General features: G+C 33.8%; 10 protein-coding genes and 1 long non-coding RNA gene across 15 annotated transcripts in view; 6 read left to right on the top strand and 5 right to left on the bottom strand.

The window, feature by feature from the left end:
• Positions 1-464: 464 nt before the first annotated feature.
• Positions 465-2,333, top strand: LOC140968156 (uncharacterized). The gene is made up of 4 exons (XM_073429020.1): positions 465-734; positions 1,279-1,368; positions 1,444-1,576; positions 2,129-2,333. The coding sequence occupies exons 1-4, from the start codon at positions 595-597 to the stop codon at positions 2,189-2,191; spliced, it is 426 nt and encodes a 141-aa protein (XP_073285121.1). The 5' UTR covers positions 465-594; the 3' UTR covers positions 2,192-2,333.
• An 830-nt stretch (positions 2,334-3,163) lies between these two features.
• Positions 3,164-4,239, bottom strand: LOC140968163 (uncharacterized). Its single transcript, XR_012173715.1, has 3 exons — positions 3,995-4,239; positions 3,863-3,886; positions 3,164-3,629 (listed from the first exon to the last, which is right to left on the bottom strand). It is a non-coding gene; the product is annotated as an uncharacterized lncRNA (long non-coding RNA).
• A 5,998-nt stretch (positions 4,240-10,237) lies between these two features.
• Positions 10,238-11,414, bottom strand: LOC140968165 (ethylene-responsive transcription factor WIN1-like). Its single transcript, XM_073429031.1, has 2 exons — positions 11,295-11,414; positions 10,238-11,110 (listed from the first exon to the last, which is right to left on the bottom strand). The coding sequence occupies exons 1-2, from the start codon at positions 11,372-11,374 to the stop codon at positions 10,558-10,560; spliced, it is 633 nt and encodes a 210-aa protein (XP_073285132.1). The 5' UTR covers positions 11,375-11,414; the 3' UTR covers positions 10,238-10,557.
• A 2,468-nt stretch (positions 11,415-13,882) lies between these two features.
• Positions 13,883-17,440, top strand: LOC140968122 (uncharacterized). Of its 2 annotated transcripts, none has more exons than XM_073428973.1 (6): positions 13,883-14,045; positions 14,161-14,305; positions 16,188-16,438; positions 16,685-16,772; positions 17,008-17,074; positions 17,173-17,440. In XM_073428973.1, the coding sequence occupies exons 2-6, from the start codon at positions 14,253-14,255 to the stop codon at positions 17,224-17,226; spliced, it is 513 nt and encodes a 170-aa protein (XP_073285074.1). In that variant the 5' UTR covers positions 13,883-14,045; positions 14,161-14,252; the 3' UTR covers positions 17,227-17,440. The 2 variants fall into 2 exon arrangements, with proteins under 2 accessions (XP_073285074.1, XP_073285075.1); XM_073428974.1 differs by having other exon boundaries at positions 13,925-14,051.
• A 2,639-nt stretch (positions 17,441-20,079) lies between these two features.
• LOC140968096 (EIN3-binding F-box protein 2-like) lies at positions 20,080-23,318 on the top strand. The gene is made up of 2 exons (XM_073428941.1): positions 20,080-20,337; positions 20,954-23,318. The coding sequence occupies exons 1-2, from the start codon at positions 20,313-20,315 to the stop codon at positions 22,867-22,869; spliced, it is 1,941 nt and encodes a 646-aa protein (XP_073285042.1). The 5' UTR covers positions 20,080-20,312; the 3' UTR covers positions 22,870-23,318.
• A 1,558-nt stretch (positions 23,319-24,876) lies between these two features.
• LOC140968116 (CBL-interacting serine/threonine-protein kinase 24) lies at positions 24,877-32,993 on the bottom strand. Of its 4 annotated transcripts, none has more exons than XM_073428965.1 (16): positions 32,837-32,992; positions 32,270-32,461; positions 31,249-31,311; positions 31,040-31,111; positions 30,640-30,747; positions 30,479-30,553; positions 30,334-30,387; positions 29,733-29,858; positions 29,140-29,229; positions 28,275-28,328; positions 27,886-28,008; positions 27,517-27,636; positions 25,771-25,887; positions 25,455-25,511; positions 25,305-25,379; positions 24,877-25,184 (listed from the first exon to the last, which is right to left on the bottom strand). In XM_073428965.1, exons 2-16 carry the CDS (start codon positions 32,432-32,434, stop codon positions 25,089-25,091), a joined length of 1,395 nt encoding a protein of 464 aa, XP_073285066.1. In that variant the 5' UTR covers positions 32,435-32,461; positions 32,837-32,992; the 3' UTR covers positions 24,877-25,088. The 4 variants fall into 4 exon arrangements, with proteins under 4 accessions (XP_073285066.1, XP_073285065.1, XP_073285068.1 ...); XM_073428964.1 differs by having other exon boundaries at positions 32,270-32,438; positions 32,837-32,978; XM_073428967.1 differs by lacking the exon at positions 32,837-32,992 and having other exon boundaries at positions 31,249-31,321; positions 32,270-32,467.
• A 2,210-nt stretch (positions 32,994-35,203) lies between these two features.
• On the bottom strand, positions 35,204-37,071 carry LOC140968144 (equilibrative nucleotide transporter 8-like). Its single transcript, XM_073429004.1, has 2 exons — positions 36,475-37,071; positions 35,204-36,024 (listed from the first exon to the last, which is right to left on the bottom strand). Exons 1-2 carry the CDS (start codon positions 36,983-36,985, stop codon positions 35,321-35,323), a joined length of 1,215 nt encoding a protein of 404 aa, XP_073285105.1. The 5' UTR covers positions 36,986-37,071; the 3' UTR covers positions 35,204-35,320.
• Positions 37,072-46,172: 9,101 nt separating this feature from the next.
• On the top strand, positions 46,173-55,907 carry LOC140968159 (auxin-responsive protein IAA31-like). Its single transcript, XM_073429024.1, has 5 exons — positions 46,173-46,468; positions 46,799-46,926; positions 55,083-55,214; positions 55,498-55,579; positions 55,688-55,907. Exons 1-5 carry the CDS (start codon positions 46,314-46,316, stop codon positions 55,737-55,739), a joined length of 549 nt encoding a protein of 182 aa, XP_073285125.1. The 5' UTR covers positions 46,173-46,313; the 3' UTR covers positions 55,740-55,907.
• A 3,679-nt stretch (positions 55,908-59,586) lies between these two features.
• LOC140968120 (uncharacterized) lies at positions 59,587-61,843 on the top strand. Its single transcript, XM_073428971.1, has 2 exons — positions 59,587-60,136; positions 61,602-61,843. The coding sequence occupies exon 1, from the start codon at positions 59,672-59,674 to the stop codon at positions 60,125-60,127; it is 456 nt and encodes a 151-aa protein (XP_073285072.1). The 5' UTR covers positions 59,587-59,671; the 3' UTR covers positions 60,128-60,136; positions 61,602-61,843.
• A 568-nt stretch (positions 61,844-62,411) lies between these two features.
• Positions 62,412-63,504, bottom strand: LOC140968119 (heavy metal-associated isoprenylated plant protein 5-like). The gene is made up of 3 exons (XM_073428970.1): positions 63,110-63,504; positions 62,790-62,865; positions 62,412-62,639 (listed from the first exon to the last, which is right to left on the bottom strand). The coding sequence occupies exons 1-3, from the start codon at positions 63,377-63,379 to the stop codon at positions 62,509-62,511; spliced, it is 477 nt and encodes a 158-aa protein (XP_073285071.1). The 5' UTR covers positions 63,380-63,504; the 3' UTR covers positions 62,412-62,508.
• Positions 63,505-67,733: 4,229 nt separating this feature from the next.
• Positions 67,734-69,990, top strand: part of LOC140968154 (trihelix transcription factor ENAP1-like) — a 3,389-nt gene continuing 1,132 nt past the window's right edge. The window contains exons 1-2 of the mRNA XM_073429016.1: positions 67,734-67,876; positions 68,301-69,260. Coding sequence (XP_073285117.1) covers positions 68,362-69,255 — 894 coding nt within the window. The 5' untranslated portion in view covers positions 67,734-67,876; positions 68,301-68,361 and the 3' untranslated portion in view covers positions 69,256-69,260. The remainder of the gene's footprint in view (positions 67,877-68,300; positions 69,261-69,990) is intronic.

The raw sequence follows: 69,990 nt of genomic DNA on the forward strand, positions 1-69,990 counted from the left end.
CATGGGAAAAGAAAACAGGGTTGCAGGAGGCGACAGTGAAAGAGATAAGCGGCCAACGGCAACAGGGATTTGGGAGAGGGCGAACTTGATGAGGTTGGTTAGAGTTGAAATTACAAGAGGTTCAAAGAATGTGAAAATATTCTTGATTTATCACACTTAAAAAATAATATTAAAAAATACTATTTTATTACTATATATATTATATTTTCCTATCAATCAATTTTTTATAATTTATTTATAATTAATTGATAATCTTATAATTCGAACCAAACAATTACTCTCCGTCACATGACTTAATGTTTAAAATACAAAGTTTTATCAGCTGAGCTACCTACAATATATTTTAAATTTTTAACACTTCATTAATATATAAAATTATTAAAATAGAACATGATACTAAAATTAATTATTTTAAATGTTTGATACTTAATAATAGATTGTATATTGATTACATTGATTGGCAACCCAACCGTCCCTCGACGCCCCCTCTAAAACCCTCGGGCTTTCCCGCCATCGCCCTTGCTGGGTTCTCCCATTTTTCGGAGGCATTCGTCTGCTCAACCCAATTTCTGTAGTATTGATCAAGAAAGAAGAATGGTATCTCCTATAAACCTGATTTCGATAATCGAATCTTCACTACTTGGCCAGACTCCACCAACTGCGGCACAGAGAGTGGAGCTCCTCCATGCAATTCGCCGCTCTCTTCCTTCCCTCAAATCTGTCCTCTCATACCCGATAATTTTTCAAAGTTTGGCTGCTGATGTTTTTGTGCCGATCTTTGTTAACTTTTTTTTTTTGGGAAAAAAATATATATTTATAAAATAGACCTTTAGGAGACTTGGGAATTGTTAAAGAAACAGTTTTTTGATAGAATGTCTGCTTTTTTCTGTTATGTTGTGCTTTATGAGGCTTGATTGTGTTGGAAGAGGTAGGGTGTGAATGGCTGGCTGCTGGCGTATAAGTTCTGAAATTAGATTTTCGATTTAAACCTTTTTTATGTTTATCTTTTCTTAAAATGTTTTCTTTCCTTTATGTTTAGAACTTGAATTAGCAGTCTATATGAATTTGTTCGTTGAACGGCTGTGTGTTATTTTTGGAGATTATTTTGCTAGTTTGATTTAGATAACCTTTTTTGAATTCATTTTTTCATCTAATATAGATTATGTAATTATGCATCAAGTTAAACCACTGCAAGCTTCAATCTATGTAATAATATCAACTTCTTTATGATTTCCTTTTCTCTAATACTAGATGTATTGCAATGGTGGCGATGTGCCAGATTGTTGGGCACAGGAATCGGCTTATTATGCTTTTGCTGCTACTTACACAAAACGTGATGAACATTGTCCTTGCTCATTTCCAAGATAGGTAAAATTTGTCCATACTTGACACTCGTGGTGGGAAAATTTCTCTCTCTTTCCCTGATGAAAATTTTCTCGACAGTGCATATGTAAATGATTATAGCCACTCTATGAAAGTAATTGCACATAGTACCCAACTTGATGCCGAAGAGGACCTCCATACGTTGTGTGGGAAGTCAATTCCAGTTCTTGAAAGATTTGAAGCTCTTAGAGAGGTAAACTCCCCACTTCTTTTGTACTCATGTTTGCTATTCATGATATTTCATTGCTAACCATATCTTTTTGGTTGACAGATTATATTTATCTTTAAATTCCTTCGCTTTTTTCTTTTTTCTAATTTGAGAGGAAATTCCTTTGCTTTTGCACCAAAAACTAGATACTACCATTCAATGTCCGAACAAAGACACTGGTGGATACCATATCTACAGAACGGAGTTGAATTTATGTTCTGTCCTCCTATATCCTCCATTTTTGCTATCCGTTTTGATTTGATTTTATGCGACTAACGATGAAGTTGGAGCTCATAATAGATTCTTCATGGACATAGTTACTGCAAGTATAAATCACGCTATATCGAAGAAGAAAATTTTTACATAATGACTTGAAATTCATTATAATAATCAAGTTGAAGAGTCATGTTCTCTATCAAAATTTGGTTAGCACCATCATTTTGTAACTCATTAAACGATTTTACATCAATCTGCCTGCATGTTTTGTTATGCTTCTATTTTTTTGTCTTTTTTATATTTGCATTGTTGAATTCACAGGATAAAACAGGGCAGAGCCTCAAAATTTTTGGGGAAATAGCAATTCAGAAGTTGTCAACTTAAAGAGATTATGTAACCCATTAATGGCGTTGCGTAATTTTATGTAAGTTGTATTGAAAAAATAAGAGCACGCCTTTAGCTTAGTTTAGATACAGGCCTTATTGCATTTATTAGTGTTAAATTAAAGCCATTACAGTTGCAATTTGGGTAAGTTTGAAAAAAATACATATGTACATCTTAAATTTAAAATTCAGTACTTAGAAGATTTTTTTTACAAATCAATACCTGACAACACTACAAACTTAGTTTTAGCTCTCTACAAAGATAAATTTACATTTTTGCCCTTTTATTATTTAAATAAATATATAATTTTATCCACCAAATTAATTGTGGTGGCCCGTGCTCCTGAATAATGTTTAATGTCCAAACAAACAGGATTCGTTAATGTAAACAGCGAAAGCGATTAAAAATTTTTCTTTTGGGCCAATAGAAATTTCGGTATGACCTCCCCGTAAGTAGGACATCCAAAAAAATTTCCAAACAACACAAACAACATTTATATACTCGAAATAAAGTCATAACCTCAATTCACAAACCTATAGCCGCACTGGCCAGGACTAACACATACAGAGCCGACACGGCTCGATCATACAACAACAATCCAAAATATCGTAAAGCAACACTACAACTACGCAGGGCATTCCCTGGCAAATATCGATAATGTAATACATACATATATCTACATATATATAGCTGGGAACTCTCAACAACAATCCAGTTACTAAGCACCGCTACCTGACGCTCCACCAGACGCGTCAAATCCTCCTGGATAATCTGCTATGGCATCAATAAAAACCAGAGCATAAACAGAAAAGAGGGGTCAGGCCCCAGTACGACGAACCAGTAAAATTATGACAACTATAACTGACGTGAAATAAAATCAAGTAAAATGCAATGAAATGAAATGAAATGCAATGCAATGCATGTCGGTAACAACGAAATAACGGATACCAAAACGATCATGCCGTGAAACGCATCACCAACAGGAACAGTGGCCACCCGTGCCAGGACTACAGCAACGTAATATCATGCCGCCGCTCATCCATGCACGTAGCATCGAGGGTCCGGTAGCGACCCGGTCAGTCTTCGAGCAGTCATCAGGAGTGTGCTAATCTTATCACTCGTTCCATCGATAAGATGTCAGGGGTGATCTAGTCCTATCACTCGCTCCATAGATGACGCAACATCATAACAGATCAATAATGATAGCAATCAACGGAGTCAAGGCTCGAAATGCTATGCACTTAGTATCAACTCAAATAAATGCATGAATGCAATCACGTTGTTCACATAAGCACATAAAGCACGCCACAACTCATTACAAAATACTTAACGTCATTCCACATCACTATAGACGTCATAAGAAAACGGTTCATACGTACCTCAACTGTTAACTAATTTACCACCGAAATATCTTAAGGATTTCTCGCAGAATCCAATCCTGTGGCAAATAATACATTTCATATCAAATTCCATTTATTTTTTTAATGTTTGACAATTTAGCCTAAAATTCCAAAAATTCATAATTTAGGCTTTACAATTTCTAAAATTAATATATGACAATTCTATAACATCTAAACATCTAATTATTGAACACTAACATTCGAAAACCCAGTTATAAATTCTGAATTTTCGAAATTATTCCCAAATAAATTCTGAAAATTCGTGAGATACCTCTAATCGGCTCAATTCTTGCACCTACAATCAATAATATAATAAATATCAATATTGGTACCAAATTTAACCCAAAAATTTATCAACCTTGAATAATTTATGGAATCATGATTTGCACCTCAATATATATACCAAAATGAAGCATACGACCCAGAGAACAAAAGCCTTCAACAAATTTTCGAACTCCGGCGACGTATGGCGAAGATTTCACGGCGAAAGAGGCGGAGGATTTCCGACGGGTTTCTGAACGTCGCGAGTTTTCCTAGCAAAAGTGGTATCAATGGATAGCCCTTGTCGAGAGGATTCCGAAACTATGCTTACTTTAATTTTTGGATTATCGAAACGGCCACAATCGATGAAAAGAAAATTTCGAAATGGAAGAAGATGAAGAACTCGGCCGATGCAGGGAGAGAAGGAAAAGTTGGATGATAATTATCTCTTTTTTTGTTTTTAAACTTACTTAATCAAAATTGGGCTGAGCTTTAGGGAAAATAGATTGGGCTCTCACATTAATTGTGTGTTTTCCATCTACTAAAATATTAGTACCTGTTATGAGGTTTCAAATACTTGATTTTGTTATTTGAATACTCCAAATGTGTAAAAAAATACCACATTTTTGAACAATCAACATAAATTTTGTTGTCGTTAGTTTTTCATTAAAAATGCATTATGATGACTTATTCATGTCATTTTATTTTTAAAAAAATATAGTTCATCACTCATCATGAAATAAGATTAAGTACTTATTTTGACATAAAAATTATTTATTCTGAAGTTCCAGATACTTGATTTGGCTCTTTAAATACTCTAAATGTGTAAGAAAATACTGAATCCTGAACGATCATCATAAATTCAGTCATTGTTTGTCTTTTCATGAATTGTGTATTTGGATGACATATTCATCTCATTTAATATTTTTTTGTAAAAATATCAAATTTCCAACTAAGCATTTAATTTTAAAGTATTTAGTTTTACTTTAGAAATGTCTATTTTGAGTTTGCAAATACTTGATTTCGTAACTGAGATACTCACAATATGTATTAAAATACTGGATATTCGAATATGCAACGTAAGTTCATCAAGTGTTAGTTTTTCATATAAGATGCATTTGGATGACATATTCATCTAATTTAATATATTTTTTGTAAAAAAAAATTCCCAAATAAGCATGACAATTTTAAATTACTTAGTTTTACTTGAGAAATACCTAATTTGAGTTGGTAAATACTTGATTTCATAAATGAGATACTCACTATATGTATTAAAATACTGGATATTCGAATAGGCAACGTAAATTCTTCCAGTGTTGGTATTATCATGGAATATGCATTTGGATGAGAAGTACCTAATTTGAGTTTGCTAATACTCGATTTGGTACAAGAGATACTCATAATATGTAATAGAGTACTGGATATTCAAATATGCAACGTAAGTTCACCAAGTGTTGGCTTTCCATGGAAGATTCATTTGGATGACATATTTATCTTATTTAATATATTTTTTGTAAAAAAAAAAAAATTCTCCAATAAGCATGAAAATTTTAAAGTACTTAGTTTTACTTGAGAAATACCTAATTTGAGTTGGTAAATACTTGATTTCATAAATGAGATACTCACTATATGTATTAAAATACTGGATATTCGAATAGGCAACGTAAATTCTTCCAGTGTTGGTATTATCATGGAATATGCATTTGGATGAGAAGTACCTAATTTGAGTTTGTAAATACTTGATTTGATATAGGAGATACTCATAATATGTAATAGACTACTGGATATTCGAATATGCAACGTAAGTTCACCAAGTGTTGGTCTTTCTGTGGAAGATGAATTTGGATAACATATTCATCTCTTTCATATTTTTTTTGTAAAAAAAAAAAAACCAATTTCCCAAAGAAGCATTAATATTTAAAAGTACTTAATTTTACTTGAGAAGTACCTAATTTCATATTGCAAATACTTGATTTGATACACGAGATACTCGTAATATGTAATAGACTACTGGATATTCGAATATGCAACGTAAGTTCACCAAGTATTGGTCTTTCCATGGAAGATGCATTTAGATTACATATTCATCTTATTTAATATTTTTTTGGTAAAAATATTCTCAAATAAGCATGAAAATTTTAAAGTACTTAGTTTTACTTGAAAAGTACCTAATTTGAGTTTGCAAATAATTGATTTCGTAAATGAGATACTCACAATATGCATTAAAATACTGGATATTCGAATAGACAATCTTTTCATGAAAAATTCATTAGTATACTTATTCATGTCATTTAAATAAATAAACAGAGTTCATTATTCATGATGTACTAATTGGGAGATGCATTATGAACATAGTTCGTAAATGAGCTTGAAGTTTGCACTTTAAGCATAGCTATCGAATCTAAGATTAATTATTTATAAAATACATATCAATATTAATTTACAATACTTTTTGATATTCATTGAATGACTTATTTGACAATTATACTTATTTGACATAATACTTATTGGTAATTATTCATTATACTTATTAGTATTTTTTTCTTTATACTTATGAGTATTAATTTATAATATCATTAATATTCATTCACAATATTTGTTGGTATTCATTAAATGACAAGGCAATACTTCATTTGATATCATCTTCATTAGTATTCATTCATAATATTTATTGGTAATCATTCATTATATGTATCAATATTCTTTCATTATACTTATTATCAAATTTGAATTTGTAAAGGGTAAAATCAATTATCAGTGGAATCTAATTTTGTAATACTTATAACAATTTAGGTATCATATTTTTACTTCACGGATGTCATCAGCAAAAATCAATCAATATTAACTTCAAACTATATAATTTGACATCATCGAATAGTTGGATATAAGTATTTAGGAAGTAAAATCAAGTATTTGCGAACTCGCATTAGATACTCTTTTTACCAATTTAGCTATCATATTTTAACTTCATCAATTTAGATACTCTTCGTATCAATGCATCTTCTATAGAAAGATCAATACTTGGTGATCTTACGTTGCATTTTCGAATATCTAGTATTTTAATACATATTGTGAGTATCTTATTCAAGATATCAAGTATTTGCAAACTCAAATTAGATACTTCTCAAATAAAACTAAGTATTTTAAAATTTCAATACTTAGTTGAGAATTTGTTTTGTTTTTGTTTTGTTTTTACAAAAAAAAAATATTAAATGAGATGAATATGTCATCCAAATGCATCTTCCAAGGAAAGATAAACACTTGGTGAGCTTACGTTGCATATTCGAATATACAGTATTCTATTACATATTATGAGTATCTTATGTACTAAATCAAATATTTTTAATATCAAATTAGGCATTTCTCAAATAAAAATAAGTACTTTTAGAATTTCCATGCTTAGTGGGAATATGTTTTTTCTTTTACAAATTTTTTTTAAAATGATATGAATATGTCATCCAAATACTTATTCCGTGAAAATATCAATACTTGGTGAACTTACGTGGCCTATTCGAATATCCAATATTTTAATATATATTGTGAGTATCTCATTTACGAAATCAAGTATTTGCTAACTCAAATTAAGTACTTTTCAAGTAAAAATAAGTACTTTAAAATTTTCATGCTTAGCTGAGAATTTTTTTAAAAAAAAATATTAAATGAGATGAATATGTCATCCAAATGTATCTTCCATAAAAATACCAACACTTGGTGAACTTACGTTGCTTATTCGAATATCCAGTATTTTAATACATATTGTGAGTATCTCATTTACGAAATTAAGTATTTGCAAACTCAAATTAAGTACTTCTCATTTAGGAGTAAAATTAAGTATTGGTAGACTCGAATTAGATACTTTTTGTACTAATTTAGGTATCAAATTTTAATTTAAAAAATGACACATCAAAAGTCACTCAATATCAGTTGAAACTATATTATTTTATATCCCAAAATAATCAAATTTGAGTATTTAAAAGGTAAAATAAAGTATATGTGAAATCAAATCAGGTACTATTTGTACCAATTTAGGTATCACATTTTTTATTCACATATATTATCATCAAAGAACATTCAATATTATCGTCAAATTATATATTTTTACATACTTAATCGAATTTGAGTATTTAAATGGTAAAATCAAGTATTTGTGGACTCGAATTATGTATTATTTGTATTAATTTAGGTATCATATTTTTACTTCACGAATATCATCATCGATGTCACTTAATATTAACTTCAAATTATATTTTGGCATCCTCAAATAATTGGATATGAGTATTTACGGGGTAAAATCATGTATTTATAGACTTTAATTACATACTCTTTGTACCAATTTAAGTATCACATTTTAACTTCACAAATGACACCATCAAAAGTCACTTAATATTACTTGAAACTTAAGTATTTTTTTACACATTTGAAGTATTCAAATAGCCAGATCAAATATTTGGAACCCCAAAATAAGTATTTTATCGATCAAAATAAGTACTTTTTCTAATTCAACAATGAGTGAGAAACTATGTTTTTTCAAATATTAGATGACTTGAATAAGTCATCTAAATGTATTTTCAATGAAAAGATCAACAATTATTGAATTTATTGTGATAGCTCGAAGATCCGGTATTTTCTTACACATTTGGAGTATTCAAAGAGTCAAATCAAGCATTTGAAACTCCAAAATAAGTATTTTGTAGGTCAAAATAAATACTTAATTTTATTTCAAGATGAGTGATGACCTATGTTTTTTTTAAAAATAAAATGACATGAATAAGTCATCCTATTGCATTTTTCATGAAAAGACTAACAATGACTGAATTCATGGTTAATGCTCGAATATAGTATTTTCTTATATATTTGGAGTATTCAAATAGCGAAATCAAGTATATGAAACCCTATAATAGGTATTTTATATGTCAAAATAAGTATTTATTTTTATTCCATGATAATTGAGAAACAAATTTTTTTTAAAATTATATTTTAAATGGAGAAGACACATGTAATTTTGTGGCTAAAATAATATATTTATTTAAATAATAAAGGGTAAAAATGTAAATTTTACTTTGTGAGGTGTTAAAACTAAAAGTATAGATTTGTCAGGTAATGAGTTTTAAAAAATTATAGCTATGTACTGAATCTTAATTGAAAGATTGACAGATGTATTTTTTTGAAATTTACCGTTGTAATTTTTATGTAGGGCATGCTGGTCGGGTATTTCCTGATTTCTTCGTTGATAGTTTAATTTTAGCAACGTTCTAAAAAGTAAGGTTCTTGGTAATTTAGAAGGATTAAGCATGAATCTCGGATAAAACACATCATTATTGTTATGCTTAATGATCTAAATTCAATATTTACAGTTCAATAATTAAATAGATTGTTTGAAAAAAATTAAATATTAATATTTCATGTTGGTTTTAAACAACTTGAAGTTTTTCCATCGAAGGAATCCAAGTTTCGTTCATTGCTCCTTAATAATTTTATAAAATCGAGTTTGATTTGAATGACATGTTTTCTACACTTACCTCTGATTAAGTATAATTAAGCCTGTGATGTTTAATGCTAAACTTCTATTGTTCATCACACTGATTGCTCTTTAGAAAATTGGTGATTGGTTATTCTAAATCAGACTTAGATTTGTTTTTCAATAATTTTGTGTCTCTATAAGAGTTGAGTAATTACTCATATTTTGTCATATCAACACTATCAAAATTAATATTCCCTTGAGTTAATTGAGATATGGATCATCGAATACACGATTACGGTGCTACCCTTATCGATTGGATCGTGTTGGATTTAGGCATTCGCAAATCGATTGGATCGTGTTGGATTTAGGTATTACTTTGTGATGTTCTAAAATTTCATGGGATTTAGGTACATTACTTAGAGATGTTTAAAAATCCATCAAATTTGTATAATTGGGAATTTGTAATATCTTTCATTTCAATTACGATTAAGCTTCTTCACAATTGGTTAAAATTTAATGGTGATTGCATGCGTGTTATTAAAATAATTAATTTTTATGGATGATTAAATTCTAACATCGTTTTTATTTTCAAACCTAAATGTATCAAAATCATTGTACCTGTTGAATAATTATTCTTATTTTTTTTAACGTTTTTTAAATGATAAAACAATTCAATCTTTGCCCTATTTTAAATATTCTTTTTTTAGGGAAACCCATTTAAATATTCTAGGTCTAGATCTTACGTGAATTTTTGGGTCGCATTTCAATTCTGAGGCTCCCGTAGGATCTTTATTAGATGCAATTAATGTTCATAATGTAGGTAAGAACTTTTTAATAGTTATCTGTAACATTCAATTAATGTAGATTGTAACCCTCAATTAAGTAATATGATGACAAATATTAATTAAAACACAAAAAGAAAAATACTCGTAAGCTTTATTTATTTCTTAGCATGCATGTTAGCACGATCATTTAAATTTATTGATCAAAAACATATTCATCAATCTTAGTCTCCACTCTCTTCACATTACAAGAAAATCTCAAAAACTTACGTATAAAAAACCCACATTTGTTTCTATTTTTTACTCATTCCAAGTGCATGAATGTCCAAGTTTAATCGAAAAACAAGAACATGAGTAAGAAAGTTGATCAGAACAGATTTTAAAACAAGAACATGAGTAAGAAAGTTGATCAGAACAGATTTTAATTAAATTCTCCACCCTTGATTCGGACTACACAAAGAATTAAGGGATTTTTTCTCCTTGCTGAACATCAATCGAAGTGTAAGGACTATTGATTTGAAGCAACTCTTCAATCATTTGCAGTGCAATTCTTTCTTCTTCATCCATCATCAGTGCTTCATTTCCATATCCCTCCTCTTTTCGTTCGGTGTTACTCGAATCCAGGACTTTTGCCCCAAACTCGGCGTCGCCTTTATTGTCATTTTCCTTCTTAAACTCGACTCTCATAACCCATTTGGAATCAGAAGTCGGGCCTGCGCGCTTCTGCCACACCCCGATTCTCGAGTTCTCCGTATCTAGCCTCAGACAAGTAAGTGATGGAGAAGGTGCCTTGCTGCATTTTCTTAGCTTCGCATAAAGGATTTCTGACAAGGGTTTTGATGATGAATTCTTGCTGACATCGTTCTTGTTACTCTTCGATTCTTCGTGGTCGGGAGTTTGAATCACTGGAAAGTTCGTCTTTGCATTCCTTCCGTTCATCAAAATGGATGCTTCATCGTATGCTCTTGCCGCCTCTTCTGCCGTGTCGAATGTACCTAACCATACCCTTTTCTTCCTGAAATTATATCCACTTGGTTAAACTTTATAGATATCTATATATCATATGTTTCATAGATGATCCTCAATGTTTTATCAAGCTGTATGCATGGAACTGTGATGTCTAATCAACTCTAGAGAGAATTATGTTAAAAAATCAAAAGAATTTAAATTCATGGATATATATATATAGCTACACTCACAGCAGAGGGTGGCGAATTTCAGACACCCAAGTGCCCCAATGGCGTTGCCTCACACCTCTGAACTTCTTTGAATGAACCATTTCTTATATATTCAAAATTCTATCAAAAAATATGTATATATATGTGTATATATTATATTGCAAGCTTATGAATTTTGTTTGTATATTNCACTTGAAACTTTAATGATTGAACTCTTCATCATTGTGTGCAACCACATTATTAAATCCAAGATTTGACTACTAACTTAATTATTTGTTAGTTTGCATGTGAAATAATTTTTATTATTGGGTAAAATCGAAACGTCACACATTCTGCTTCCATGTATAAAAAATTGCTTGTTAATGACTCGATGGTGTTAATTAACAAAATGATGTTACTTTTATAACATTATATAAATACAATTACGTTTTCATAAATATAATGTTTTATTATAAAAAAAAATATTGATTGTGAATAACAAATACACCTCCTTTTTATTTTATATATTGATTATAGCACCTCTTATGGAGAGTTAATAATAATATGTAGTTTTCATGTGAGACGGTCTCATATATCTATATCCATGAAATATGACGACTCAATTCATATTTGAAATGAAAAATAATAATTTGATATAAAAAATAATATTTTTTCAATGATTGAGTTAGATAAAAGATCTGTTTCATAAATTGATTCGTGAAACGGTATCATATCATTTTTGGCCTAAAGACCTAACAACTATTAATGAACACTAGCTATCTTTTCAACAGGAATTAGAAAGTTGTCTTAAAGATAAGTAGGGTGTGGTCACATCTAATCCATAGAGTACTTTGTACTTAACCCCTCCCACATGGAACCAAATTATAGGTTTAATTATCAACTGATTTTTTCTCTTGTCTAACTTATTTTCGTGTGGAACATTCTACCTTCGCATTTTGTCGATTATCTAGATAATTATGTCTGACTTTGAATCTTCGGTTTATTTATGCAGATAAATATTGATAAAAAGTCTACTTAAAAAAAGCCATCTAATTTAATAATTAAAGAAAAGCAAAAAGTATCTTCTCTGGAAAATTCTAGCTCACGTAGTAGATTATAAAGCCAATAATACTTATTATTTAACATGTGGCCTCACTCATACAAACTCAAAATTAATTGACAAGCTAAAATAATAACTCAAAAAACCAACTTAATCATAAAATTAGTTAGGAAGATAAACTCATTTTTAATAACTCAAATAAACTTAATAAAAAAAATTTTACGTATAAAAAATTGGTGTGGAAGGGAAAATTAGGGTACGAGAGGGTAATGACATGAGTGATCCGGGCCCACTTCCATGTAAAAAAAAAATTTGACTCGGAAAAATCCGAGCCATTGGATCGACCCCTGCGGACACTAGGTCGAGTTAACCGTACGAGAGACGAGAGGCAAATCAATAAATTGGAAGAGGTCCACCGACAAATTTAGAGTCTTTTCAATTAGGAAACGGATGTTGACTATCAAAAAATGACGCGTCAATTAATGGGAGTATTGCGTGAAAACTTTTGGGTTTTTTTTTTTTTTTTTTTTTTCCGGAAGTCGTGGCGGAATTGGAGTATTTGAATTATCAACTACACGTGAACATGATGTCGACTTCCATTAATATTAAAGTCGTCATAACGAGCTACAGAGCTAGTCGGCTCGCAAACCGCCACAACACGTCATATCGGAGCATGTTAGATCGTCAGTTTTTAGTTATATTAGACGAATCTTGACATGTTGGCCTGTCATATGCAAGAACCCACCATTTGGGTGGATCGAAAAATTGTCATTTGAAACCGCCTATTTGATAGAACTGACCGGGGTGAAAAAACTCAACGAACCTCACTCATTTTGACAACTCTAATTAATATATGTCAAACCAACGTAATTTGAATCGATACAAATTTTACGTCAGAAAATAAATGTAAGTTATGTTATCAAAATAAGTAACATACTCCAAAGAACTTGACATCTAAATATCTATATCATCATATTATAATCTTTGATAGGTTTAAAAAAACTGTTTTTGGTATCTTCGAATTCCAAAAAAAACACTTGTCTATAATTAATTAAATGAGCACAATTTCTTTTGTTAATAAAAATATCGTAGTGATATGATGAAATTGATAATCTAATTTTAAACTTCCTTTCCCACTTTCCTTTCATGTATTCACGTTCATGTTTTCCCTTCAATTGGAAGAAATGTTCATTGCCATCATCCAGGTTTGCAGTGCCGCTCTCTCGTGTTTTTTTCCTTCAAATTTCTAGCGACTAACATTGCCAAAGTATCATGTACAAATATAATTCTCTCATACAGATAATAAATTTTTCCGCAATGGTTTTTTTTTTTTTATAATTATTTGTGTTTATTATTATTTTTAATTTGATCAAATAATATTAAACAATTATCACGAAATTATTTTCAATTTAAAAGATCTGTTCTATTTAAAAGAGAAGTTTTGTTTATATTTTTTTTATGTAAAATATTGAATGACTTGAGGAAGTTCTTAGTGGAGTAGGAAAGATAATTATAAAATTAAATATCTTGATATCATAAAAATAAAACTAAATACTTATATAAATTTAATATCAAAACCTTCAGCCCAAAATAAACCAAATGGATCGATTTTCATATGGTAGAATTGATGTGGAGGTAACAAAAGCAAATCAACATTTATTGGTCTAGTGTTTGGCGAACAGGCGTTCTCAGTGGTTGCTACGGCTCGTGCTTTCCATGCCTGATCGTACGCGGTAAAAGTAGTTTTCCCACCTCTCCTTTTGATTGTTTTATGCATAATATTAATTTGAAGTACGAATTATTGTAATTAATTTTTGAATTGTTAACGGGTTTCGTGAAAATTGATAGGGTTTATGCTGATCTGCTAAAGCTTTCTGTTGAGAGATTTCTATGATTTGGGAAGAGGAATTCATGTATTGGAGTGTTAGTTTAGGTATACGATGCTTGACAGTTGTTTCTGTTCTTGGATCAGTCATTTCCTAGCTTGTATGGGGTATGTTGTCTGATTTTAATCCTTTTTTTTTTTCGCCTGATTGTTTTCTTCACATAATCCAAAAGTTAATCTGTTGTGGTGAAATCTGAATGGGGTTTGTGCTGATCGGTGTTCTTGCTGATTTAGTGTCTGAAAGTTTTTCTTTTGTCAAGTTTTTCATAGTAATTGTAGGAAATTTCATTTACTGAGTGGATAACTTTGTTCTTCTTAGAAACGCATGTAATCGCTGTCTCTACCATAATGGGAATTTAGAATGTCCAATTTTTTGCCATTTAATTATGTTGTTTCTTGCATAAAGTCCCCAGAATTATTCGCAAATCGATTTGTGTTGTAAATTTCGTCGAGGTAAGAGTTGAACCTAGTCTTGGGGCAAGTAGGCAGTTGTGGCTCATCAAGTGGGAAAAAACCATAAATTTTTACGTGTTTTTTTCCTACAAATGGAAGTACTCTCTCACTTCCCGTATCCCCTCTCATTCAATAACTCGGTTTTCCACTGCGCTTGGACACTTTTGGTTTGAAATGTTAGTTGTTAGTTGCCGCTCTCGTCAAAAAATTTTCCCATTTTATCTTTGTACTAGAAAACTAGATCAGGATACTTGCTATTCAATACCCATAGACTGGAAAATATGTCCCTTGATACCTGTGTGGCATAACATATTTGCCGTCTCTTGGATGTCTTAATGTTTCAGTAAAAGAAAACATGCTACTTTGAATACATAAGTAACATCTTGTGTTTTTATATATATATATATATATATATATATCGTGTGTGCATGTTTTACATTGACCAGATTTAGCACTATTTAGGCATCCTGGTTTGCAGTTAGTCATGCCAATCATTTTTGGTCGATCATTTACATATTTGAATGTGTTTTGGCTTAAGTCTTGACAGTAACATAAGTCAAGTGTCAAATAAATAGCGAACGCAGAAGATGCGGTCCAGTCTAGAATAAACTCAGCAACGTCTTGCTCCACTTTTAATGTTTTTAATTTAAATTTTACTTTTGGAAAACATATCTGGCTGCTGTTTTTATTGCATCATCGCTGTCTCTGCTGATTGGAAAGAATTGTTAAACCATGTGAATCCGCCGTTTTCCTCGTATTTTTTGTTTTCATATGATCCAGCAGCATAAATTGGTTGCAATTAAAGGGATTTAGCTACTCCATTTTTTCTTGAATTATATAATATCGAAGTGTTCACCACCCCATCAAAACTTTACTCAGAACATGTTTAACAATCGCATAAATTTGTAATAAAGATCAGAGCTCAGATGATGAAATGGATTTGATATGAATCGTCCGAAAGCATGAACTGTTTGTATATATCGGACAGCTGTGTTTTGGACAACCATCTAATGTAAAAAATCATTCATCTTGTGGCAAATTTTTCTTTATTATCTTTAGCTTTGCTTTTCAAGAGGTCGAGCTCAATACCCCTCTATGTATTTTAGCTATACACAATTTATTACGGGCTGGTTCTACATTGACCCTTTATCACTTGACTGGTGTTTATTAAGAAAAGTATCAGAATATATTTGTTTATGTCAAAAACAATTTGATAGTGTTGTTTATGTCGCAAAACCTCTAGTAAAGATTATATTAGTTTTAATTATGATGATTTATGTGAAATATCGAGAATACTGTTATATTACTGTGGTCAAACATACACATATCTAGTCAATTTCTTCACAATACACCCAAATAATTCATGTTGGCCCAACAATTTTTAGTAGTATATAAATGGTAGGTGAGGACTCATTAATTATTTGCATATATTGTCAAGAATTTGACTTGTTAGGTGTCTGTTTGACCGTTGCTCCAATTTTCTTGTCATGGAAGCATTTCTTGCGAATGTGTATAAATATGGTTTGTAACAGAACAGAAATTGTATCGGTTGCTGTGTTAAATCCCTAACGACTATTGCGGATGAGTCATCAAAAGGACTAAAAATTCAAGGACAGGCAGTGAATAAACCAGTCATTTCAGATGGCTTCTGGAGCACGAGCACATATGACTTGGATAACAGCACATTTCCGTCCCAGAGAAGCTTGTCATCTATCAGTGTATCAGCTCAGAGCCTCAGCCAATCCAGTGGCATTGGAAGCTCCGGCAATTCTGAATTCGTAAATCATGGCAAGTCTGTTGACTTTATTCTTGGAATAAAATTGATGGATACAGATTATGAATAATGCATGGTATATACATGAATCCAGAAGGCACACCCTTAGAGTTTAGTGTCCGATTAAAACTAAGGGACTCTGAAGCATTATCTCTTTGTTTTAATGTTTTTTGTTTGTTCTGGCATACGTTGGAAATACATTCAAACTTTCTTATCAACGTCATTTCTACAATTTTCTTTACGCTTAGTTTTTTACACAGGTCTTATGCTCTGGAACCAAAGCAGGCTTCTGTGGGCTGGCACTCAAAAGTCTCAGCGCCAAGGAAAAGTTAGGGATGCAGTATTGAGGTACATAATTATGCATACTTCTGTCTTGAGCTGTATGTATGGATGAATGGTAAACCTTATGTCAAAAAATATGGTGGATCAACTACTTGGCACTGTGATTCTAATTTGTAGTAAATGCTGGTTTATTATAATTTAACTTCTTCCTCGTGTTATGGGTTCTGTTGATTTCTTTCTCACATTTTAATGCACCTTGAGAGTACACATTTGACTTTTGACTAACTCTCTGTATTTATAGTTGGAACACGACTTATGAAGGCCTGTTGGGGACTAGCAAAAGGTTTTCTCAGCCTGTTCCTCTCCCTGTGAGTCACTTGTCCAATTATAGGTGCTTTATCCGCTTCTGTTATTGGTATTTGTAATATGGAGTCTTATTAATAAATCAAATAACTCTTCATACCAGGAAATGGTCGATTTTCTTGTGGATATATGGGACGAAGAAAGGTTATGTGATTGAGGAAGCGGGTTATGTGATTGAGGATTGAGGAAGCTCAAGTTTGAGATGGATTATTTCTAGACTTGTATTTTCTGTAAGTTTGGCCTTACAAACACGATTTAATGTACAGTTTGAAACATGAAGAGGGGGTTTGAAATGTTGGAAAATCAGGACTTTCAAGTGCCATCATATTGCAATTGTGTTGTACTTGTGCCATTATATTGTGATTTTACTATACTTGGTCTGAATCTGTTATCTAATATGGTGAAAGCCATCCAAGTCCATTACCTCTTGTAGAATTGGCATGGGATTTGCGGCAATGCCATCCTCTCGGCGCCTATTTTGTTACTTTAATTTATCGTAATATTTGAATATACAGCTCGATCATATTTATAATGGGACACTGTGCAACATTATCAAAACACTGCTGACAAATCGGGAATGATGAGTGGTTGGTGACCACATTTCTGGATGCAAAAGCTTTTGGTCTACAATTGTTGTTAACTTTTTCAAGAGCTAATTCTCCCTCCTCCATAGTCTATATCGATTATCAACATGAAAAATGTTAGGGTCAGAAAAATATTAGCCAAGCTAAGTCAAATGAGATCGTTGAGCTAAGCAGAAGGGGTCTTGTAGCGGGCAGACGAGAGTATGCGGTAAGAACAGTGTACTCGGAGGCACAAGAAATGCAACTTTAGTTTCAAATCTATAAGCTGCATTTTTTCGGTTTTTATCAAATATATAGTTTGGTTTTTACATTTAGTAGTATTTCTTCTTTCTTTTTTTTACTAATATTACTTTATTTTAAAAATTTTTAAAAAAAGCAATCGTTTTTTGATTGAATTAAATAAAGATTGAAATTTGTTTGTAAATTTTGTTTTTTAATGATATTTTAAATGAAAATAATGCAAACATATAAAATTAAAATAACTTGCCATCTAAATGCAAAAGGACAAGATATATAGAGTAAGCTCACACAAAATTTTAAAACGAAAATACTTTAGAAAGTACCTTAAAAAATTAATTTCAAAACTTTTTTAAAAAAAATTAATAATCAATTTCAAAACGTACATCCCAAAATAAATCCAAATCATTCGATTTTCTTAAAATTTCTGAAAAAATAGAAGTGTTGTTGATGAAAAGCAAAATACCCTTTTTCAGAATTTTGCTCTAGGTGTTTAGAAAATTTTGATTAAATCGAATTAATTGAACGGATCAAATTAATTCGAAATTTGGTTCGATTAATTCTTAATTTTTAGATTAAATCAATTCAATCGGTTCAGTTTTGGTGGTGGTTGAAAAAATTCTGTTAAACAGAGTTAACCGATAGGACCATATTTAGACCGGCCATACTTGCAAAAATCAATAAATCTCGGGTGTGTAGTTATGTGAAACAAAAGCATTTCACGAGTTTGGTCAATAACAATGTGCAGGTGTATGTATGAAGTTTCATATCGAGTTTGAAGTAATTATATCATCCTTGGAACAGGGAGGGGAATCCCGGTTCTGTCTGCCCCACAGGATCTGAGCCGTTGATTTTAAAGAATTTGGTAGACCCCGCATATGAATTGGTGGACCCCGCATAGATGTGGTTAACATTGGATCTTTGATCACCTCATGGTGGCAGTGCCCCATAAGGTAGGGTGAAATATTCCATCAATCCCTTGACAGCAAAAACTTGTGTGAAACGGTCTCACGAGTCGTATTTTGTGAGACAGATCTTTTATTTGTGTCATCCATGAAATATTATTACTTTTTATGCTAAGAGTATTACTTTTTATTGTGAATATCGGTAGGTTTGACCCGTCTCACAGATAAAGATTCGTGAGATCGTCTCACAAGAGACCTGCTCTCCATTGACAGTGAGAAGCTTCCTCAGTTGAGGGATGTTCAATATAAATATATTTATAGTGACAATTTATATACATTTTAAAATAAAATATTCGAATTTTATTTATTTCAAAATTGATGATGGCAACTCCACTCATCTCCTTGAAAACAAGATGGGCAAACCCCATCCCAAAGACACATGCGATGTACCTCCACGATGAATTGTATTTGCTCACTTCGATCGAGGCTGCAATAAAATTAATCAAACTAATTAATTTCACTACCAAGTTGACATTAACAAATATGCTAGTTGACCCCAACTTGCTGGATTATGTCCTCAATTTTCATCTTCATCGAAACTTCATCTAGCCTGCCTGCCTGCCTGCCTGCTTGCTTTTTTAAAATTTCCAATAAAGTGACTCAATTATTATGGAATAATGTAAGCACAACCGTAAGAAAAAATAATAGCAATAACATATAACATAGGGGTATAGGAGTTGATGAAATAGAAAAATATTTGGTCATAAGTTAGAATTTCTATTGTGAAACTGTCATATATAGTTTGTCCAGTTGCGCTTTCCATGGTCGATAAAAAAAACATTATTATAACATCTAATTGATTTTATAAACTATTGATGGTATTTTTTATTTTCATGAACTCGTCATCTAGTTGAAAGAAAAGACTATTGTAAAAATAGGATTTATAGCAAATGAATAACAATATACATTTTCTCTATGTTTTTTTAGATGTACAAAATGATGTATATTTTGAGAGAGAGAAAAAAATATAGACCCACGCGGTTACTGGAGAGCAGATTTAGCAGTTAGCACAAGTGTCGGACCATGGTGCTGTGACCGGGAGATCAGGTTATCGGTAACGATTCATTGAACCATGCAAGAACTGAGAGAAGACATGCATTGATTTTTCGGCCACAATCATGTACCTGAAGACTTCACACCAAACCAAATATATGGCCTATAATTAATTATTGTTAATTGTAATTGATATATTTAAATTCATGCATGTTGCAATTGATTCCCGATTATATAATGCTAATACATTGTATGTCTGCTGCGAGAACAAAGCAAAACAGCTACGTTTCGTCCTTCTTTTCTCTACCTTTTTGCCCCTGCTGAGTGGGGTTCCTTGACGAAATCTTGGGTCTTCTTTTTCTTCGAATGCTAATCTCTGCTGAAATCTTGATCTGGGTTGTGTTGATTCTTGTCAAAAGCTTTGTCTTTTTTGCTTTTTTGGGGTTTTTTTGTGAAGAACAACGATGCCTGCTCTGGTTAATTACAGGGGTGAGTGTTATCTTTTATGGTCTTTTAAGTTGTGATTTGAATGCTTTTCTTATTCATACAATTGGGAAATTTGTTTTTTCTTTTTAGTCTGTGTTTGCGATATTGTTCTTCATGATTGTGGTGTAATAACGTTAGTAGTCGATGGATTTTTCTTTTCGTTCATTGAGCAGAATCCATTTAATTTTGTGGAATTTAGGGTTTGTGAAGTTATTTGTTTGCTTGATTTATCACGATAATAACCTTCTGTTGATGCTTGTGGTTGCGGTTAGGAAAATGTTAAAATTCTTGAATTATATGGTTTTCGCCGTTTTTCCTTTTATGCAGTGGATCTAATTAGCTGTTAAGATCTTTAGATGGATTTATGATTTGAGAAAACTTCTCCTTGTTTCTGGATTTGGGAAATCAGTGTTTAATTATGTTCCAAATATGAATATACAGTCAAATTTATTATGTATGTGTCCGAGCTATAAATCGTTTAATATAAAAATGAAAGAGCATAGTTTCTATATGGATTTATTTTCATTAAAGTTCATTGTTTTGCTGCTTTTGGTGAAAGAAGATACAGGGCTTTGGATTGAGATATATATATATGACTGTATTATTATTGCTCAATCAGGTGATGATGATTTCTACGCTGGGAGCACGTTTTGTTCCAGAGATTCTGGGTTCATGTTCTCGTTACGTTCTCATGAGGAGATCTACTGCCCTTCTAGAAAACGTGCACGGGTTAGTGTCCCAGACATTTTTGGAGGGAGACTATACGAGCATGAGAAACCATCCATCGACATACTCCCTGATGAATGCTTACTTGAGATCTTCAGTCGCTTACCTGGTGGCCGAGAGAAAAGTGCCGCTGCTTGTGTTTCCAAGCATTGGCTGACACTTTTGAGCAGTCTACGAAATTCCGATTTTTGCCGAATCCAAACCCCTAATGGACAGTTGGACACAATGAACATAGATAAAGCTTTAAACAAAGATCTTGATGTAGAATGTGATGGATACCTGACAAGGTGCGTAGAAGGCAAGAAAGCAACAGATCTTAGGCTTTCGGCTATTGCTGTTGGTACTTCAAGCCGTGGTGGGCTTGGAAAACTTTCCATCCGAGGAAGCAAATCTCTAAGGAACGTCACTAACCTGGGTTTGTCGGCGATTTCTCGTGGCTGCCCTTCTCTCAGGGTTATTTCATTGTGGAATCTGCCCTGTATTAGTGATGAAGGTCTATTTGAAATCGCAAAGGAATGCCATTTGTTGGAGAAACTAGATCTTTGTCAATGTCCTTCAATTTCGGACAAAGGGATAGTTGCAATTGCAGAGAGCTGTCCCAATTTGGTTGCATTAACAATTGAATCTTGCGCAAAAATCGGCAATGAGAGTCTGCAAGCCATTGCTAAATACTGTCCCAAGTTACAATCCATAGCCGTCAAAGACTGCCCATTTGTTGGAGATCAGGGTATTGCTAGTGTCATTTCCTCAGGTTCTACGGTCTTGACGAAGGTGAAACTGCAGGGCCTGAATATCACCGACTACTCTGTCGCTGTTATAGGGCACTATGGAAAAGCCATCACCACTCTTACTCTTAGTGGGCTTCAAAATGTGAGCCAGAAGGGATTTTGGGTAATGGGAAACGCTCAAGGTCTTCAAATGCTGTCATCTTTGGCGATAACTTCTTGTCGAGGTACAACAGATTTGAGTCTCGAAGCAATGGGAAAGGGCTGCAAAAACCTGAAACACTTGTGCCTTCGTAAGTGTTGCTTTGTGTCCGATGATGGTCTTTTAGCTTTCGCCAAAGCTGCTGGTTCTCTGGAAAGCTTGCTATTGGAGGAGTGCAACAGGATTACTCAAAAAGGGATTCTGAACTCTCTTTCAAGCTCCAACTCGAAACTAAAGTCCCTTTCCCTGGTTAAGTGCATGGGAATTAAAGATATATCTCAAGAATCTCTGAGCCTCTCTCCTTGTGAATCCCTTCGATCTTTGTCCATCCGCAGCTGCCCTGGATTTGGAAGTCGTAGCTTGGCCATGGTTGGAAAGCTCTGCCCACAATTGCATCACTTGGATCTAAGTGGACTTTGTGGAATCACAGACGCTGGTCTTCTACCACTTTTCGAGTCTTGCCAGGCTGGGCTTGCTAAGGTTGATCTCAGTGAATGTGTGAACTTGACAGATGAAGTTATCTTTTCTTTGGCTCGATTTCACGGAAAAACACTTGAGCTGCTAAATCTTGATGGTTGCCAAAAGGTTACTGATGCGAGCTTGGCAGCCCTTGCAGATAGCTGCCCTTTTCTGAATGATCTTGATCTTTCGAAGTGTTCAATCTCAGATTTTGGTGTTTATGCTTTGTCTTGTGGAGTGCAACAAAATTTACAGATCCTCTCGCTATCTGGCTGCTCTATGATATCAAACAAGTGCATGACAGCTCTTGAAAAACTTGGAAGCACACTAGTTGGATTAAATCTCCAGCATTGCAATTCTATCAGCGGCAGCACCATTGAGTCTTTGACAGAGATGTTGTGGAGATGCGACATCCTTTCATAAATGAATAAACCATCATGCGAAGGAGGTTTTGAAAGGTCTGCATAAACGATAGAAGCCATTCTATCTATAGTTTTTGCCCTCAATATGTTGGGGGTATTCGGATAGCTCACTTGACAAGGTTGTTTTCCATGGAGACCAAAGGCATATCGTTTTTTTTTTTAATACCCGTTTTTCCAGGCTTCATTGTACTTGACAAGCCTGGTTCATCCTTTTTAGCCTCTCATTCGAGAGGCTGCCTCTTTCTTTGCCTTTGGTTTACTGGGAATACAGATACCAAACCTTGCTACTGGGCCTTCCCCGCATCGTGTTCCACTTCACTCTGTGAAGCCTCATGCTACTGCCCATGGCATGCTCTCAATAAAGCTTCCTCGAGTCTGCCTGTCGAAACTTTCGTATCTTAGGAGTCATGTATGTATGTTCATATTATCGTGCTATGTCTTTGATGTTCAGCAGTCTTATTTGGGCAATTATACAGATTTTGGGTTCCTGTGACCTGAGATCTCGCCGTGGGAGCTTAAGCTTATTTTTGTTTCCATGACAGATCTCTATGGTTGTTTTTAGTGGGATTATTGAATCCTATTTGCAGGTTCCTTTGTCTTTTAATTGTACCTCTGATCGTTGATATATGATATAATAATAAAACTGCGTGTTTTGTGCAACTTAACTTTATGTTCCCCTTGAATTTTCATTGCTTGGACTTGTAACATTTTATTGCAACATTGTCTGGAAAATTCTCGCACATATTAATTATTTACATAAATATTAACTTAAATAATTTTACTGATGTGTGGTAAACTGTGACATCATAATTTATAAAGCAAATTTAACATTGCATGTACAACTCTAAGAGCTAGACATTAGCGTTAAATAGAATTTTTCCATTAACATGTTTAAAATTTATATGTGATTTATTAGAAGTGGTTTTTTTTCCCAAAGATTATATAATGCCATATCAATTCAATTGTGATTGACTAAAATAAAATAATATATTTTTCCTTGCAAAAGTTTGAAATTCATTTTACATAGTTTTGGTTCCGATCATCGAACCCAACCAAAAAAGGTCGTTGTTTAATTTTGTCAAATCGTAGTTGATGAAAAATAATGACATTTTGTGAGATCGGCTTGCATTCAGTGACAGAATTCAATGAATTACTACTGTAACAATATTTAAAAGTCATCAAACTTGACTTATTATTGTCGGGTTTTATGGATTCAAAGGACTGGTTTTATTGGGTCCACGTGACCACGACATATTCCAGAGCTAAACTTATCGAGTTTTCAAATGTCGTTCCATCAATATTTATTTTTCATTTTCTTATATTTTAGTTGACTTATGGTAGATTCAGTTGAAGTTGTAGCAACTTTAAAAGTTTAGATTAGATGTTTTAGTACTTATGATATGATGATGATTTTTTATAACGAAAATCCATTAAAATATAGTAATATAATAACTGCATCAAATGACCAACTAGTTCGATTCGATCTGTTTTATTTGTAGTCAAGAACATGTAATAGGGAGAGGCGCAGGTCCATCCACGGCCACTGCGGAGTAGTTAGATTTAACCAGCTCCATATACATATGAGAGTAAGTAATGTTTGTTTGATGACTGTTAAGATTGGAACTTGGACTTAACTCGACACCAAAAGCTAGCTCAAGGAAAGATGATTATCCAATTCCATATATGCAACTCTCAGATATTTTATCTAACCGACGTGGGACAAATAATACACCTCTCATACCTCCAGGAATGAACATCTAGAGCGTGAAATTTACAAATGACCCAATTATGGGCAGAACGGGTGTCCCAATTATGGGCAATCCAACACATAACGGTATAACCTGAGCTCTGATACCAGGTTAAGATTGGAACTTGGACCTAACTCAACCCCAAAAGCTAGTTCAAGGGAGAAGGATTGTCCAAGTCCATATATGTAACTCTCAAGAATTTTATCTAACCGTTGTAGGACAACTAATAATGACTATGAGATTTTAAATGCTTAACAAAAAATATGTATAAGACTGGCTTATTTCTGAGAGTAATTCCTTATATTCTACAAAGTAATACTAATGTAACTGTAGTAGTCTACATACCTACACCACTCGGTACACGCGAATATCTTCGCATCATAAATTACAATTTTTACTCCTGGCTATTATATTCCATATAACAAGTTAGGCTAGATTTCTGCATCAGCTTGCTTCGCACCATTGAGTTGGGTCAGCAAGTCATTGTTTGAAACAGAGTAGAGCTCGGCATGCTTACCTTTGGTCTCCAAATGATGCGGTCAATTTTTTCACATAAATGTTTGTAGAACTGCATGAAGCAATCAGATAAGAACGAATCAAATAATTGGTGAGGTTCAAGTATGTTAAGTTGTCGGAAGAATTACATATATTGAAAAGAAAGCAGATGATAATGGTAAATAAGGGTGACCTTGTGATATTCCAGGGTGTCTCCAGCAACCTTGCGAACGTCCACCATAAAAAGAGATGGAGCAACTTCAAAAACCTTCAAAAAGATAATAAGATGTACATTTTCTTTAACAGAACAAGAAACCAAGAATTCTTTGAAATCAAAGCATACCTCCAGCACAACAGCAAATTGACTGACCCTGTTAGAAGACAAACCCTCAAGTCTAGTCTGCAAGACATTTTAGTTGCAAAGAATTAGGGCACTAAAATGCAGAAATGTGTAATTTCAGACCCCTTCATTTATTTCCATCAGTAATCAGCATCATTACCATGTCTAAACACTCAAAAATATTTGAAAAGTAGATGACACAAAAGATTTGATTTCGCTATAAAGATATTATGCACAAATTTATCACACTATTTTTAGTCTGCACATCGCAACCACAAACTCATAAAAGCATTTGTCAAAATATGAGAGAAAAATTGACCTTGTAATTTCGAGTATGAACCTTGAGCCCCAGTGACACAGCGGCCGCCTCAATTGCTGATATTATAACTTTCGCAGGTTGGCGAGAAACAAAACGAGTCTGTCTCTTTACATAATCCTGTTAATAGGATAAAAACAATGTAAAATTATCTTACTAACTAGTTCATTGGGACTAAACGCATTGCATATACATTCAACAAAAAGTTAACAAGATTGTTCGATATTCAATGCTTTAATTCCAAATTCTAACAATTACTCGAAGTTCTAACAAATTTATTGGACAAACCAGTTTAACAATATATGTGTTAGAGGACCTAAAGTACAAACAGATTAAGAAGATAGCAAGACTGGAATATAGAGTACGAGATTAGAACCGCGAGATCGAGCTTGGCATTTACCAAAAGTTATTTTTGATAAGTAAAAATACAACTCAAATATTTTAAATTATACAACCGTCCAACGCTATATTTCGATCAATACTCTAGCTAGGGTAATTATTATTTCACAACAATCTTGTCTCAATGGTTGTATCACATTGTAATTAATTGGAGTCAAATATATAACCTTGATTCTCATACTAGTTAGAGGATCCACACTTTCCAGTTTTTTCAAAAATTATAGCCAATAGAAAAGGTGCAACTCAAATTTTTTAAAAAATTCAGCGGTCCAAAAATGCCACGTTTTGATAGTTACTCCGGAAGGGACAGTTACTTTCACAGTAAAGACAGTAGCATATGCTTAATGGGCTTCAGAAACCCAAAATTTGAAGTAACTATGAATCCAGTACATTTTAAAAAATTTAGAGCCATATGGCACCATCTGGCCTTCATTTGCAAAAAAAAATGTTGACCATTCGCACTGCACCAAGCACGGTACTTCCTTTCGGATGGCTGTTAGACTGAGATGAAAGCCACCACGAGCTCAAAAAAATTAAAGGGTAAAAGAAAGTCTATTTGAAGAATATTTATTGAATTGAAGTGTACAACAGTTATAAAGAAAAAAATTCTTAGGCCAATAAAATAATTTCAAGAACCCAGGTGTAAGAAGAAGAATATTTGAAAAAGACAGTCTGTGTATTTTTCATATCTCTTTATGTCACTTCAGAGAGAAAGAAGACACGACGAGTTTAGTTGTAAATTTGGGTTGAAGTGATAAATTATGCAAATAAAATTTCTTATTTTTTTCATTTAATTTCTTTCATTAGTATAAATTTTAGGTACATTTTTATTGATAAATAAGTGAACTGTTGGGCTTAGTTCAACGTGTGTGGGAATATTGTAGCCAATAATTTGCATAACTTGAGTTTTAACCTTGAGAACAAAGAGAACCAATTCAGAAAGCTTCAAAATAACCCAACAATATAAAGTAAAATTGAACAGAGGCCATGTTCATTCAAAAAAAAAAATTGAACAAAGACCAAACTACGTTTATTTATGTGGTCTTAGGTGCCAATTGGAATCTCATATCTCATTAACTAACGGTAATGGCGGATGAGTCAAACACAGCCCCAATCCCATAATCGGTGCCAAATCACTACCTCCTTTCAGCCAAAAGATTCAATAAACATAATTATCTTACTCGCATAGAAACACCTTGCAATCGTATCATCATCGTACCGGGTATTTTAGGTAGATGACTGCCATAAATTTCCATTTTGAATTTTGTTAAAAAGTTATTCTAGAAGATGCACAAAAGACTTTTTGTGCTTAAGAACATAGGTGATAAACCTTAATGACACTCATCATACCTGCCGCCTTTCAAACAAGGCTGATAAGTTCAGTCCTTGAGATAGGGTTATCATCTCAAATGCATTCATTATTAAAGGCCCATCATCAGTGTTATGTGATTCCTCATTCACAAATTTGTCCTGCAAGTGCAACAACCGAAAGTATTTTGGTATCAATTGATACAAACAAGGGGTTTATCTCTGTTTTTTTATAGTATAAAGTAAAAAATTGATCGGTATGTAACAACCAGAGATCAGGTCATAGCATGACACAAAATGATACCATACAGTTAAGCTGTCAAATCATTTAATTAAAAAATCTCACTCAACCACAAGGATCTTTCTTATCTCAAGGACAGTTTACAAAGCAAAAACTTGAAATCATCTAACCTGAATGCCATCAAAAACAACACTGACATCATCCAGATTCACCACTTCATCAGCTCTAGGTCTAACAGGCACATAATTTTTCTGGAACCACGGGTCTCTCTTTATTCCTTCAATTTTAATTCGCTACAAAAACGCTATAAGTAATCACATAGGTGAAGCACATCTCAAGTATCAGAATTTAGATAATCTATTCAAGTGGAAAGTAAACAATTTTCTTGGAAGTAGAGGAAAAGGTCAGTGAACTACATAATAGAATGATAACTGCATTTTAATTTGTGGAGTGATGTCATGTGGTCCAATTCTTCGTTTTCTCCACTAGAGTTTTGAAGTAAACTTGAATTACATCACATAAATACCAAAGTTTGGTCCATCACGTGGAAAATGCTAACCTCGAAATCTAGGTTACAAAATGAACTTAGGAGCAGCTGCATTCTACAAAAGCACTAAGCAAAATATAAGTAATTATAACTAGCCGTACCTACAATTGGATTTTGAATCAGGCGGCAAAAGGGAAGGGGGAAACTGAAACTAATGAGAACTCTTTTTATTGCATTTATTTAACATAACAAAAAAGATAATTGTAAAAAATTGTTTAATATAACCGGGATCATTAAGGAAGAATAAGATGTGTAACATTGAAAGTATCACACTTGATTATTTATGTGAATGATTTGCATCATATCATCATATGCATAACCCACTATTGTTTCTCTCATTTGAAGTTAAGCTCTAAATGGGCCCTCATATAACTACGATTGATAATAGATATTGCAAAATGAATTAGCATAAATATGACTCAATTTTCCAACTAAAAGATCGTACATTTACTAACTTTAACTCCATTTTCTATAAGCGCAAGGGTGACCCAATCCATTTTCTTGGTCATTAACTAGAGGGCATGCCAGATGAACGTTTTTCGGTTTCCCCAATTCACCAACATATATCTTGCAATGTTTTTGCTACACCTTAATTATATTTTGAATTTGGACAAACTCTGCCAATCAATTAAAATAGTTCAAATTTAGAACTTAATAGCCAAGATACCACTAAAATAGAAGGACAATATAGTTCCGAACTTCCGGATTGTCTGCTCATATCGTTCCTAGTTTGAGGAGTTAAAGATTCCATGCCGATAACAATAGTTGTAAACCAGAAGCATAGTTTAACCTGTATGGTGCTCAAAAAGCAAAAACAAAGGGCTAAATACATTAAATGATCTGTCAAAAAATAAAAAGAATTGGTTACTTAACTCACAGTTACAGGATTTGGATCAAGGATTTTATGTATCAATGATGTTGCAGCTGGAGAAAACCAGCATGGACACGAAAATTGGGCAGTATTGATCTGCACAGCAATTGAGGAAAATGTGAGAAATTTTTAGTGCCAACAAGGATATCCTGTGACCTTGTTTCTACCATAGTAAGTGAGATACATATGATGAAAACTAAATCATCGATAAAGCCTGATACGCGCATGAAATGAGTCGTTAGTCACCAGCGACCAATATTTAACAGTTACTGAGTTGATTCAGCTAGGTGTAGCAATCACAAGCTACCTTTTTTCCTCAGTTTATAGCCAACATAAAGTTCATTGAATGCATTTACATATTCTGAGAACTCATTAGTAGAACGATGAATTAGATAGCACGAGAGCTTCACTGGTAGAATTTCTATGGAAAATTCATTAGTCCAGAAATAGAAAAGAAATGAAGGAATATCGAGATATTTTCTGGACAGCAATATATGTCAGTTATTCATATAAAACAATGTAAGTGTCTGAATCCATCACAAAGGTCATCAACACATCTATACTATGTTATGTTTGAAAAGTAGGAATCACTAATTAACCTTGCTGCACAAGGAGGGAAGGTCTGTTTCATCAAATGGTAGATGTCCTGCAAGAAGCACATAAAGGATAACACCACAGGACCATAAATCAGCAGCAGCACCATCATAACCACGGCCACTTAATACCTAAAGACAAATTAAAAATAGAAAGTAAGAACTGAACTGAAGATGGCAGATTTTGTTCAACAGTAGTAAGACGAGGACCAAGAAATTGTGAACTTCTAGGTAGTAAGTTTTATCGAGTTCAAACACCTGAAATCACCTACAAACAACAAAGTTTCACAACACATAATTAAGAAGAGAATAAATCCCAAAATAATTGCTATTTACTGATCATTTAGTGTTCAATAAACATGGTCGAATATACTATTTGTTCAAAGGCGCCACAAATAAACAGAAGTTCAGAAGAACCTAAATCTGCTAGTGTTTAAGATCAAACACAGTATGTAAGACAGCTGCACAACCAAAATTTGATGTTAACAAGAGTGTTACCATCTGCCTTAATTTAAACATACCTTCTGAGTTTCTCAAAATCTATACTATCACTTTCATCATCACCACTTTTTATGTGCTACACAGTTGATAAGATAAACAACAATACCTCAGGTGCAACATAATTTGGAGTCCCACAAGTTGTATGCAGAAGTTCGACTCCCTGGTGAAGTCATTAGCACAGAGGGGAAAACAGACAAATCAAGTAAGTAGCATATAGGATTTATTGTCGAAAGTTATTTTATTTTCCTTACTTGCTTAGGCAACGCACTAAGTCCAAAATCCAAAACCTTCAAGTTTGCTCCAGAATCAAGAAGCAGGTTTTCAGGCTACACAAAGAGATTTCAAAATACAGTCAAAACCTTGACTTAAATGATAGTTACAAAACTCAAGTCGCTCAACAAATGACTAACACCTTTAGGTCACGGTGATATACACCCTTTCCGTGGCAGTGTGAAACTGCATCAATGAGTTGTTGAAAATATCTCCTCGATTCACTCTCTGAAAGCCTTCTTTGATGAACCTAAGTACCCCAGTAATGCAAAACAAACAGCCAAGTATGCATAAAATGGAAAACGAGGTTTGTTTTCCAACATCAATTATGAAAAATATATGATCAAGGTAGACTTTAATAATAGATTCTACAACAATTAAAAACAAGTATACAAATGTACAATTGCAAATGGATCTGTACCATACTATACCTAATTCTGGATTCCTATGTGCACTAAAATGGCTTCAATACTTCTTACTACAAACAAACAACTATGAACAAAATTTCACCTCATTTTGTAAAAGATTTCAAAAGAACTTACAAATCTATCAAAAAGTTCTCCTCCTGAAACCAACTCCAGAACAATGTATATTTTGGTTTGGCTGGCTAAAACCTACAAAGGAGGAACCAATAAGATCAGAGTGGCTGCCGCTAGAAAATTATTGTAGTACTGTGGCAAAGAACTATGCCTCTGGTAAAGTTCAAAAGACCAAACTCAAACAAGGCAAATTAAGAGCATACAAGGCATACCTCATGCAGCCTGACTATGCAAGGGTGTCTGACAATCTTCATTATGGAGATCTCTCTCTTTATCTGTTAACAACTTTAAAAAGTTGTCAATAGAACTTGACAGGACAAATATTAGAAAATGTATGTAGCTTCTCATCGTGAATTTGCATGTATTGCTTGTCCACCAAAGTATTACAACAATTAAATCAACAAAATAATTTTTCTATGGCAGTACCTGCGGACTTCTATACAGTCATTAAGTTTTCGAATGGTAACCCCGTAGTTACATGGGTACTGAGAGTGCAGCCACTTGTCGTCATGAATATTTTCATATTGAGAATAGATTGGTAATCATAAAAACTAACTTATCAAGTACTAATTGAATTTTCCATGTCCAGATGAATGATTGACAAGGATAGAGTGAGGCAGTACTTGAGTGAGTTGAGACCAAATATGATGATGCATACACAGGGAATTGAGGAATGGGAAACATAAATTTTCATCGGTTCATAAGAATTTTAGTTAAATTTTTCCCACTACAATTTTATGATTAGTACTTTCGAAAAGAGTCAAAAAAATTCCATGAATCCCCAAAATTGCCAAAACCTTTGTCTATCAAACCAATTATTTTAATTAAATTCAAGGAAGAATATTAGCAGCGTTACTTTGCGACAATGGTGGAGCTACATCCAATCCCGGGCACACAATAGCCCCAGGTTAAGAGAAACGCTCTTGTTCCTTTTTGAATAAACCCTTTTGAAAATCACAAAAATTGTTAATTAAAACTTTACCCCCTAACACTGGGTCCAGGCTCCTCAATATCAGAGATCACATGATTTCGGTTTGTATAATTGAAGAGGAAATATTGATGTAACATAAGTCCAGATTATGGATATAGAATTCATTTACTGAGCAGTGAAACCTCAACGTCCATGAACATAACTCACAAGTTTGAATTTGAACTATTTCTAAATATTCAAAAAAACAAAACAAAACAAACAAACAAACAGCACGATCAATCAGTGAAGAGATAATGTGATACCTGATCAACCATTTTGTGCCTGAGGATAGTACTTTTAGCCATAATTTTGATGGCTACACTCTCATTGGTCTCCATGTTTTGTGCGAACTTAACTTTCGCAAAAGTCCCTGAGCCGATGGTTCTTCCAAGCTCATACTTGCCCACTTTTCTCTTCACTGCCTTCATTTCACTTTAACAATAGTAAATTTGCCTCTGTAGAAATATATACGAACAGTATCGATCAGGAGCAGTTCAAGAACATAAAATTCAATCAATTATCAACAAATGATCGCAATCTACAAATTCTATGTGAATATTATTGATCATAAGCAGTTCAAGCACATAAAATCAATCAATTATAAAGAAATGATCGTAATATCCACAATTCTACAGACAATCAACTCCACAAAACTCGTTCATATAACATAAATGAACCCAACATCAACAAAATGAAAATTTGTTGCTATTCCTAAATCAAAAAGCACGTTATTTTCTATATAAATAAAGACAGTTTTGAAACAAAGATTTCTTGTTTAATCAACTACAAATAATTGCAATAATTGAACACAACCAAAAATAATTACCCACCGCAATTCAAAACTGGTGGAAAGAAATTATTGCTGTTGCATTATCACAGGCAAACACAAATTATCGGCAAAACTGAATCCGATCGACGGAGTTGCAGCTCAAATTCGTGATTGATTTCAATAACTCGATCCATGAACTAATTATATTAATTCGATCGAAGTTAATTTGGTAAAAACTTGTGTCTGAGTTATCACGGATAGTATTTGTGAGACCGCTCTCTTATTTGGGTCATTCATGAAAAAGTATTACTTTTTATGTTAAGAGTATTATTTTTTATTGTGAATATGAATAGAGTTGATCCGTCTCATATATTAACCTCCGTAAAGCGATTAGAATTTAGATTATAATTATAAGGTCAAACGGTGATTTATACTTGCGTAATGACTTTGAAGGGAATTATTTATAATCTCACGCGTAATATTTGACTAATGACTTTGGACACAAAAACAATTATCCACTTTAATTTTAATCTTAATATGTGAACCACTAAATTACATACATATGCAATTTTGAAATGGTATCTATCGACTGTGTTCGTATACAGTGACGGAATTAGAAATACGACTGTATCCGAACTACAATTTTAAATTCTAAAATCTTTTAATATTTTAAATTGATCTACCCGTACTAATATAAAATTTATCCGAAATTATACAAAAATTTACATATAAATTTTTTTAAAAAAATTAGGACCAAACCCGGGTGACAAAGATGGTGACTCTACCACTGTTCACATATGTGTTCATCTACAAATGTATATCCATCCATTAGATAATCACATAAGCAGACACTGTTGATAGACAATGTATAATACGAATAGTGGAAATTGGCTATATCTTGTGAAAGTTTGAAATATTTTCCATTGATTAATATGATATCTAAAATTAATGAAGTTAGGATTTGAAATTCTTTGAAATCGTGTTTGAGTGGAATTTTAGATGATTATTTTATGTATTCATTTCAAATTATACTATTCATAATTTCATATAGAAATTTAAAATAAATGTAGTGAATTTCCGGTTTGTGAAAATTAATAATGTCCAAAACAATATAATGAGTCTAAATCAATTCAAAATGTGCAATGGATATCCTAAAATCAGTAACCCAGTACTACTCTGTTGTTTAATTGGAAAGTTGGTGAAAAATCTCCAATCAAAACATTTCTTTGGATTCACTCCATACCCACAAAATTGTGATACTATGTCATACAAAATGTGGTACACTTCATGTGGAAATGTGGTACTAAAAAAGTATCCAGGGACTGAACACAAAAAAAAAACGACGGCCGGGGACTGAAGGCCAATTTCTCGTTGTTTTAATTCTTAGAACTAGCAATTTTAGGCACATAATACGTGCTTATAAATAATAATTTTTAAAACTAAATAAATTTTTCTTTTTGTTTTAAAATTATATTTATATAAATATAAAATCATAGGAGAAAACAAAATTGGAAATGAAATTAATACGCCGAAGTGGATGAAAGTGCAAAAGAAATTTTTGAAGTTGAAAAAATGCACACATGTGAGGATTTTTATTTAGTGAAAAACATTATTTTTTAAAAAACTTGAAAGTAGCTAAGAGAAACGTGGAACCAAAACTAAAAATATGAAAATTAGAAATTAGAGGGTGAAGGGCCTTTTTTAATTAGGAAAAAAAATCACCAAATTATAGTTTTTATTAAGACTCTCTACATAGATGTGAAGGGTCAAATGGAATTTGGAAAATGTCTTACAAATGGAAAATTGCGCAATTAATGTGACAAAAGTTGCTTTCTCTAATGTGCTAAAATTAATTAATAATAATATATTATATATTATTTTTTTAATATCTAAATATGTATAACAAATTTTGATATTAATTATATTCCTTTCGGATGAAAAATTCAGCACAAAAACTTGGAAATTGCTAGTAATATATGATATTCGAGTAATAAATGTTTCAGATAAAATATTAAAATATGATTTATCAATACCCTAATGTGTATAACAAATTTTAGTATCAATGACATATTTTTCTCCAATGAAATTCAAGTATATTGTTGAAAATTTAAAAGCAAGTCTCCTTAGAAATAACTTAAATTTATTTAAATTTAATTATAGTTAATAATAGTAGTATCAAATATATATTTAATCAATCCAAATTGTAAGATTTATAAATAGTTGTTGGATTTTTTTATGTTAAAAAACACAAAAAAAATTTGCGAGACAGATCAATTTTATGAGACGGATATCATATTTAGGTCACCTATTAAAAATATTACTTTAATTACAAAAATATTTATAATTATTATAATTATAAACATATTTACTCCTAACACAGAATAAAGATCTTACTATTTTAAAAATATTCATCACTAAAACTAGAGAGTAAAATTAATTTGGATATACATAACAAGGAGACTATCAACTAAATTCCATTTTTATTACAGAATTGGACCTTAAATAATTGTTGCTTAATTTTTTTTAGATCATTATTATTGAAGATTCATATGATCCAAAACCACCCCATCACCGACCCAGCGGCCAGACCCAATCCCAGCATCACCGCCATAACAATGGCGGCAACCTCAGACTCCTGCGGCGGCACCGCCTTCGGAGTGAGAATCATAATGACACTCGTCAAATACCCATTACTCAGCCCCAGCATCGCAGTCAGAACCACCACCGGCGCCTCCGTCCTCAGCCACTTGGGGCCCCGGAAACAACCAATAAACAGAGGACAAAACAGAATCCTCAGCACGCAACCCCACGTAGCTTTCCTGACACCGTTCATGACATAGATCCCTGTCAGCGATTTCCCCACAAAATCCGCCAAGTTGTAGGTCGCAATCAGCATCACTGGGTACCAGTCTCTGAGGATCTTCGACTCCAGATTCTCCGCCAAGAACCCTGGGAAGATGGAGAGAGTGACTGCGTAGATCATGAAGATCCCAAAACCTGGCCAGCGGATTTTGGTGAGAATTCGAAGGAATTTGGGCGGTGAGAGACCGAGTGGCAGAAACCCATCTTGGAGATTGCTGTAATGGTGCTGCATTACCTGTAATTTGCAGAGAAGATTGCAGCAGATGATGCAGATTAGCAGGATAACCGAGCTGACAATGAAGTAGAATTGTGCACTGATTTTGAGGCCTTGCGGGGTTTGAGGAAGCGATGCTTTTGTTATGATCCGCAGCGTAGATATCATAACCCCTGCCACCAAACAAATCAATAAAATATGTAAAATTTTAATTTCAATATTAGACACAAAGTTCAAAAAATGGATATTTGAGAGGTAATCTAAAATTTTTGTGACAAATGGAAAGATGATATTCAGAAACGAAACAATGAGTTATTAACTTATTGCGGTGATGACTTGTTAAAAACATCTAAGATACACTATAGATTTGGATTTTTGAGCCCAATCTTAATTATATAACACAATCAGTAAAATATGAAATACTATATGATCTGATGACATAAAAATTAACTCCTCTTTAAACATGTGTCATAAAATGGATTAAAGGGTGGTTATTCTATTTTTTCAAGAATTATTCATTATCGAATTTTTTATTCTAAAAAACTCAATATTGCTCATATATAATTCTTTTTGAATTCAGTCGACACAAGTACTACTCCAAAGCCACGAATGGGCTTGCTTACCCGAAGAAGCCGTCCCGGCAAAAATGGCCTGCATATATTGCTTCGGCAGCTTACCCGCACTCCCCACCAAGGTTCCTCCCACCAACCCGTCAGCAATGCCGCAGACAAAAACCGACGCAACAACCGTGTCGAACGCCGCATCAGAACTCAACATTCTTCCGTTTTTCCGCCAGCTCCAACTCATTATCGGAGTGGCCATTAACGACAGGACAAGCATAGAGAAGCCCAAGTTCATCCTCAACCTCAAGCTCAAACTCCTCCTGAAGAAATCCCAGCTCAAAAGTATGATCAAAACCAGCAAAGAAGAGCTCATGTACACGACGGAGAAAACCCTCTCGATGTGTCTGTTTGGATAAAGATATCCGAAGTAATCCACTGCTGTGATTAGCGCATTCCATGGAAGCAAGTTGCCTGCTCCGAGGAAGAAATGGAGAATATATGCGATTTTGTATGGGTCTTTTGGTGGAGTACAGTCCGAGTCTTTGATGGAATTAATCTTGCCACCCTCCATTGTTGTAGGTGGATTAATTTTCTGGGTTGGGTGTGGGTTTTATTGACGCATTTGAAATTCGTGGGGATGTCGTTTTTTCGTACGTTTTCATATATAATATGGTGTCACACCAAATATATGAAGCATATTTTATCAAAACTTGCATGGGATCACGTTTCTTATTGATTTCATATTCTAAAATCAATGTATTTTTTGAAAACTAATTCTGATGTAATATTTCTGTTATTAGAAAGTGTTTGGCTTAGCTTTTATATANAAACAAATTAAAACACATTGGAGGTACAATACTAACATTTCATGTTGAATGATGCTCTTCCCACTACAAAAAAACCGGGCAGAATAACGACGGTTTTTAATAAACCGTACGGTTTTTGAAAAACCGTCGCTATTGTTGCGACGGACATGCAAAAACTAGCGACGGTTTTTAACAAACCGTCGCTATATTAGCGACGGGTTTTGACATGCCGTCGCTCATTTAGCGACAGTTTTTATACACCGACGCTATAACAGCGACTGTTATTCATAAACCTGTCGTCTACTAAAATAAGCGACGGTTTATCTAAAACCGTCGCTCTTATAGCGACGGTTTTACAACAACAGTCGCTATATTAGCGACAGTTTAATGACACCGTCGCTATTTTCTGTGACGGGTAATATACCCGTCGCCATGTGCGACGGTATAATAAAACACTGTCGCATTATTTTGCGACAGTTTTTATACACCGACGCTATAACAGCGACGGTTATTCATAAACCCGTCGTCTACTAAAATAAGCGACGGTTTATCTAAAACCGTCGCTCTTATAGCGACGGTTTTACAACAACAGTCGCTATATTAGCGACAGTTTAATGACACCGTCACTATTTTCTGCAACGGGTAATATACCCGTCGCCATGTGCGACGGTATAATAAAACACTGTCGCATTATTCTGCGACGGTTTATTTAATCCGTCGCAATAAGCGACGGATTTTCTTACCCGTCGCCAATAGCGACCGAACGGTTTGTCAAAAACTGTCGCTAATGGCGACGGGTTTTTCGACTACCGTCGCTATAATTCTTTATATACCGAAGTTCGCGAACACCTTACAGCGATTTTCGCCTATTCGGATTTTTTTCTTTTTAACGGGTCTCTATCAATTTTTTCGTATTTTCTGTTTTTTTACTTGTACTATCATTTTTTTGTATTAATTTCGTAGATTTGCTCGTCGGTGTAATCTTTCAGCGTTACGTTGATCTGCATATTCGCGCAAGTAAGATTTTTAAAGTTTTTTTTATCGAAAATTTAATATTTGTGGTGTATCGTATTTATGAAATTTTGCGTAGTATTTTCATGACTTTTAATTTAAAAAACCTTCACTTTATATAGCGACGGGTTTTCAAACACTGTCGCTTAATATAGCGACGGGTTTTCAAACACCGTCGCTTAGTATAGCGACGGTTTTTTGGAAACCGTCACTTTCATTCAGCGACGGTTATTTAAAACCGTCGCTTAATTATAGCGACGGTTAAAGTTAAACCAAAAACCGTCGCTTAATTATAGCGACGGTTAAAGTTAAACCGTTGCTATATAATTAAACCGTCGCTATATTAGCGACAGTCGTGTAAAGAAAAACCGTCGCTCGAGGCGACGATTTTTGAGAAACCGTCGCTGCAAAATAGCGACGCGGCCTCCTGTTACGATTTTTCAAACCGTCGCTTAACCCTTTTAGCGACGGCTTAACCCCTTTTTTTTTTTTTAGTGTCAAGTCACATGCATGTGCACGTCAATTTGGTGCGTGCTAGCTTAGCTAGCCTTTCTTTCATAGCTTCCTTAAATATCTATATAATTACCTGCACAAATTTTCCATTTCTATCTCAGTATTCATAATTAACTATATATATATATATAAGAAGGAGAATTTCTATGCTGCACCGGGAGGAACAAAACCAGTGCAAGCATTTATCGTTGATTTTCGTGAGCCCCACACGATTTCATATGGGCCCGTGAAAATAACCAATATCACCCCACTGACTGTAACAGGGTGTGCTACACAGTGTGGAGGATAGAATTTTCCTATAAGAAGCAAGAACAAAAATGCCGGGCTGGTCGTCGGTGTTCGAGTTGGTAAAGTAGGTGAGCGTTTGACCAATTATCATGAGTTTGATTTTTCCTATCAGTATTTTCTCGGAAGAACATGTCGCACATAGTTTGCCCAAAGCTGTTTACCTAGTTAGCGTTGTTTGCATGTTACTGCATTCGCTCAGGGATTTACTTAGTGCGCACAAAAAGGTAGCAGTTGCGAATTCTATCATCGTAAAAAAAAAACGAAACAAAACAAAATTGTCACGACTCAAATTAGTAAACTTGTCATGTCTCGATTTCTAAAGTTTGACAAACTCAGAAAGAATTACAATTTTGGTTTTGCATATTTGTATTTTACGATTTTGATCCATTATATAGTCAAAATTTTAGTCTTGTTACACTATTTTGGTTCTTATTTTTATTATTTTTTCAATGTAGCGCTGACATGACGCTTAAATGTATAGTGTTATGTCAACGGTCTTGTTGAAAAATGATTAAAATTATCAAAAGTTAAAATATACATGATTAAATTAAAATTTGACAATTTAAAATATTCAAATCGCAAAAAAAAAACATGTAAATCCAAAATTAGAATTTTCCCAAAAAAAATATACATAAACTTTCGATGACACTAGAACTTGAACTCTCAAAAAGAGTAAAAGACCATGACTAATGTATTTTATTTATCACATACGTACTATAATAATTTTTTTATCATACCATCGATAAATTATAAAAATTTATTTAAATACCATGATCAAATAAAACGAGAATGCAGAACTAAACAATTAGTCACAGCGATGAAAAAATAACATCGCTCAGCAAGTCTTCACTGACTTTCGTCGTCCCAAATTTGGATATCCTATTCGGACGTTAGTTCGATCATAACACATGAATAGTACTATGAAACTCGATTTAATGTTATAAAAAAAGTTATATTATTTTTTCATGTGATGTAATATATTGAACAACACAAAAAACATATATATAACTTTATTCTAATCACTAGATAAAATATTTGGATAATAAAAGTCGGATCGAACAAATCCTACTGTTGGTTTTCTGTCCAATCTCTATCCCAAAAGGAATTTTTCAGGGAAAAAAAAATTCCAGCGACAATATATCATAAATACAGTAAAACTTTAACTGCATAATAAATGGCTAAGGTATATGAAAATAATAAATAGAAAACCAAATTAAAACAAAAAAATGCTACTCTTTTAGCTGGATTCGTGCTAATGTCAAATATTTTATATTTGGCATTGGATTGTTCTTCGATATTAATTTTATTAAGGTTGAATAAATCAGAATAACATTTGGGTGTTAATTATACGCAACCCACTAGTCTCGGATATGTGGCTTCACAAAAATTATGATCAAAGAAAGGGTCCTAAATGCTATTTTTACATAGCCTTGTCACCTCTCCTATTATTATTATTATCATTTTAAAAAAAAACACCATAATTTATTATCAAAAACCATTTTAAGTGGGTGAGTTCAGCATGAGTAGGTAATTCATAATTGTCTCCCCACCCTGAACTAATTATTATTTTTTACTATTTACAATTATATATGTATGTATGTATAAATCTTTGATTTTTTATGAACAAAAATGTCACGTCGATTTTTTTTCCTTCTTATCAAGAAACGCTAAATTTCAAAGTATACTTTAATTAAAAGAGCGTGAAAAAAAAAAGTGAATAAAAGCCACTTCTTCAGGAGATGGCAAGTGTCGTCGATTCAAAGACTTTTGTGTTATTTTCACATGATTTGGCCATGGACCCCAACACGTTTGAGTACTTTCTCCATAGAATCGTCATAAAATAAATATAGAGAATGAATTAAAACTTCAAAACTATTTTTTTTTAAAAAAAAAAAATTTAGAATAGGTGACGGACATATCTATTTCATAAATCAAAATATGAGGGGGAATAAGGTGGTGAACCAGTGGTTATAGCTAGCCAGTCGATCGAGGATTATATATGCTTAAAATTGACATGGGATTTGATTGATATGAGTTTAAAAATTTTGGAATCAAATGGGTGATTGATCATATATTCTCATTGAATGGTGGGGACAGAAAATGGATGGGTTGTGTTGGAGAGAACCCAATGTTTCTACTGCAGCACATGCATGCTACCAATAATATATCCCAATTCCAATGAGATTGAATGGTTTGCATCGACCAATCCATCAATGTACGTGTTGCTTCCTCCTTTATATGAATTGTCAAGCCTTTTGTGTGACATCCAATGGATCGTGTGGGGGTGATTGAGTGACTCGTATTGTTTGACGTGGTTGAAATCGGGAGACTAATACGTTTTTGATCCGTAACTCAGCATATTTTTTAAATTTTGTCACTTTATCATATGATTTATAGTCAGCATATTAAATTGTATTTTTTTTTTTCAATTTTAGTCATTCTACACTAACATGTTGACATGACGTCGGAAAATGCTGTCATAACACCGAAAAATATTGACATGACACATGATATTGGCGACATGCCCGATTTCATTTCAACACTATGATAAAAAAAAAATTAGTAAAATCGAAGAAAATGCAAGTTAGTGGACTAAAATCGTAAATCGATTGATAATAAAACAAAAAAAATGTTGTTCTCCAGTTGAATTAGAATCATCTCCCCAAATTTGATATTGTAATCTGTTGGGTGCAATAATTGTCCTTGCTTTGTATAGCGATCGAACCGTGGTGTTTGAGCTGCTGTGCGGTTTAAAAGATTTGAGTTGCACCACTACTACTAGCTATAGCTTTTGGTAAAGCGACAAGCACTCGGTCATATAATTGGTATCAGAGCCAATGTCACGGGTTCGATTCCCATTTATTGCAAAGAGTGCAATTATTGGGAGGGAGATTGTTGGGTGCAAGAATTGTCCTTGCTTGGTAGAGCGATCGAACCGTGATATTTGAGCTGTTGTGCGGTTTAAAAGATTTGAGTTGCACCATTACTACTAGCTATAGCTTTTGGTAAAGCGGCAAGCACTCGATCCTACAATTGGTATCATAGCCAATGTCACGGGTTCGATTCCCATTGATTGCAAAGAATGCAATTATTGGGAGGGAGATTGTTGGGTGCAATAATTGTCCTTACTTGGTAGAGCGATCGAACCGTGGTGTTTGAACTGATGTGCGGTTTAAAAGATTTGAGTTGCATCATTACCACCAGCTATAGCTCTTGGTAAAGCGGCAAGCGTTCGGTCCTACAAAATCGTTTTTATCTTTGTTTTGAAAATAAAACCGATAGTTCGATTTTTTGTTACTGAAAATATGAAAGCGAAATCGAAAATGAAACCATAGACATATGAAAGTCCATATAATTGAAATCATAATCCATATAAATTTGTTTTATTTGACATGCTACTGAAACCAAAATCGACACAGGTCTGATTTTTATCATTAGTTATTTATTATTATTTTTAAATAATCAATAAGAAAATTGAAATAAATAAATAAAAAAATGCAAGAAATGGGCTGAGAACTAATGAAGAATGGTCTAGGCTCCTCTTTAGAGCCCACAGAAAGAAGAAAGAAGAAAGAAGAAAGAATTCAAAAAAAGGCCTATGAAAATAGTTTAATATTGTCAACACTAATTTTATTTTATTATTTAGAATTATGAAGATTTGGTCTTTCTCAGGGATAGGAAAAAATACCGAATTTTCAGTATACCAAGATTACCGTACCGAAAAAATGTCGAATTTACTGAATTTTCGGTATATCGAATATTTCGGTACGGTACGGTAACAATACCGAATTTTTCGGTACGATAACGGTATGCAATTTGAAAATTTCGGTATATACCGAATTACCGAAAAAATATACAAAAATCTTAAAATATATAATAATTTAAAACAATAAATTTAAAAAAATTTAAAATGTAAGGTTTTTCGGTATAAAACGGTATATAATATACCGTACAATTTCGGTATAATCGATATGCTAGTTATATGTACCGAAATTTTCAATACGGTATCGGTATGAATTTTATTATACCTTAATTTTCGATACGATATACAATATATGATTTTCGATACAGTACAGTACTGTACTGGATATCATCCCTAACCTTCCTTACAAAATTGTGGACTTGAAGATGAGGAAACTAATTGGCCGGTGGGAATCTATTTATTTTGGGATGCGTGTCAAAACTTATATATATAATTTTAAAATTGTACATATATTTTTGGAAAATTACCAAATAACTTACTCTATAATTTTAAATATTTATTATAACTGATAATTATTTCATTAAAAAAATACATATACTCGAGAAAATAAATTATTGCAATACAAATTCGACATACTGTAGTCAAAATTACATAATATATCGAATTGATTAAGAATTTTAACTCATCACTAAGTTTATTTATTTCAACATATTTGATAATAAATAAATTAAAAGAATTTCTAATCAAATTAAAACATAGGATTAAAAAAAAGATATAATTTAGGATGAAAGCTTATAACATGTTTCAAAACAAAAAATCTTAAATGAAAAAAGTGATGTCCAAATCTAAATTATTCCCAAAATTTGTCAAAATGTTCACGCAAAAATGATAAAAACGCACGCGCATGCTCGAATGATCACTCATTCACCAAATAGGGGACCTCTTTGAAATTATACAAGCAAAGATTACCACTATCGACGTCGACCGATATATGACCCCTTATTTTAAATCCTACACACATATACATATAGGCATTATATTAGATTGGTGCACATGAATTATATATTATTATTTATTTTTTTGGTTTACATTTTTATCGTCTTATTTGCCTATATAGGTGGTCCTAAGTAGAGGTCGCTCAAATTAAAATAATGAAATTTAATATGTAATATATTTTTTTTAAAATAATTGAAGATATACACCTTTCTCATTGAGTTGTCCACTTGAAATTTTTTGTGAATTCACCCTTGTACACTTGCATCCACAAATGATCAAACAACAAAAAAATGGGGAATTAAATTATTTGAAAGTTTGAAGTTTGCTAGTACTATTGACTTTTGAGCCTTCATTTCGTTTGAAAATTTTGATACGCATGTTTGTCTTTTACCGGTTTTGATATTCTATTGACAAATTTTAATTTTGGTAACGAATAATTTATCTTTTGAATTTTGAGAATTTTAGTGTGTGTGCGTATATATATATATATATATGTGGTTTATAAATATGTAACTTTAGTTTTGTGTCACCAAACTATACTAAATTCGGCTGGTAAAGAAGTATCTCCTTAATATATATATATATATGTGGTTTATAAATATGTAACTTTAGTTTTGTGTCACCAAACTATACTAAATTCGGCTGGTAAAGAAGTATCTCCTTAATATATAGTATAGATATATAAAAATAAGATATTTATGTAAAAAATTCAACGTCACTAATTTAGTAATACTTAGGGTTTTCCAAAAATCCAAAATTAGTGTACGGTGCATGTGTGATTTTGAGTTTTGAATGAACAATCACATGCAATTCACGTGAATTTTTTTGCTTCTTCTGATATAAACTCGAGGCTAATCAATTACTTGGTTAGGAAGAGGCAACTGTACGTGTCAAGCTCGAAGATGACGTTCTTCTTGATTGCATCCATGCATATATTTTGTTTCTTAATTATTTTATATTTAAAAATGTGAGAAGCTAATATTTGGATTTTAAATTGATTTTCAAAAGCATAGGCGCTACAACATCTATTTATGTATGTGATACCCTTGTCCCACATCTGAAAAATCAAATATTTAAAATTAGTTTATGATAGCTTACAATTGACTTCTATAGCAACTTAGATTAATCATTTTCGTAAAGTAAGGACGAATACGAAGTAATTGCTATAGGGGCCCATTGTGCAGTCACGCAGGCGCGGGCTCAGGCTCGGAACGTGACAATGTATTCCAGTGTAAATTTCTCATTAAAATTAACGAACTATATTTCGTTAACGTGTGATTGAATTTGATAATTTTGTGGTTTTAAATTTATTTGGATTTCAATGTAAATTGGTCATTCAAAAATTGATCATACTCAGACAGCCACACAAATAGTATGTTTTTATTTATGCATTTTCATGCGACATTTTTGGTATATCCTCTCGCTTCAGAGACAAACCCGAACAAAAGTTGGACCATTTTTTGTTAATGTTTTCTAATTTCTTGTGAAAAATACTACAGGAGTAAACTAGAAAATCATAGTTTGTTGACCAATATCAGCCTCAATTATTTTTTACTTGTACTATAAATTTTTAAATTCTCGACAAAACGTACACACATCATGTTTTTGTAAAAAACTAAGAACATGGGTTTGACGATCCAGCGCTCAATCAAACTCTAGATTTGTTATTTAGTGTCATCTGCCAGCTCGTTGAAATTTTGGAGGGTGAAAAAAACACAAGGTTTTCATAATTCGATAATATAAAGTTTGTACTGTTTGATTCGTGGGATGAGATGATCATTAAACGATATATAATATAGTGACGATAACAATCACGAGCTAGCTAACTTGCAAGCGGAGATTATGAGCCTAAGATCTGAACTCGATCGAGTTCGTCTATTAGCTCGGGCTCGATTCATTTACCTGATCCCTAGACTAAAGCTCGAATTCAACATTTGTTTGTAGATGAAGAAAACCACATTGTTTAAAAGGGACGTTAACTTGAACTCGAAGGAGCGTGAGACGAGTAGTTGAGTTCATATCTATGTATATTTTGAAATAGTTATTTGCATATCCAAAGATTCTTGTATTAATTTAAGCAAATAATGACACACACCACAATTTTCAACACGGTATCTTATATAATTAACTGGCTCTTTAAATTTTTGACTGAAAAAATGGGAAGAAAAGAAGTACCGGTGCATTGAATGTCGTGTTGAGTTATCACACAACAAAGGGAAATTGGTTGAAATAGAAGAAATGAAATTGTCGGGGTCCGAAAAGGATGAGCAATTTGTATCGAACAGATGAGCAATTGGGTCGGCTAAAAGACTAGCAATGATGGTGACACACTAGGGAAAATGTTGCCCCCAACTCCATATCAATTCTCCACTATTACTCCCCACCACAACCCTCGAAACATTTTTTCAGACATATCTTAAATTAATTAGAATTTCAAATGTTTAAATTTTTTACTTACTTTTAAACAATTTTAATTTTAATTTTTTTTAACATTTAACTTGCTGTTCTTTTCCTATCTATATATTGTGAGAACTTTACTTATTTCTTTCGAAGGTGTATTGATTAATTAAGTAATTAAGCAGATGGAGCTGCGATTGGGGCTTGCACTCTCGAGCAGCTTAGCTCCAGGAAGGTTCGATTTCGACCTCAATCAAGATTATCATGAAACTGATCACGATAAAAAATATCTTTACGACGACCCGCGAAAAAATATGAACAAATCTTTTCTAACGAAAAGGTACTTTTTATATATTCAGTTCTTTATTCTTTTTCAGTTGAAATCTACGCATTAATTCACGTATGCTAGCTTTTGTATTCTGCTAGATTATGGTGACATGTATTGCATATTGTTCGATCATATAACATATAAATTAATCAGTAAGATTTGGAATTAATTTGTTTATGATCTAATCAAATTTTAATAATTTTGTACATCCTTCTTGTTAAAGATGGTAATCGGGAAATATATATCTTATGGCGATGAATTAGTGATAATTTTTTTCGAAAAACAGGAATAATATTTATAATTTAGCATTATCCAATTGACGCACGTATGTTGGATCAACAGAAAAATTGATGTGAAGGGTGATGACCATTTTGTTATCGGGTGGCCGCCGGTGAAGTCCCGAAGGCAAAACTGCGGTGGTCATCCCCCTGCCAACTATATCCACGTAAAGAACAGCGCCTGCTGTAGCCGTGGCGGTCACGCCCCGAAACTCGGGATTTGACACCGGCGTTGTTTAACAATCACACAATTGAAACAACCAGCCTCGTAGCATAGTATAAACCGAAAACCAGTTTATTATTCATAACTCCTCAAAAAAAACAACTGTCTTTACAACTGAAATAAAATAAATTTGCGGAAACGTCTAATCTAAAATTTTAAATTTCTAAAATTAAAAAAATAATCATGTCTACTAATCACCATCCCCAAAATTGTTCCGATTCTTCTTCTTCTACCTGCTCTTCGGATTTATCTGGGAAAGGTTGTAAGGGGTGAGTATTTTGGGAATACTCAGTAAATGGGGGAAATATCGAACACCACATAAAAATTTCATATTTTCGAAAATAACATATATTTACAGCATGCTTTTCATAATTTTTAACACTGCAATTTTTCACCTTTCATGGTTTACTGACGTCAGTCCCTAAGTTTTAATCCTCTAAGGGGGCGAGGCCGTAAAACAGTTCTATCCCACTGTTAAGGGCCATATGTTGGAATTCCACCCATTTTCAGGGAATCCTCACAGTGTCTCACAAAAACGTAACAAGATTTAAAAAAACGTAGACGGTGTTCGACCGGAATTTTTTTCTTTAAAAGAAAAACACATAACCCAAAAATTTAAAACTTTAAAATTTGCCCACTTACCTTAAATTCTTGATGCAAAAATTACGTGAATAATTAGGGTTGCTTGCACAGGAATTCTCGAAATTCCTACTTCCACGGCTGGACGGCGGCAGCGCTTCGCTGTGCTCGAAAATTCCTATGGAGACTAGAGGAGATTTTCGAAATTTTTGAGAGAATTTGGGTGTGATTTTTCGAAAACTAGGGCCCTTCTATTTATAGGAGTTGGCTGCTATCGTGATAGTGCGTTTGAACTGTGAATCAAATCTAGAATCATGATGTATCCGTGATCTAGGTAGATATTCGAAATCTCCTTCTTCCTTCCCCACCTAATTTTCGAAAATTCCTAGTATATATTGTTAGATTTCGAATTCTATTATCTCTTATTTGATCTTTTATCCTGGTATCTCAATATCAACCTAAATCTTAGACATTTATCTGCTTATTTTCAAAATTCCTTCTTTAATTCCTTAGATTGAGATAAATTTATTCCTACCAAATTTTCAAGTTTAAAATAGATAATATTATCTTAATCTCGAGCTTTATAATTCTGTACACGATAAAATTATCTACACAACTTAGATAACCTTAAAACAAATCTTATATTCTGAATGATTTAAATATTAATATCCAAGATTACACCATCAAATTATTAACCTGATATTAAACTGATATGATCACGATATTACAAAATCTCGGGTTTTACATCCCTCCCTCCTTATGGGAAGTTTCGTCCTCGAAACTTGGGTTGGCTTGGTCTATGAAGAGGTACGGGTATTGGTCCCTCATCCTTTCTTCTAGCTCCCATGTGGCTTCTCTTTCCGTGTGGTTAGACCATTGCACCTTGACGTAAGGAATGATTCGTCGTCTTAGTACTTGATCCTTGGTGTCCACAATTCTAATGGGAACTTCTTCGTATTTCAGCCCTTCTCCCAAGTTACTTTCGATCATGAGTGGTTCTGCTTCCAACACGTGACTTGGGTCCGAGATGTATTTCCGTAGTTGAGACACGTGGAACACGTTGTGTATTCTAGACATGTTTGGTGGCAGTGCCAATCTGTATGCTAGCGTGCCCACTTTTTCCAAAATTTCAAAGGGTCCCACATAACGAGGGTTCAGCTTCCTAGCTTTACTGAATCGGACCACTCCTTTCATAGGCGAGACTTTTACGTAGGCCTTCTCGCCAATATTGAATTCCACTGGCCTTCTTTTCAGGTCTGCCCAACTCTTTTGTCGATCTTGAGCTGCCTTGAGTTTCTCTCGGACTACTGTAACCTTGTCTATTGTTGTCTGTATGAGTTCGGGTCCTACTATTACTTTTTCTCCCACTTCATCCCAATATAATGGTGATCGGCATTTCCTCCCATACAGGGCTTCATATGGAGCCATCCCAATACTGCTGTGATAGCTGTTATTATAAGCAAACTCGATTAATGGTAGGTGATTGCTCCAATTGCTACTGAATTCTAGAGCGCAGGCTCGCAGCATATCTTCCAAAGTTTGAATGGTCCTCTCGGTTTGGCCATCGGTTTGTGGATGATAGGCCGTACTAAGTGTCACTTTTGTTCCCATGGCTCCTTGGAAGCTCTTCCAAAATCGTGAGACGAATCTTGGGTCTCTGTCAGACAGGATGCTCACTGGTACTCCATGAAGTCGTACAATATTATCCATATACAGTGTGGCCAACTTGTCCAGATTGTAGTTCATACAGACGGGTAGGAAGTGTGCGGATTTTGTAAGTCTATCTACGATTACCCATATTCCGTTCTGCCCTTGCCTTGACTTTGGTAACCCTACCACAAAGTCCATGGAGATATGTTCCCATTTCCATTCAGGTATTTCCAGGGGTTGCAATAATCCTCCAGGTCGTTGGTGCTCTGCTTTGACCTGTTGACACACTTGGCATTTAGCGACAAATTCTGCCACGTCTCTTTTCATTCCATTCCACCAAAAATTGCTCTTAAGATCTCTGTACATTTTTGTACTCCCTGGGTGGACTGAAAATTTGGACTTGTGTGCTTCTGACAGTATTTCTTGGCGAAGGTTATCGCTGTCTGGTACACACAGTCGTCCTTTCATCCATAAGACTCCTCTGTCATCGATTTGTAGATCTTGAGACTTCCCACTTTCAACTTGTCCCTTGAGTTTTGTTAGCTCAGGGTCTCGGTCCTGGTTTAACTTTACAGTCTCTTGCAGACATGGCCTCGCGGAGAGTGAGGCCAGGGTGATCTTGCTCTCATTTTTCCGACTCAGAGCATCGGCCACCTTGTTTGCTTTACCCGGGTGGTAACTGATAGTCAGATCGTAATCCTTCAGAAGTTCGATCCACCGTCTTTGCCTCATGTTAAGTTCCTTTTGGGTGAATAGGTATTTAAGGCTCTGGTGATCTGTGAAAATTTCGCACTTGGCGCCATAGAGATAGTGTCTCCATATTTTTAAGGCAAACACGACTGCTGCTAGCTCCAGATCATGCGTAGGGTAGTTTTGCTCGTGCTGTTTCAACTGCCTCGATGCGTAGGCGATCACTCTTCCCTCTTGCATGAGCACGCATCCCAGACCTTCCTTGGATGCGTCACTGTAGATGGTGAATTCTTTATCTTCTGTGGGTAAGATTAGTACTGGCGTGGATGCGAGCTTTTCTTTTAATGTCTGAAAACTTTTCTCGCAACCTTCGTCCCAGACGAACTTGGAATTCTTCTGAGTGAGTTTCGTCAGTGGTATGGCGATCGAAGAAAAACCTTCGACGAACTTCCTGTAATAACCTGCTAGTCCAAGAAAGCTCCTGATGTCGGTGGCGTTCTTAGGTTTCGGCTACTCTGTAATTGCCTCGACTTTCCTGGGATCCACTGATACTCCTGCTTCAGAGATTACGTGTCCTAAGAAGGTTACACTCTTTAGCCAGAACTCACATTTCTTAAACTTAGCATAGAGCTCCTTTTCTCTCAAAGTCTGAAGTGCAATGCGCAGATGCTCTTCGTGATCTCGCTCGTTGGAAGAGTAGACGAGGATGTCGTCAATAAATACTACTATGAACTGATCCAGGAATGGTTTGAAAACTCTGTTCATTAGGTCCATGAAGGCTGCAGGTGCGTTGGTCAGCCCGAAAGGCATCACTGTGAACTCATAATGTCCATATCTTGTCCGAAAAGCTGTTTTGTGGATATCTTCCGCCCTGACCTTCAGTTGGTGGTATCCCGTCCTCAGATCCAGTTTCGAAAAGACTGCGGCTCCTTTAAGCTGATCAAATAGGTCGTCAATCCTCGGGAGGGGGTACTTGTTCTTGACAGTGATCTTGTTTAGTTCTCTATAGTCGATGCACAACCTCATACTCCCATCTTTCTTCTTTACAAAAAGTACTGGTGCTCCCCATGGGGAAACACTAGGTCGAATTTGCTTTTTGTCCAGCAATTCTTGGAGTTGCTCTTTTAGCTCCTTGAGTTCAGCTGGCGCCATCCTGTAAGGTGCTTTAGAAATTGGAGCTGCACCAGGAACTAGATTGATTTCGAACTCCACTTCGCGGTCCGGGACTATCCCTGGGAGTTCTTCTGGAAAAACATCCGGGAACTCACATACTATTGGGATGTCTTCTATCTTTAGTTCGGCCTCTCCTTGCACTTCGCTAACCATTGCTAGGTAGATATCTTCTCCGGATTTCATTGCCTTCCATGCTTGGGAAGCGGAAAGGAGTGATTTCCGTTCCTTGGATTTACCATGATACACGATCTCTTCCTGATTCGGGGTTCGGAGTTTAACTCTCTTCCCTTTACAGTCCACTATTGCATTGTTTTTGGCTAACCAATCCATCCCTAGGATGATGTCGAAGTCGGCCATGACTATTTGTATTAAGTCTGTGCTGAATTTCTGATTACCGATACTGATCAAACAGTTTCTGTGGATCTCGTGAGTTTCGATGGCCTTATTTGTAGGTGTGGCTATTCGAAAAGGTTCGGCTAATAATTCGGGCTTAAGTCCTAGTTTCTTAGCGAGTCTCTTAGATACAAATGAATGCGTGGCACCACAATCAAATAACGCATAAGCAGGCACTTTTTGAATAAGAATGGTACCTGACACGACTTCAGTGGCGTCGTCGGCCTCTTCTTGAGTCATAGCAAAGACCCTGGCATTAGGCTTGCCTTCTTTTGGCTTGTTAGGGTTAGCTCCTGTATTTGGCCCTGTTCCCTTGTTGGGCCCGGCTGCTTGGTTGGCGGCAGTAGGACATTCGGCAATTCGGTGTCCCGCTTTCCCACATCCGAAGCATACTCCACTGTTTCTTCGGCATTCTCCCAGGTGTCGTAAGTGACAAGTTGGGCAAGGCTTAATATCCTGGTAGCTTGAGGTAGGCGAAGGTCCTTTTGATGGTCCACCGGACTGGTTAGGCTTCTTGAAAGTCTGATTACTGCGTGAGGGCTGATTATTCATGGGCCTTTTGTTCTTAAATTCCTTCTCTCTGCGCTGGATGTCAGTTTCGGCTCGGATAGCTGCACCCATTAGATCTGAAAAATTAGCGGGTTGGTAGACTGCTAAGGCTGATTGGATCCTGCTGTTCAATCCCTTTTTAAAACGGTGCAGTTTCAAAACTTCGTCCGCCATGATTGCCGGAGCATAAGATCCAAGGGCATTAAACTGGGAAGTGTATTCCACGACTGACATATCCGGAGTTTGAGTGAAGTTTTCAAACTCACTCAGTTTCTGCAGTCTGACCTCGGCTGGATAATACTGTTTCAGAAAGGCTTCTCGAAATCGCTGCCAAGTCATTGGTCCTGCAGCTGTCATGGCTGGTGAAATTGCTTCCCACCATTTTCCTGCTTTATCTTCTAGGAACGGCACAGTCACGTCCACTTTCAGTGCTTCGGGAACTTCCAATAGTCGCAGCTGCGTCTCTACACTTTTTAGCCAGCTCTGGCTAACTTCAGGGTCAGCAGCTCCACTGAAAGTTGGACATCTATTTTTGCGGAGTGACTCATAGTGGAACTTGATTCCATTTGGTGGTGGAGGTGGTGGTGGCTGATTGACGTTCTGATTTCCCAACCCTTGCAGTGTTGTCGCTACAATGGTGGCTATGGCCATAAGATCAGCTCGGCTTAAGTTGACTGCAGGCGGGGGTCCATTTCCCTGTCCATCCTCCTGTCTACCTTCACGGTCGGTATTAGCGTAACGCGGGTTGCGGTTCTGTCTCGGGGGTCTGCCGGCCATTTCCTACAATCGTATCGCAAGTTCTAAGAATTTGTACGAGTAAAGTTCATACAATAGATTGTGCTGAAATAAATTGAAATCAATGAATCAAATAAAACAAATTTTTATTGATTTCTCAAAAGAACTAAAATGAACATGACCAATCTAAAAGAATTAAAAGTCGTACTGAATAAAATAGCAACAACGGAAAAGTAAAATAAACTCCTAGAACAAAATCACTAAGACATCCTAGCCTAATCCTCTATCTCTCCATCCCCAATGGCTGCTATAGGCTCCTCAATCTCTATCGGCTCTTCCTCTTCCGGTTCTTCCTCCGGCTCTACTTCCTGAAGTAGCTCTACCATATGAGTGAGATGGGCATTCTCTGCATTAAGCTGGGCCACTTGTGTCTTCCATCCCTGAACGTCTGCCTCTGCCTCGTCCAACATATCAATGGTAAGCTGGTGGCGCAGTTCGTAATCCCTCTTATTCTGCTTGATCTTGTTTTTCAGTACCTCACCCTGTTGAGCCAGATGATGGTTCACCTTCGAAATGCTGTTTATAGCCTCACTTAAATTCTCCAGTCTCTTCTTGCTCCTGGCATTTTGCTGTTTTTCTTCTTCTAGTTCCTTTCGGTATCGGTCGATGTCTTCATGCAGCTTTCTTTCTCGATGCAAGCCGTGTTCTATGCCATCCCTCAAATCCATGTTATCTCCTCTTACCAATTCTCCCTGGTAGATAGCGTTGTTAAGTTGGGTTCGTATTACCTCCTTCTCTGTGGCTAAGGTCGCATTCTCCCGTCTTCTCTCACCTAGTCTGGCTCTAAGGCGCTTTATCAGGCGCGACTGATTATCAATGGCTAGCTGCTTCATGTGGATTGCAGCTTGGGCACGAGTACGGAATTGAGGAGACATTTCCTGAAAAAGAAAAGAAAATGCTCAAAATATCATAAATATGATAAGATATCAGGATAGAGTAAAGTACTGAAAATTAAAAGTTTCTCCGTAAATTCCCAAAATGGAAGTTTTAAGATAGACATATGGATTCGAAGAGTATATCGAGAGGATTTCAGATCAGTTGACGGAACCGAATTCGGAGTTTCCTACGAAAAAATCGAAGGACGTNTGCGGAAACGTCTAATCTAAAATTTTAAATTTCTAAAATTAAAAAAATAATCATGTCTACTAATCACCATCCCCAAAATTGTTCCGATTCTTCTTCTTCTACCTGCTCTTCGGATTTATCTGGGAAAGGTTGTAAGGGGTGAGTATTTTGGGAATACTCAGTAAATGGGGGAAATATCGAACACCACATAAAAATTTCATATTTTCGAAAATAACATATATTTACAGCATGCTTTTCATAATTTTTAACACTGCAATTTTTCACCTTTCATGGTTTACTGACGTCAGTCCCTAAGTTTTAATCCTCTAAGGGGGCGAGGCCGTAAAACAGTTCTATCCCACTGTTAAGGGCCATATGTTGGAATTCCACCCATTTTCAGGGAATCCTCACAGTGTCTCACAAAAACGTAACAAGATTTAAAAAAAACGTAGACGGTGTTCGACCGCATTTTTTTTTTTCGAAAACAAAAAAACGCATAACCGAAATTTAAGAATTTAAAACAAGCCCACTTACCTTAAATTCTTGATGCAAAAATTACGTGAATAATTGGGGTTGCTTGCACAGGAATTTTCGAAAATTCCTCTTCAACGGCTGGACGGCGGCAGCGCTTCGCTGTGCTCGAAAATCCTAAGGAGACTAGGGGACAAATTTTCGAAATTTTTGTGTGTTTCTAAGGTGTAGTTTTTCGAAAATAGGGCCCTCCTATTTATAGGAGTTGGCTGCTATCGTGATAGTGCGTTTGAACTGTGAATCAAATCTAGAATCACGATATATCCGTGATCTGGTAGATATTCGAAATCTCCTTCTTCCTTCCCCATCTAATTTTCGAAAATCTCATGGTGTATATTGCTAGATTTCGAATTCTATTATCTCTTATTTGATCTTTTATCCCGGTATCTCAATATCAACCTAAATCTTAGACATTTATCTGCTTATTTTCAAAATTCCTTCTTTAATTCCTTAGATTGAGATAAATTTATTCCTACCAAAATTTCAAGTTTAAAAATAGATGATATTATCTTAATCTCGAGCTTTATAATTCTGTACACGATAAAATTATCTACACAATTATCTACTCAACTTAGATAACCTTAAAACAAATCTTATATTCTGAATGATTTAAATATTAATATCCAAGATTACACCATCAAATTATTAACCTGATATTAAACTGATATGATCACGATATTACAAAATCCCGGGTTTTACAGTGGCGGTGGATCCAATTCTCTGTTTGTGAAAGTGAAAATGGAAGGGATTGGGATAGGAAGAAAAATCGACTTAAAACTCCATCATTCTTATCAAACACTTGTTCCCATTCTTATTGGCATGTTCGGAAAATGTAAGTCAATAATTTATTGTTATGCTCTTAATTTTCACAAGCAAAAGCAACAAAAATATATATATAATTAATTGACGGTCTCACGGATCTTTATTCGTGAGACGTATCGACCTTATCTCATATCTATATTAAAAAAATAAAATTTTTGACATAAAAATTAATATTTTTCATGAATAATTCAAATAGAAGATATATGTCACAAAATTGACTCATGTTATGTCTCACTCTCATTTTGTGTAATTATTTAACCCAGAATCCAAAATGTTTTATCTCAATTTGACAGGTCGAGAGGATGTTGACATGTACAATCTTATGTATCAAGACGAGCAAGGTGATTGGCTGCTAGCTGGAGATGTGCCTTGGAAGTAAGTATACATACATGCCTTATCCATATCTTTTGGTGAAGATAGCCATGTTTTGCAGCAAATATTAAGAGCTCGCGTTCTTGTTTTTAATGGTTTTTGTTTTTGCAGAGTTTTGGTGAATTCAGCGCGACGTTTGAAATTGGTCAAGAAAATAGGATAGTGATAAATATTTAGCTGAGATAACGGAGAATCTCATTTCCTTGCTTTTGTAATGTATCTTATAAACTCGGTGAAACTTGAATTTTCCATTTAAGATATTACTAGTTTTACTTTTAGATACCGTAAAACACATATTTAATTTTATCCCTCACTTTTTATCTCCGCGACGAAACCAATCTTTGCGATTTCAACCTTTCCACAAATTGAAGGCCAATATGGTATTTTTCCTTTCATTAATAATCTTAAATCAAAAAGACTTATGTGATATCGTCTCACATGTCACTTTTGTAAGACAAATCTCCGACCAGGTCAACCATTGAAAAGTATTCGTTCTGATGTCTAAAGTATTATTTTTGAAAAAATATCATTTTCATTAATCATGTTATTAAGAAATATTGTGTAATATATTGATTTGAGAGACATGTAATATTTTTCACCACATGTATGGATCGGGTCGATCCGTATTTTTTATATAAATCCGTGAAAGCGTTGCACAAAAGACGTGCTCTTCTTAAATAGGTAACTAAACATTTAACACCCCTGTGAAACCGAAACATACAAATAATTCCTTACAGAAAATTAATGATTTTTTAAAACCCAGTGTTTTTAAAATTCAAACTTAAAGCCCTCGCAAATGAAGCAAATATGCCCTCGCAAATGAAGCAAATATGTTTAATTTTAAAAAACATTGGTTGTAATTAAAAGTGTTAACATAACATAGAGAGTTGATGTTTTTGGATATCTCAAATGGTGATAATTGCAATTTGCCCTGATTAATAGAAATGGAAAGAAAAGATGAATACTTGGCATGCATGTGCTAAAGTATTGATCATCATTCATATGTTATTATCGAGTGCATCTCAATCCATCTTATAATATAACATGTTATATATCGACATTGGATTATGTATATATATATATATATTATATTATATATATTGGGTTGTGTGTTACGCTTACAATCGACACTAATCCGTCTTTTCGAATGTTTCGATTCTCATTAAAAGCAGATGAATACTACCAAAAATAGTTATTCTATCTAGAATGAGAGATTTTCAAATTCATTGATCACTCCACAATCAGTTATGAGGTTAACGGTTGACATGTAATATAAAACTCGTTTTATATGGATAACTCAAGAAAGTGTATGACCAAAACCAAACAATGCTCAACTCAATCAACTAACACAAATCATATGATGGTATGTACAAATCAAACTATATATCAAGACTAAATCAAGATTCCCGCAACAAATATTGATACGAAAATAACAATCAGCATATAATTACAACGTCCTATAGTCACCGTGGGGGCTGATTTGGAAAGCGGTGGTGAACACGGAGTTGGGGTTGGTAGCACTGAACGTACCGTATGAATTAATATTCAGTCTCTTCTGCTACATCGTGTGTTCCGGTGGCGAATTCGAACACTGCATGAAATGTTACATACAAAATTTATTTAGCCAATATTTGAAGCAATGAACAAAGTAATTTAATATTGAGGAGGGCATTATATATGCACCCAGAACGGACATCCCCAACTTCGAAAACACGTTGAGAAGCGGCCAGTTCTCTCGTAGGTGGAGGTACCTTCCAGACCAAGCTGTCTCCGACCGTATAGTTGGCCGCGGCCACATGGAGCACCTTCTCCGCGATGGCAGCCACTACCGGAACAGCTAAAAGAATCCGGTGATTGATTTCCATTTACCTGGACGACATTTTCTTGTTCTCAGATGCCTATTGCGCTATTTATTCCAATATATATATTGATATGTTTTAAAACTGTTTTCTTTGATGTTAATGTTAAGTTCGTTTGATGTTTATCCATTTGAACATACTTATATAGAGACGTGTAGCATGGAAAAGTTCTACGCGGAGACTTCCACAATTAATTCTGATATTTAATTATTAAATACAATCTAAAAATATAGGGCTAATATCTTTTTGTTAAGTAACCTTACCACTTTTTAGTTTTAATCCACTTACTTTTCAACTTTTGGTTCCGGTATTATATTTGGCTATTTTCTACCCGAGTAGTCAATTTTGGTTGGAAAATGCTAAATAGATTTGGATATTAAGTAACATTATAATGGAAATGTATATGAAATAAATCAAGAAATCCTTAGTTTTTTAGTTATTTGTCAACTTTTGCATGAAAAATTGACCACTCTAGGTGAAGTGGGATCAGAGATCCATCTCACAAAATTAACTCATGAGAAGATTTCACAGGAGTTTTTTTGAAAATTGAAAAGTTAGTTGACTTAATCTCAAAATAGTAAAATTACTAGATAAAAATGTATTAATTCTTTAAATGTATCGATAATAAAATGTAATATATAAATTATAAAAAATAATTGTTATTTTACATTCTGTCAAACATTTATTTTTTGGTATAGAATCTGATCATGTACATTGCGAACGGTCTGACCCTAAAACATACTTGAGCTTGAATTGGTCATTCAAATCCAAGCATGATGCATTCGTGCTTCAATTTTTATTTTTTTTTAAAAAAAAATCTAGATAAAGATATGTCTTTTATTATTTAAAAAAAATTTATTTAAAAAATAAACTCGAGAACTCGGTCTTTCAGGATTAAGGGGCCATCATTCTCTCTATATAAATGAGCAAATCGGGGTTTGTATATATAAAATCTTGGAATTAGCAAACTAAAAAAATATCTAGTGATACTTTATAAAATCAGAAAATCGGAGCTTGTATATATAAAATCTTGGAATTAAAAGGCACGATATCTAGTCTACTAGGAAAAAGTACCAGAGATCATAAAACCGTACATTGTATAATTAATTCTCTCCAAAAATCTTTAGATCGATCGATCTGAAAAAATATATAAATTGGTATAAGCTTAATTAATTCGAATTTCAATTTCAAGCTTAAAAAATTCATATGAGATGTCACACCACAAAGAGCCACACCTATAGATCATACCAACGCGGACTACCTACAAAGTCGTAATTGTGGGGAATCTCTTACACTCTTAGCTTGATTATTTATCCGTTGGTGAATGCCATCCTGTCTCTTTCAACTATCCGTCGGTGCATGCCATCTTGTCTCTTAATTTCAACGCCTCCCGACTGGCAAAAAAAGAGAGTGGTTCGATAATATGGCAAGATCGTCGAGGTCTTGAAGTTTCATTAGAACCTTCAATACTTCGTCCATGGAAGGCACGGACTTAGACTCCCTGTTTAAACAGTTTTCAGCTAGTTGTGATACTTTTTGTGCCTCTTTGATCGACTAGTTGAGATCGAGTAGTTTTGACTCTAATTTATTTGTGTGAATTGTTCAAGATGTGACTTGACCACGCATTTAATATTTGATTCATTAATGTTTTGAATGATTATTTTATGGTAATTTTTAAATTTCTATTTAATTTCTTTCGATCGAATTATTTATTTGTCATAGGTTTAATTTCATTTGGTGAATGTTTATATATGCGCCTGAATTGGTTTGTTATTTTTTTTTTTTTTTTAAAAAAAACATATGTTGTTGGTTTCGATTATATCCATATAGTCATAATTTATTTGACAAAGCAATCATATTTAAGAAATTATTTTATTATATATATTAGATGATAATTTGAATTTTGTACCTAACTAAATCTCACAATCTTTCCCAGTTGAAGGGAAAAAAACATTAATCCAAAAAAAAAAAGGAAAATTATAATTTTTATTTTATATATTAAACGTTTTGTGATTGATCATAATCTTAGTACGTTATTTTTTAATTTTAATATTATTCTTTGAAAATATATAATTAAAATTTGAAAGAAAAAAAAAACAAATATAAATAATTTTGAATAAGGAAAATCTGTGTATACAATTGATTCAATCCGAACTTCATCTTATATGGCTTTATTTGACTCGTAATAGTCTCGCTCCTCCTTCCTCTAACGAAGTCATACTTTCTTGATTCTCCCATGGCTATATTTCCACGAATTTCCATTTTCCTCTTCCTCTTCTTCGTCGTCCTTCCATTCTCACAATCATTCGATGCAAACGAGGGTCCCTACAAGGAGTTGATGAGTTATGGCTTCCCATTGGGCCTTCTCCCCACAGGCGTCAGTTCCTACACCATTAACCGCACTTCGGGTAGGTTCTCCTTAAATTTGGGGGAATCTTGCCGTGTGACGCTGCCTCCTGACAATTACCTGGCTACGTACTCCCCTACGATCACGGGGAAGATTGTGGAGAATCGGATTGCTGAGCTTGAAGGGATCAGCGTCAGGGCGTTTTTCAAGTGGTGGGGTATCACTGGAATCAGATCTAGCGACCAGGATCTGGTGTTTGAGGTTGGCGTGGTTACTGCTAAGTATCCTTCCAAGAATTTCGATCGCTCCCCTGACTGCGAGGGACGCCGGTCTGCTTCTTCGTAATATTTGATGGTATTCCTCAACCTTTTTTTTGTTAAGAATATCATTCGAACCGTTCTGTTAATTCGATGCTTCTGCTGCCCTTTTTTTAGGTTGAAAATTGGGTGTATTGGATTTATCTGGAATATTAGGGTTTGCTTATTTGCTGTCAATTGGGATTTGATTTTCAGATTTTTTATTTTTTGATTTTTTTATGTGAAGATTTTGATTCCAAGTAGGATTAGATTATATATTCATGCTTGTGTGTTGATTCATGTCTAAAAAGTCGATTTTTGCAATATATTTTAAAAAAAACTATTTTGGTTACCCTTTTGACATTAAGTTGCTATTTCTTTTGAGATTAGTACTTTGATCATCGGATAAGTTTTTAACTGATATCCACATTAATTCCAAGAATTAAAATGGCTTCCTCCTCAGTAAAATGCAGGAAATCACATACTCGAGTTGAGAGCGTATAACTTGATTTCGCATTAATATGAAGGAAAAAATTGAAGTATAATTAATGGGATTCCCTCAATTGAAGTATTAGAGGCATGGGTTTCTTTGCCGATTGTCAACTTTTTGAGTCTTGTCAACCTGTTAAAGTTCACTGATAAATTGATAAATTTTATTTAAGTAAATGCTAGGACATGACTTAAGGATTATGAAAGCATTAAGAAAGAGGCGACCAAATATTCTTTTAGAAAGTTGGAAGATGGGCCCTCCGAGTGTAATTGAAATGATAGTTTCTTGACCAGTATTTGGTTTACAATCAACCTACTGACTCAAAATCAGCTGGTGTAATAGTTGTCCAGTTGTTGTATTTTACATGAACATGCCAACTTGAGGTGGGAGAAGAATTCAAGAATCAACAGTATATTCTGTTTGTGACGCGCGGGGGAAGTCCTTGTTCAAGTGTCTGACACTCGTCGTCGCATATGGAAGTGTTAGTCTCTTGACGGTTGGTTCTTATGAAGTTACATTTATGCCAGAAAAGTTTCTCATTGGATTTATTGTTCTTGTGCCCTGTGTTAATACTGTTTGGTCCAGGAAGAGAAAATTAGCCATGCCAAACAATGACACCCTACTTTTGGTTGTGTGGATGATATGTCAAGTAGGTTCATTCAAATAACTGGTGGTGAGATTTAACTCATCCCATTAATTTTGTATTGGGGACAACAATTGTGCATGCCAAAGCATGGGGTTGGGTTAGTGTTTAAACACATTTATGTTGTGTTATTCTCGTCATCTATAAGCCTGCAGATGTATGTCCAACACTTGGCTCTTTCTTTTTATCACGATTAAGAGATACTTGAACCTTATAAGCAATCTGAATGGTACTACTATATCCGTGGAATGATTTCTTTGTCATAGGAGTGTATGTTGATGATGACTGAACTATCATCATGGCTTTAAACGCAGTATATTCTGACTAAAATGGCCCTGCAACTCCAGCTTATGTTTGAATTCTGACTACAATTTGTTGTTTTTTTTCCAGGAAACGGTTTGATGGCTTCTATTGGACAAGTTCTATTTCACCAATGTATAAGACGACTTTGTTGTGATTCGTCTGTTTAATAAGCTGTGTACATATATTGGCAGCTGTGATGTAACAAGATGTTAGGAACCATGGGCGCCATGACTTGCTTTTTTCTGTCTTTTGCCTTAAAACTTCTTATTTATTGTGGAGTATTGATCTATGGACTATGATAATATGGCGCCAGTAATGACTTCTGAATATCATGATAATATGGCGCCAGTAATGACTTCTGAATATCATGATGTGCGGTGCTCGAGTTCATCAAAGCTAAAATTAACATTCAAGTTTGGATATAAAAGTATATGGGTTGAAAGTCAATAGTTGGTTTTTTATGAAGAAATTTTGGAACTGTTTTTCGATTTCATGGTAAAGTATCCTTTAGTTCTATATCTTTTTCAAGAAATGTAAAGAGTAGATGATTTAAACTTCTAGTGTTGTGGGGGGTATTTTAGAGTTGATAATTATGAATTTTCTAAACCCTTCAACACTACAAAAATGCTTTTTCAATCTATACCTTCTGTAAAAGAGCTTCATGGACTTGCGTTATGCATTCGTTCTATCGGATAAAACATGTTACGGGTGTGAATACAGATATCGAAAAATATATAAACACTAAACATGTTTGGTGTATTTGCTTTGCTTTTTGGAATGTGTTATCATTTTCAGCTGCAAAGTGTCTGGTATTCGGTTCCTACCTTTTCAATGGATGTTGTCATAACAAATGTGCAGGTGCCTAATACCTATCGATGCTGCAGATGACCCCATAAATTTGATGAAACCCAGAGATTTATAGCAATTTCATTCTTCGATCTAAAAATATTATATTATACATAATAAAATCCGAAAGAGATTTATTTGAAACAGATCAAGGGTGGTTATTTTCCCAAAGCTGTGCATTTTTAACTTTAGATACACTCTCCAAGACTTCGAATGGAACAATGTCTCCACTTACCACTACCATCTTCGTTTCCAAGTCCACTTGGTATGATGTCACTCCTGTTTCCAATAAATATAAACAGTATTATTTTAGTTTCTGAGAACATGATTTTTGTAATCTTTACTTATGGGCATTGAATTTGTTTGGTGGAGGATAATCAATATGACAGATGAATTTAGCAGAAATTAGTTAATTAAAGAGCACATTACCTTCCAACTTGGAAATGTGCTTCTCTACTTTCCTAGCGCAGCCATTGCAGTGCATTGAAACCTTCATCACCACTATCTGCAAAATCATATGCATATGTTCGCAGAGAAGAACGATATTGACGAAAGCATGATTTTAATTATAGAGAAAGAGACGTAAACACGAAAAAATCCTGCGATCCTTTGCGACCAATCGGCACCAAAAATTCAACCATTACAAGAACTAGCAGAACAAGACTATATATCATTGAAAAGGCAGATCTCTAATCATACAAGTATGAATAAACTTTTTATTAATATTCAAACAAATAAATTTAAAATACCTTAGGCTTTAACTGGAAGGCAAGGGTAGGGGCTCCAGAGATAAGATCCTTGAGCTTCAATGGTGAGCCTGGAATTACTTCAACTTTACTTGCACTAATCAATGGCTTACTTTCATGTTCATCGTAAGACTTATCATTATCGGCTCCCGAAAACAGACACAATCTTTCCAGGACTCTGCTGTAACGCAGTACCTTCCTCATGGTACCTTTACAATCCCAAAAGATTATTAGCTTCCCCTGTAAAGAATATGTGTGTTTGTTTACATGCATATTTTCCCTTCCTCCTCCATTATTATTAAATAATAATCCTATCGGTGGTGGAGCCACAAGTTTCGCCTTGGAGAACGAAGATAAAACTAAGACATATTGCGAAGTGGGTTGGGAGGGTTAGAAGTGTGTTTTATAGTACTACAATTCGTCAGTCGAAAGATTTTGCAAATTCTTTCAGTATTTTTATTCGTTTTGTATGTTTTTTTATTTATTATTATTAATATCTGTTTTGGATAATATATTATTGATGTGAGTGGTTCAATGTTTCTATGGCCTTCATTTAATAAATTTTATTTAATTTTGAAATCTACATGAATATTCTACATATTTTTCCCGTACATGAGGTCAGGTCTCAGAGGCAATACATCTCGAAGAAGTGAAATTTCATGGGCTCTACTGTATACCTCAAAATGTATCTAAAAACATATGTTATCAATATACGAACGTGAGTTCCGTTGAAAAATCAATTAATCTCGCATATATTCATCATTATTCAGAATGAGAGAACCCAACAAGTATTTTATACAGATTTGAGATCACTTTGATCATCTTTCTTGCTTCTGTTTTTTTTTCTTTTTTCATTTTTCATAAGTAAACTGGGATTGATACAGTAGATTATTGGGTTTTTTTATTTATATCAGTTCTGTGATTAGGGAAAAAAAAAAAGAAAAAAAAAAGGGAACAGTTATTTTTTTGGTTCTTTTCCACGGTTTCTTTTCTCCATTCAGAATACAATCATGTTCTCAAATTGTAGGCCACGTTAGTTAATAAATAAATGCAATTTAATTTTTTTTTCATGCTTAAATCATGCTAGCTAACATCTATCCAATGGAGCACATGCATACAGACAAATGTGGCATAAAATTTAGTTATTACTAATTTGTAACGACAGATTAAATTAGTTGCGAACAATGATTGGTGAAATTTATGTTATTGTGTTTTAAATTAGGCATGCAGTTGTCTGGTCACTCAAAGAAATTCACAGAAAATAATTATTAGTATTTTTAGACTAAATAATAATTAAATTTTAAGTTTCACAATTTACTGACTTTTTTTCTTTTAAGGAAGAAGTTTCAAAAGTACAATCGAAAAAGTCAAACATTCATCGGGAATCTCAAGAAGTAAATATTAAAATAAATGCATTCATAATGAAATATCCCACTTTCGTAGGGAGATGAATCGAGACAAACACCCCCCCTCTTAAACAGCACTCCTAATTTTATGAGATGATTTTACGGATTTTTTTTATGAGACGAATTAATTTTGTTATATTTATAATAAAAAATAATAATTTTTCAGATATGACTCAAATTGAACATTTTTCTCACAAAATTAATACGGAAAGCCGTCTCACATGAGTTCAAGAGTATTTTAAATTAATCCTTCCGCCCAATTTATAATTCACTTTTTTTCACCACATAATTAAAACATATCAATCAAAATGTTTTAATTTTTTTAATTTGAAATATAATATCCTCATTATAAGAATAGTATAATTCATAGTTAGTAGAGATCACATGTTCATTAAAGAAAATCAGACATAATATTAAATGCAATAGCTAGATCCCATGTAGATTGAACAAATATATGAATTTAAAAAATTATAAGGAGTATATAAAGTTTTCATATGTTAATTTCATCTGCCAGCAATCACAAATATTAATTCCAAGTACAAAGGTCTCCAAAAATTGGAACATCAACACCGGAGAAATTTAAACCTATTGATAATGAGTCAGAGAAGTGGCTAAGAGTACTGTGAGTTTTTGACTTTGCAGACAACCACTCCAATCACAGTGGGTGAAAAAGAGTTAGTTTATGAATATATTTGTCCAACGTGAGACAAGGGCATTGACGCATTGTTCTAATGTTCTATTTAAATATCCGACATTTATTTTTATATGTGATGTTAATATTTTTTTCGATAACATATGTGAGTGAATATAAATATCGTAATTGGATTAATAGTATGTGATATAGATAATTGAATGATGTGAATGTGTAATATGATTAATAAACAAATTAAAAGATATAAGTGATTTGTGTAGTATGATTAATTATATAATGTTTGGTATATAGATTGAGTAATTAATGATCATCTTATAGCTATGAGTATCTTAGTATGTTTCTCAAAGGTTGAATCAAATTTTATGCCCCGTGTCATATGTAAAAAAAATTCAAGTAGCTGCTTAAATTTGAGTATCTCATGAATCAATTTTGTGAGATATTCATAAAAATATTACTTTTTATGCAAAATAATATCACTTATTATTGTAAATATTGATATATATATCACCGTCTCACAAGATTCATGTTATATGTATAAACACTTGTACGTATACATACATTTACGTATACACACACCATGCTAGAATTATTGGAATTATGATTAATATTGAGACTTTTGTGCCTGAATATTTGTCTTATTCCTGAATCGAATAATTCATGCATACATATAATTGAAGGGCCACAATTATTTATTCAATTATTATTGAAGACTATTTTTACATATTAGAGGAGAAGGGGCTCAAGTTCTTCCAGGTTGTCCATGTGATATATATATATATATTACTCTCTCTAATATTTAATTTATACATATTTCTATAAAATAATAGTTTTTATATATGCATATATATTGGACACACTTTTTTACGACGAAACAAAAATCCATTGATTATCCAAAAAACCATGGATCGTACCAATTAACCTATTGATTAACACTAAGTACTCCATTAGATATTTAATTTTGAAGGTTAAAAATGATATCTTCTTCAGTTTGTGAACCTAAATGCCACCATTTCCAAACATTGGAGATATCATAAATACAATCCCTAACCTTACGGATAGTCAACTTTATCGACTTAATCGAACGTAGTACACTCAACTATTAATATTTAAAATATGGCAAAAACTTGTGTGAGACGATCTCACGGATCGTATTTTGTGAAACATATATCTTATTTGGGTCATCCATGAAAAATTATTACTTTTTATGCTGGAGTATTACTTTTTATTGTGAATATCAGTAGGGTTGACCCGTCTCACAGATAAATATTCGTGATACTGTCTCACAAGAGTGCTACTCTTAAAATATACATGTTTTAAACATTATATTAAATGTAATGGATTATATTGTTTTTTTAAAATAAATTTATTTTATTGGGATATTTTTATATGGTGTCCCCCATGCCTTATTTATGACTCCATATATTATCTCTTGTTAGGCCGAAAAATTTGACCTTGGTCTCCAACCCCGATTTCTCATTACATGTGCAAGATTTCTTCAAAAGAAATAAAATATTAATTACGTGTACAAGTTCATTAAAAATGTGAATATGTTTTTTTTAAAAAAATGGATATTTTGGCATGTCTTTGAAGTTTTTTTTTTAAAAAAATAAAATTTATGGATTTGAGTAAACCAAAATTAAAATTTTTTTATTAATACTTGAATATCTATTTAAATTAATTTAGAAAAATATGCTTCTTACATGTCAAATCAAAAATAAAAACCTTAAATATTACTTTTTGACGAAATTCATATATAATTTTACGTAGCCTTTGGGTCACGAAAGGCCTAATGTTCTTAAATAGATTACTAAATGGGTCAATTATTCATTATTGGGCTTTTTATATGTTCTGGGCTTGGCAAATACTTTGGGGTATAAATCAATTATATGTAAATCGACTACAATCGAATTGATTCTTAACAAAATTTAAACAAACCCAATCAGAATATCCTAAATTCTTTTAAATGGTAAAAGTTGATGAATACAATGCAGGAATTGTTTCTCCCCGTGAAATTTATCTGTTCTTGAGACTACCTATTTACTTTTAAAAAAATTTATAATTTTAAAATTTTAATTTAATTGTGATATGTTTAATATGAAAGTATATAATTGACGGGACAAGTTTTTACCGGGTTAAATACAAGGATCAGCCCCGATTCACTTCATCAAGTCTAACCCGTCCAGTACTGGATGAGTTTAAACATGACTTGTTGTACAACTCAAAAAAAATAACTACGTATTTGTAATTTGAAATTCATTGTAAATTGTATTTACCCAAATAAATCAATAAATTTATTATTATAAATGTATATATATATATACATACATATATATATATATATATTTGATATGCTGCACACGTACCGTGCACACCTATGTAAGTGCCGATGAAGTGTCACTCAACCATTGGATGTGATGAATTTTTGTCGATTTTAATTTTTTAGGAAGTGAATCTTGTATTTTTTTTTTATAAATATATTTTGTACGTTTTAAATGTTTTTTTCCGAGTAAGATTCTGATTGAATTTTATGCGAAAATGATGAGATAATGATAATTATATATTATTAATATATAAGAACTTCGACCAGCGTAGCTTGCAAAACAGTAGATGGAGCCAAGTTGAGCTAACCCTAATATTTTCCCAAGCATCACAGAAGCTTCGTTTTCTACCTCCATTATCACCTTAGGCTTACATAAACACTCCGGATCTGAGGTACTTTTTCTCATCCATTCTCTGTTGCAATGTTTTTTTCTCTTGAAGATTATCAGTTTTTCTATTAAATTTATGAATTATGTGATGTGCTTTTCAAATTTCCTATAATCTACTTCTTAAATTAGGTGCTGAAATTTGATTTTAAAAAAAAAATGCTAATTATTAGATGCTAAAAATTTGAGCGTTGATAATTACGTGCTTAGTGTATTGATATGTAAATGTTTTTTTTTTTTTTGGATAATTTGGAAACTTTATTTTTTTTCATTTGTATGATTCTTCTCGTGTTTATTTCCATTGAAATATGCTGCTTAAATTTTATGATGCTTCATGCTTTAGAAGCTATCGTTTTTTCCATCTATTTTTTTTAATTCTTCTCGCACATTTTTATTTTATTTGATTTTCCTCATTCTTAAAATAAATCCAGAAGTAAAGAATACCAGATTTCAAGTTAAGGCCCGCTTTACATTTCCAGACTCAAATTCTCGATGAAAAACCCCAATTTCTACCCTTACAAAGCCCACAACTCAGCAGAATATGAAGACGATGATGTTGATGAAGATGAAGGGAGCCCTGATCAGAATTTTGCCCAAAATGGGTATTATGAGGACTCGAAGAGGCATCCCAAGAAGAGAAAGCTGGAGTCTTTTGTATCTACTTATGAATTGACTCCTCGCAAGGAAATGTGGAGTGAGGAGGAGAGCTTTGTGCTGTTGGAAGTTTGGGGAGAAAGGTATATGGAGCTTGGAAGGAGAAGTTTGAGGGCTGAGGATTGGGCTGAGGTGACTGATAAAGTATTGGAGATGAGTGGAGTTGAGCGGACGGTGGTGGAGTGTAGGCACCAATTGGATGTTCTCAAGAACAAGTACAAAAAAGAAAGGGCAAAAGTGGAAAGTGGGCACGGAAGCAAATGGGTATTTTTCAAGAAAATGGATGTTTTGTTGAACATGAGGACAAGAGGTCATTGTGGGTTGGGCTGTGGGGTTGATTCGGGGGAGTATGTTTTTATGAATCCACGTGTATACTTGGACAGGTCTAATGTATTGGACGAAATGAGGGATAGTCCAGGGCAGTCAGACGAGGATAATGAGGATGAGGAGGAGGAGGAGGAGGGCCTGGGAGGTGAGAGACAGGAAACCGAGTCTGCTCGGTTGTTGGCTGGATCGATTCAGAAGTTTGGACAGATATATGAAAAGATTGAAGAGAGTAAGAGGAGACAAATGATGGAAGTAGAGAAGATGAGACAGGATTTTCACAGAGAGTTAGAGTTGCAGAGGAAGCAAATTGTTGAGCGTGCTGAAGCGGAAATTGCTAAAATAAGGGAAATGGAAGATGACGAGCATGATACTACCGACACTTCATTGGAGAATATTGAAGATTGATGCAGGTAACTCTAATAGTGAATTGGAATGTGAAGAAATCGCCTCTAAATGATTTCCTGTGCCTTTTCTGTTTTGTAGAAAAATCTGTTGTTTCTCATGTTTCTATTGTTTTTATCTCTCTTGTTTAAATGACGTTTGTTGGTTTTGTTCATGATTTCTTTTTAGAGGTTGTGGTCATGATTTTCTTGTGATGTTTTTCAGAATGAACATCCTCCTGTGTGTGTCTTTGGGTGTCATTAAATTTCATGTTTACGTGTACCAACTTTCTTCTATTATTTCTCGACTTTTCTGTTATACTAATGAATTAATTGCTACTTTTGCTTTGCTCTTGTTTTATTGCTTGCATTCATATTTATGTGTCGTGATATATTAGTTTAGAAATATGTTTATTGACTTTGGTCAGATTTCAACACCAGGTTTATAAACTTATATTATTTTTATCGTAGCTTAGTTTTGAGTGGCAAATGAAAACACGTATTGTCGTTCTTGTTGACTATTTTTACTGTAACGCTATATTTATATTGTGGCCCGAATTCCAGAATCCAGGGACGTGTGATTTGAAAGAATGCAAGAGTTAAAATATTAAAGAATGAACGAATGTTGGCAATTTTATCTAGAAAAGAACATAAATGACAAATTGTAGACGAGGAACTTGCTATTACTTATATATAAAGGACTAACTGATGTTGTAAATTAAATAAAATAGGTACTCTTTTTAGATGTTACATAGGTGAC

Source organism: Primulina huaijiensis, unplaced genomic scaffold, assembly GCF_012295235.1.
Source record: "Primulina huaijiensis isolate GDHJ02 unplaced genomic scaffold, ASM1229523v2 scaffold3245, whole genome shotgun sequence".
NCBI lineage: Eukaryota > Viridiplantae > Streptophyta > Magnoliopsida > Lamiales > Gesneriaceae > Primulina > Primulina huaijiensis.

Excerpts from the sequence above, each read along its gene's own strand:
- LOC140968159 (XM_073429024.1), top strand. The coding sequence starts at position 46,314 with ATGGAGCTGCGATTGGGGCTTGCACTCTCGAGCAGCTTAGCTCCAGGA. Across the intron at positions 46,469-46,798 it reads AAATCTTTTCTAACGAAAAG|AAAAATTGATGTGAAGGGTG; the intron begins GTACTTTTTATA and ends TTGGATCAACAG. Across the intron at positions 55,215-55,497 it reads TATTGGCATGTTCGGAAAAT|GTCGAGAGGATGTTGACATG; the intron begins GTAAGTCAATAA and ends TCAATTTGACAG.
- LOC140968144 (XM_073429004.1), bottom strand. The coding sequence starts at position 36,985 with ATGGAGGGTGGCAAGATTAATTCCATCAAAGACTCGGACTGTACTCCA. Across the intron at positions 36,025-36,474 it reads TGCCGGGACGGCTTCTTCGG|GGGTTATGATATCTACGCTG; the intron begins GTAAGCAAGCCC and ends GTTTGGTGGCAG.
- LOC140968120 (XM_073428971.1), top strand. The coding sequence starts at position 59,672 with ATGGCTATATTTCCACGAATTTCCATTTTCCTCTTCCTCTTCTTCGTC.
- LOC140968122 (XM_073428973.1), top strand. The coding sequence starts at position 14,253 with ATGCTTGACAGTTGTTTCTGTTCTTGGATCAGTCATTTCCTAGCTTGT. Across the intron at positions 16,439-16,684 it reads TTCTGAATTCGTAAATCATG|GTCTTATGCTCTGGAACCAA; the intron begins GCAAGTCTGTTG and ends TTTTTTACACAG. Across the intron at positions 17,075-17,172 it reads CTCAGCCTGTTCCTCTCCCT|GAAATGGTCGATTTTCTTGT; the intron begins GTGAGTCACTTG and ends TCTTCATACCAG.
- LOC140968096 (XM_073428941.1), top strand. The coding sequence starts at position 20,313 with ATGCCTGCTCTGGTTAATTACAGGG. Across the intron at positions 20,338-20,953 it reads TGCTCTGGTTAATTACAGGG|GTGATGATGATTTCTACGCT; the intron begins GTGAGTGTTATC and ends TTGCTCAATCAG.
- LOC140968116 (XM_073428965.1), bottom strand. The coding sequence starts at position 32,434 with ATGAAGGCAGTGAAGAGAAAAGTGGGCAAGTATGAGCTTGGAAGAACC. Across the intron at positions 31,312-32,269 it reads GGCACAAAATGGTTGATCAG|ATAAAGAGAGAGATCTCCAT; the intron begins GTATCACATTAT and ends AGTTGTTAACAG. Across the intron at positions 25,888-27,516 it reads CCTTGTTTGAAAGGCGGCAG|GATTATGTAAAGAGACAGAC; the intron begins GTATGATGAGTG and ends TCCTATTAACAG.
- LOC140968156 (XM_073429020.1), top strand. The coding sequence starts at position 595 with ATGGTATCTCCTATAAACCTGATTTCGATAATCGAATCTTCACTACTT. Across the intron at positions 1,369-1,443 it reads CTTGCTCATTTCCAAGATAG|TGCATATGTAAATGATTATA; the intron begins GTAAAATTTGTC and ends TTTTCTCGACAG. Across the intron at positions 1,577-2,128 it reads GATTTGAAGCTCTTAGAGAG|GATAAAACAGGGCAGAGCCT; the intron begins GTAAACTCCCCA and ends TTGAATTCACAG.
- LOC140968119 (XM_073428970.1), bottom strand. The coding sequence starts at position 63,379 with ATGCATGTAAACAAACACACATATTCTTTACAGGGGAAGCTAATAATC. Across the intron at positions 62,866-63,109 it reads CCTTCCAGTTAAAGCCTAAG|ATAGTGGTGATGAAGGTTTC; the intron begins GTATTTTAAATT and ends ATGATTTTGCAG. Across the intron at positions 62,640-62,789 it reads GCACATTTCCAAGTTGGAAG|GAGTGACATCATACCAAGTG; the intron begins GTAATGTGCTCT and ends TATTGGAAACAG.
- LOC140968165 (XM_073429031.1), bottom strand. The coding sequence starts at position 11,374 with ATGGTTCATTCAAAGAAGTTCAGAGGTGTGAGGCAACGCCATTGGGGC. Across the intron at positions 11,111-11,294 it reads GAAATTCGCCACCCTCTGCT|GAAGAAAAGGGTATGGTTAG; the intron begins GTGAGTGTAGCT and ends ATATAATTTCAG.